The following is a 70,563-nucleotide window of genomic DNA, read 5'->3' on the forward strand; positions in this document are numbered from 1 at the left end:
GCCGTCCCCCCCTCCCGGTGACACCTTCCCTGGGCCCCTGTACAGAGCCCCCGGGACCCTGCGTACGGCGCGCGGAGACAGGAGGTAAGGCACGGCACACGCACCAGGGATGCTTTATTTCACTGTCAGGAGGAGACGGTACCGCGGTGCCTCCTCCAGGGATCCGCAGGGTGCAGCGAGCGCCGCGGGGCTGGAGCCTCCCTGAGGAGCTGGGCGGTCCCGGGCCCCTCGCCGGCTCCCGGGAACACTGCCCGGCGGGGCGGGGTCCTCCTGCCCCAGAGGGTTCAGTCTCCACCGAACAGACTTGGGGCGCTCCACGGGACCCGGTGGTCCCCGCGCTGCCCGCGAGGATCCACCGCCGCCGCCCAGTGCGCACCTGCTAAAGAAGCAACCGGCGGTGACCGCGGCCGCGGAGCCAAAACACCGCTCCGTCCGCAGCTCCCGGGCAGCGGCGCGGGGCAGCAGGGGGAGCAGGGACAGCAGGGACACCGAGCTCCCGGCTTGGGCAGCGAGTCCGGTGCCTCCCGTCCCGCTCCGCTCCGCGCGGTTCCGCTCCCATCCGCGCCGCCCCGCCGGCCCCGCCCCGGCCCCGCCCCCAGCCGGCAGCGCGCTCCCATTGGCGGCGGCGCGGCGCGGCGGTCCCGCCCCCGAGCGCCCATTGGCCGCAGCTCGGCGCCGCCCGCCCCCGCGCCGCCCGCCCCCGCGCCGCCCGCCGGCGCTCCGGACTGCGGGCAGTGGCGTGCGGCCGCCGCAGCGAGCGCCGGCGGGAGCGGGCTCGGCTCGGCGCGGCTCGGCGCGGCTCCTCTCGCTTCGGCACCGCTTGGCTCAGCGCCCCGCTTCTGCTCCCGCACCCGCTCGCCATGCCCGGCTCTTCCGCGGCGCCGCCGGCACGGAGCGCCTGAGCGGACGGCGTTGGCGTGTGCGCGGGGGACCGCGGCTCCGGTGCCCGCACCCGCCCGCCCGCCGCCGGGGCAGCCCGGCGGGCGCTGCCCGCATGAGCGCGGCGGGCCCCTGAGGCGCGCGGCCGGCGGCCGTCGGGGCGCGGCGCGGCGGGCGGAGGGGGCGGCGCGGCGATGGGGGCTCTCCCGGCGCTGCTGGGGGCCGCCTTGCTGTGGGCCGGCGCCGGGGCCCTCGTCAACCTCAAGTACTCGGTGGAGGAGGAGCAGCGGGCCGGCACGGTGATCGCCAACGTCGCCAAGGACGCCCGGGACGCCGGTTTCGTGCTGGACCCCCGGCAGCCTGCCGCCTTCCGGGTGGTCTCCAACTCGGCCCCCCACTTGGTGGACATCAGCCCCGGGTCCGGGCTGCTGGTGACCAAGCAGAAGATCGACAGGGACCTGCTATGCCGACAGAGCCCCAAGTGTGTCATCTCGCTGGAGGTGATGTCCAGCTCCATGGAGATCTGCGTGATCAAGCTGGAGATCAAGGACCTAAACGACAATGCGCCCAGCTTCCCCACCGACCAAATCGAGCTGGAGATCTCAGAGACGGCCAGCCCTGGCACCCGGGTGCCACTGGAGAGTGCCTATGACCCGGACTCGGGCAGCTTTGGTGTGCAGAGTTATGAGATCACCCCCAATGACCTCTTTGGTCTGGAGACCAAGACACGGGGTGATGGGTCCCGTTTTGCTGAGCTGGTGGTGGAGAAGAGCCTGGACCGTGAGACCCAGTCCCACTACAGCTACGTGATCACAGCGCTGGATGGTGGTGACCCGCCCAACTTTGGCACAGTTGAGCTCAGCATCCGCGTCATCGACTCCAATGACAACAACCCGCTCTTTGAGGAGCCAGCCTACACCGTCAGCGTGCCTGAAAATGCCCCACCGGGGACACCGGTCATCCGCCTCAATGCCTCTGACCCGGACGAGGGCACCAACGGCCAGGTCCTCTACTCTTTCCACAGCTACGTCTCTGAGCGGGCCCGGGAGCTCTTCCAAATCGACCCCCAGAGTGGCCTCATCACGGTGAGCGGTGCCATCGACTATGAGGAGGGTCACGTCTATGAGCTGGACGTGCAGGCCAAGGACTTGGGGCCTAACTCCATCCCTGCCCATTGCAAAGTGACCATTAGTGTCCAGGATGCCAATGACAACCCGCCCGTCATCAACCTGCTCTCTGTCAACAGTGAGCTGGTGGAGGTGAGCGAGAACGCCCCGCCGGGGTACGTCATCGCCCTGGTGCGGGTCTCGGATCGCGACTCCGGGGCCAACGGGCGGGTGCAGTGCAAGCTCCTGGGCAATGTGCCTTTTCGACTCCAGGAGTACGAGAGCTTCTCCACCATCCTGGTGGATGGGCGGCTGGACCGGGAGCAGAGGGACCAGTACAACCTCACCATCCAGGCCAGGGACAATGGCATCCCTTCCCTGCAGGCCACCAAGTCCTTCACCGTCAAGATCACCGATGAGAATGACAACCATCCCCACTTCTCCAAACCCTATTACCAAGTCATCGTGCAGGAGAACAACACCCCAGGGGCCTACCTCCTCTCAGTCTCAGCCAGAGACCCTGACCTGGGCCTCAATGGCAGCGTGTCCTACCAGATTGTGCCCTCCCAAGTCAGGGACATGCCTGTTTTCACCTATGTCTCCATCAACCCCAACTCTGGAGATATCTATGCTTTGAGGTCCTTCAATCATGAACAGACCAAGGCCTTTGAGTTCAAGGTCTTGGCAAAAGATGGGGGTAATCCCTCTCTGCAGAGCAATGCCACTGTCAGGGTGATCGTCCTGGATGTCAACGACAACACGCCCGTGATCACGGCCCCGCCGCTGGTCAACGGGACGGCGGAGGTGTACATCCCCAGGAACGCGGGGGTTGGCTACTTGGTGACAGTGGTCAAGGCAGATGACTATGATGAGGGTGAAAATGGCAGACTTTCCTATGAAATGGTGGAAGGAGACAGAGGATTTTTTGAGATCGACCAGGTCAATGGAGAAATAAGGACCACCAGAGCCTTCGGGGAGAACGCCAAAACAGCCTATGAGCTCATCGTGGTGGCTCATGACCATGGGAAAACATCTCTCTCGGCTTCTGCCTTGATTTTGATATACCTGTCTCCAGCCCTGGATGCCCAGGAGTCCATAGGATCTGTTAACCTCTCCTTGATTTTCATTATTGCCCTGGGGTCTATTGCAGCCATTCTTTTTGTCACCATGATCTTTGTGGCAGTCAAGTGCAAAAGGGATAACAAGGAAATCAGGACCTACAACTGCAGGTAAAGAGACCTTTGTTTATGTGCACCTGCGGGTCTGCTTTGATTTTTGCCATCGCAGTTACTTTTGCATTTGCTGCTGTATACCTGGGGGTGGTGAAGAGGGGTGGGTTTGCCTCAGGAACGACAGTGAGGTTCCTGTCCCTGTAAGGAAATTTCTTGCAAAGCTTTAAGAAATTGTTCTCTGTGAGGAGAGCAGAAATCCCCGCCGAGTAACGAATCGACTTAATAGTGCGGCTTGACAATCTGTTGCAGCATCCCTGATTTTCCGTGCTCCATCACAGGAGAACGGTTTTATGGGGGCATGGCTGGCTCCCGTGGGCAGCCCCCCGTCCCCAGCACAGCTCCCCGGGCTGGCGAGGGGGGAAAGCCCCCCAGCCACCGCAGCATCCCCGCAGCAGACGGTGCGAGCGGCGCGGTGGCATCCCTAAGCCCTCGCTCGCCGTTCAAAGGAGCTATTGTGTGCCCGCTGCGGCTCCTCGCCACGGCCAGCCGTGGGGCCAACTGCATGGAACAGTGGCAAAACCGCCCGGCCGCCCCCGATGCGCAGCTCCAGCAGCAGGCATGGCTGGCTGGGCTGGAGAGATGGGGCGAGGGAGGATTTTTGCAGCGCTGTGTCATTTTGCCCTGGCTGGGTGAGTGCTCCAGGGTCCGAAATGCCGGAGGGGAGGTCAGCCCCGCGCCTGGAGCCACTGAAAGGCTGATAGGGGAAATCCAGTCCCCTGAATATGTAACAGCCTGGCGATTATTGTCTCTCTTTTACTATTCTCTGTGTTACACAAGTTAGGAGACAAATGCTAACCACACATGAATATCAATCAGATGCCATAAAAGAGCAGCTGCAATGCCTCATAAATGGTTTAATCCTGTTACTAGTGAAATAGCCATGACTTCTCCATTCCTTCGGCACCGAGTCGTTTCAGAGAGGAGGGATGGAAATTAATTTTGCTCTACCTTGGAAACGCACGCTCGCCCCTGGCAATTCAGCGGCGCGGGGGGATGTGCGGTCTTTAAAGTTTTATTTACGCAGAAATAATGCCGGAGAGTTGGGGCATTGTACCCCGTTTTCACAGCGTAAAGTGCGTATATAAGCCTTTTTGCTCGATGGGGGAAAAATCATCTGCAAATAAAGGTCGGTCTGTGCTGTATTATGGGATGTCTAGCTTCAAGTGAAAGCTCATAGACCAGATTTCTTGCCAGCTCGGCCCATTAAAAGAGGATAGGACCTGAATGGATAAAAATCATGTTGTGGTGGTGCCCCTAACAGCTTCTCACATACGTGTAAGCCCTGGGTTTACTGTGACGGCTTAGGGATTAATGAAGTGCGGTTTAATTAAATAATTGGTCAATAGAGAAAGGACAGCAAAATGAATGCCTGCAGGAAATAATTGGGCTCTCGCATTGCCAAACTTAAACATTTAGGTAAACAAAACAATTAAAGCTTCATCAAGCATTGTTAGACGAGTCAGCAGCATATAGATTGTTGGCACAACAGAAATCCCTGCCTTCCTCTGATTTATTTGCACACTCAGGGGGTGCTCAGGCTGTTACCAGTGTGTGTCTGAGCAGAAGTCAGCTGCAGAGGTGAGGAAGCACCAGGCAGGCTCAGCAGCAGCAGTGGCCATGGGGCACCCTCTCCCCACGCCTTTAGGATTCGCAGTGCCTTGTTTTAGAGATTCTTTACAAGAGCTGCTGGAGAGTCTTCAAAAAATGTGTTAATTTATGAGGCACATATGAGGGCTGTTCGACTTTGTGGCATTTTCATTCTCAGGCAATTAGCTTTCTGGAACAAGAATATTTGTCCAATATTTGTCTTTCCAGATAAACTGTATTATTTATTCATCCCATTATTTCTGTTGCAGCTATTGGATTTTTTTCTTTTTTTTTTTTTTTTAAATGCTGTTATCATAACAAGAAGAGGAGCAAAATCCTGACTTCCAAATGTGTATTTCTGACTGTGCGTAGCATTTGATGTGCTTCCCTAGGAAATACTGAGCTGCCCAGTGCTGTGCATGTAGAAATTCATGGCAGGGACTGTTGTGCTCACTGTGGGAAGATGAGCCACAGTCACTCTGAGCTGAGCAGACCCAACTAATGCAAGGTGCAAATAATTTGTCGTTATTTGCTTGGGTGGTGTTTTGCAGTAACTTTTTTCCTCCGGTGTTTTGCAGAAGACAAACAAGGCACTTCATCAGTTGATTCTTTTGGCAGGTGGGAAGCGAAGAGGGAAGGAAAGGCAGAGAAAAACAAGCTTGCAGTAAAAAAAAGGTCAAAAAGGATCATTTTTCTTTGCAAAACACACGGTTGTTGTTCTCTGATTTCTAGAAGGTGAAAGCATTTCCCAGTAGAAGGGGATGTGTGTGTCAGGGTGAGGGAGGAATGGAATTCAATGGGAGAAAAGATCAGGTATGATCAGGAGACAGTCAAAACACCAGCAATTTAGATAAAGCATTAATAAACAAACAGCCTTTGGAGTGTGAGAAAATTGAGCTTGCCAGCTAGGACTGCTTCTGGGTCTGCTTTATTTATTGCTTTGGAAAATGAATTGGGAAAAAAATCTGCTATTTGTTTTGAATTTTCATTATGGGGACCAAATTAAATCACTTTAAAAATCCTTATTATGCATGGAAATGAATGCAGGTACCCTTTTCAGTTCATGGATTTTACCATCTCCATTTTTCTCTTCTGCAGGCTGGACTTTACTTCTAGTAACTCAGTATCAGCAATTTCATACACTAGATCAAAACAGAAGCATTCTTCTTCCCATTTTTTTTACATATTTGACCTGAAAACATTATACATATGAAAATAAGCTGAAGACCGTGTCGTGCCACCAGACCCAAAACATGATGTAATGTGCATGACTAAGAAGCCTACATGGAGATGGGGGCCAAGCCCTCGGGGTTTCTGCATGGGTATTTAGCGGGGCAGGGTTTAGGATGCTCTCAGCTTCTCATTTTCCCTCTGTCCCCCAGAATCGCAGAGTACTCCTACGGGCATCAAAAGAAATCAAGCAAGAAGAAGAAAATCAGCAAGAATGATATCCGCCTGGTGCCGCGGGACGTGGAGGAGACGGATAAAATGAACGTTGTGAGCTGCTCCTCTCTCACTTCCTCCCTCAACTACTTCGACTACCACCAGCAGACCCTGCCGCTGGGCTGCCGGCGCTCCGAGAGCACCTTCCTCAACGTGGAGAGCCAGAACAACAGGAACGCCGGCTCCAACCACATTTACCACCACACCTTCACGGGGCAGAGCCCCCAGCAGCCCGACCTCATCATCAACGGGATGCCGCTGCCGGAGGTGAGTGCGGGCAGCACTCCGTGCCCCGCAGCGTCGGGAGCGGGTTTGTGCTGGACTGTGTGCCGGTCTGTTGGTGTCGGCACTGCCAAGATGGGGTGCTGAGCAAACAGGCACTGGTGGCTTCTGTGTGCTGGACAGAGCACAGTTCCGTGTGCTGGACGCCCCACGGGGAGGCAGTGATGGAGGGTGGGCAGGAGGGAGCAGCAGGCACTCACCTGTGGGTTCTGGGGCAGCCCTGACGTGTGGCCATGGGGGAATGTTTCATCCCCAAACACTGCAGAGACCCTCAGAAGTGCCCAGGTGGGGATGGGCCAGGCCAGGCTGCCTCTGCCTGTGTGGGAGGCTGGAGGTGGTGGCTCTGCAGGTGGATTCTGAGTGTGGCGGTGCTCAAGGGAGGAGACATTTGCCTTCATAGAAGTTTTTTTAAAAGGTTGTTGAAAGTGGTGTTGGTGGCTGTTTCTCTGGAGGCAGCTGGCTGTGCTGGGGATGCAGACAGCGCAGGATGCTCCATTGTGACCACTTGCACACCTGGCCCGGTGCTGTGCCTTCACTGGGCAGGGCCCTGGCAGGCATGGGAGGGATGTGTGGTACCTGCCAAAGGCAGGGAAAGGGGCCGCTCTCATCCACACCATCCTCATCAGTTTCTTCTAATTCTTCAGCTTTCCTGTACATCACAGGCATCATTTAATGTTGCTTGTTTGTCTCTCTTTGAATTATTGTTTGGTATTAAGCAAAACAATCAAAGGTTTGTCATGTTTCCTGCTTTGAACAGAATAACAAAGCTGAAAAAGCAGCTGAAATATTTATGGCTCACTCTGTTTTGTGTTCAGTGTGCTGGTGTAAATGCAAAATGCTGCTGCTGAAGGCAGTGGAGCTGCTTCAGATTCATCCTGGTGCTGCAGAGAGCCGAGCCTGGCCCTCTGCAGGGCTGCTGGAGAGGGCTGGTGCCGGGGGCCTGGTCCTGCTGTGGTTGTATTGGCAGAATGCTCACTGAACGCTGGTGTTTAACTTCCACTGAGGCAGAACCAGCTCCGAGAGGTCGTGTACCAGTGGTGGCCTCTATGAGTGACCATTGCTCTTGGCATGCTGTGGGCAGTGGTCCCTGAGGAATTCCTGTCTTCCTGGAGCGATGTCCTTTGGAGAGGATTCTGGAGTGCATCTCTGGCTGGTGCCTTGCTATGGGCACTGGAGCAGTGGAGCATCCTGTCAGCCTGTGATTCACTGCCACCAGTCACAAAATCCATCACATGCTGGCACTATCCAGAAGTGCATGCCGGCAGTGGGAGGTCTCTGGTGCCAGGGAGGATGGAAGGACCATCAGGAACATCATAACTCAGCTGATAAAGTTAACAGGCAGCTGCAGGCAGAAGGCAGTGCTGCCTGTGCTTCTCTTTGATACAACAGCTGGGCTGGGGTCTCACAGAATGTGCCCTCCAGAGATTTCCCTGCCTTGTTCACCCTCTTGTGAGGGAGATGGGATGCTTGTTTATCCCTGTGGCTCCAACTCGCCCCATTTTTCCATCACTTGTGCAGGTGAGATGCACTGTGAAGAGCTGGTGCCTTGCCTGGAGAAAGAAGTTTGTCTCTTGAGTGGGCGGAGTGTCAGTGGAACGTTTTCCCCCAGCAGCCCCGGGAGCTGGCAGGAGGGCAGCAGCAGCTCGCCTGTCCTGCCAGGGGACCGGCAGCTCTTGTGCGAGAGAAACATGTCCTGGTGGGGGTCTGCTCACTCTCTGCAGGTGCTTTTGGACAAAGGGGCAGGGTCAGGGTATGGGGTGAGAAGTCCCAACTGGAAGCCGTTTGGAAGTTTGGTTTAGGGTGGGAATGTCTATGTTTTTTGGCAGAGCCCCAGTGTTACGCTTCCAGCTGTTGCAGGCAAAGCTGTCTCACTGGTGGTGTGGGTTCTACTGGCTTCTAAAAATCCCAGTGACCCCTGAGAGTGAGGAGGTTCATTGTTGCTAGAGTGACAGCCCTGTCCTGGCACACAGGGTGATGCAGAACTCCAAAGAAGTTGTTTCTGTGGAGGGTCATGGCAGCCCTGTACCCCCTGTAGCCCATCGCTGCCCGAGCAGGCGCTGTGGTGTGATGCTGTGGCTGTGCAGGGTGCTGTTGGTACACCTCCAGGTGGTGAGGATTTAATAAACACAGTCCCTGCCCAGAGTTTACAGAGCCAAACCATTCCCTGCAGTGCTTCCAGTGGCACTTTGTCTGGGCTGGTTTGAATTGCCTCCAGTGATGAAGCCGCCCGTTGCTTCCCCTGGGAGGCTTTATGAGGTGTCAGCATCGGGGAGATATCACTGCTGCTCCACCTAGGAGTGACTTTTCCTGATGGGAAGGCAAAGCATCAGTTGATAACAGATAAAATACGAGGTAAATGTGTCTCTGGCAATGTCACTTGGCATATGATGGTTGTGGCTGGAGGTAAACGATTGCCTCTGCAGACACGCGCTGCCCTAGCAGCGGTGGGTTTGTGATGTAGCTGGTCTTTAACGTGAGCCTCATTTACTTTAACAGTCAGGAGCCTTGAAATAAAAGTCCCCAAGGATGGCTTGTTTGTGGAGCTTCAGGAAATGTTTCTTCTAGTGTGGTGGCAGGTCTCGGGGCTGGGAATAATTGGGTTTGTTGGTGCTTCCCATCTTTCCCTGGTGTTCTGGAAGGGATTAAAGAGTGGTGTCTGTGGGGGCTGCAACCCTGCTCTGAGGGTGCAAAAGAAGTTTGAGACCACCCTTAAAAAGCTTTTCCCTTTAGGTGGGGCTAGGCTTGGCTGCCAGCTCTGCTTGTCTCAGGGCATGACTGCCAAGAGAGCATCGGGGAGGCAGTGGGGGATATCCTGGGGTGTTCTGGCCCTGCTGGGATTCAGTGGTCTCATGGATGCCTGGGTACCACTTGGGGATGCCTGCCCACAGCCTCTCAGCATCCTTGTGGCTGTAGGCAGCGATGGCAAAACGCGTTTGTGAGCAGCTCTGGTGATCGTGGCTGACAGCGGGAAGCTTGGCCCCTGTTTGGACTTGTTTTGCAGCAGGGAGAGTGGGACATGTTGGAGCTGTGAGGGCATTGCTGCTCAGAGGCTTTGCTGCTGCCAAGGGCTCCTTTTTATCTTCCTTCTGAGCTGGAGGAGAAGTCAGCTTTGAAACCGAAAGGGCTTGTTGTCAGGTTTTGCATGTATATTGCTGGAAGTTGTACCAGGAGATTAAAAATCAAAATTAATAGGAGCCATTAGGCAGCTTCCTTGATAAAAATGCGTGTTGCATTGGGGTGGTGTGGAAAGTGGTCTGAATGCTGAGCCTTTTAGGATCCAAGGGACATGACTTGCATGTAGAGCAGCCACCCTTGGGTAACACTTACATGCCTGGATTTTGACTTGACAGTTTAAAAAGTAAGCAGTATGTGTGTGATGGCTGTATCTGTGTTTCAGAGGCAGTTTTGCATCCCAGATTTGCACTACTTTGGGAAGTGATGTTCGCTTGCTGCTCCAGGATGGGAAACATACCCTGAGGACAGCAGCTCACTCTGCCCCCGGGTCTCCCCTGGGGCCACCCAGTGGTGGCCAGTCCCAGGCAGGACCTGGCATGTGAGAGGCGAGGGGGTGTGACATGGGAGCAGGAGAGCCCTCTTTGAGAGGCTGGATGTCCCGAGGTGGAATTAGCACGGACGTTTTTCAGTGACTCTGTCTGGGGGTCGGGGATGGCTCTGCTGTGGCAGCGTTGGGAAGTGGCAGCAGTGACATTACGCTGTAAGCAGGGTGTGGATCAGGCGTGGTCTTGCTCTGGTGCTGCTTTGGTAGGGCCCACTGGAGAAGCAGTTCAAGGTGGAGCAGCCTCTGATCCAACAGGACCCGAGTCCTCTGGGGACCCGCACACCCAACAGCTCCCAGAGCCGTGTCCGGCACCGGGGGGGCCGTGGCGATCCGCCGCCTCCCGAGCTGATGGTCACCATCAGTAAGATGGGGAATTACTGGTTTTAGTGATAATCCTGGTCTAATCCCCCAACCTTGATACACTCCCACATAATCCTCACTCACACTGATTTAGTTTGGGCTCCTCGTGGCTGCAGGGATTATTTGAGGGAGCAACAGTTGCAGGATAAGGCCCTGTTGGTTTCAGATCTGCTTTGTGCTACCTGGAAAGCGTTCTCCTCACTGTGGGAAATGGTTTTCTAAGCACAATAGAGCAATTTTCGTTTCAGGCAGCACCAGCAGCTTTTGCTCTGGCTATCTGGCGGTGTTAACTAAAGCACATTTCTACAACACACAAAGATTTTTGTTTTGTAAGAAATGAAATCAGCGTGGCTGTTTCTCTTTCTCTGTCATTTCTCTACTTGTCAATTCTTTCTTCCCCTCCAGCTTATCCTCCTCTTCTCCGCTAGCCTTAAAAAGCCCCCAAAGTGTCTGTTATAATCACATTTTGTGTGTTACAACCAGAATGAATGTACTCACTTTAATATGCTGGGTTTGAGGAAATCAGTTTCTGTCTGGTATAACAGACAATTTGTTATAAACCACGCCATTTAGAAGTGAAGGGCCTTGCTTTAGTGCAGCGCTGGGGAAACGTCATGATATATAATTGGAAGGGATTTGGCTTGCTTCTGAGTAATGCTGTGTACAGAGCAGGGAAAAAAGGAAAGAAAGGAGATGATTTCCAACCCAGAGAAAGTTTGCAGTGTTGAGACAGGTCAGGCTGATGAAATAAGGCTTATTTTCAGGAGGGATAGTAATTAAAGCATTATCAGAGATGATGTTCGACTAGCAGGAAGGCTGACTTCGCAGCCAGCGTTGCCAGTCTTGTTTTCTCCTTGGGAGGTCACTGTAACTCAGCACTTTTTTGTGCCTGCAACGTGATGCGCACCACGACGGGTAAGCGCAGGTCAGGGCTCTGCTCGCGCCTTGCCGTGCCTGAGCAGCCCTGTCTGGGAGCCAGCCCCAGCCTCCATCCGGCAGGAACCCCCCGAACAGGAGCCGTGCTCTCAGCTTGAGACATCCACTGGTTATCCCCTCCCTGGGGCAGCTCCTGGTCCCTGCCTGGGCAGCCAGCATCGCTCTGCGTTGCCAGGGACCAGAGTTTATGGGGTGGGGCCCCCAAACCTCCCCATCTACTGTCCCTACTCACTCCAAATCCCAGCAGATCGCTCAGCTTAACTACTCCCAAAGTGTTTCGTGTCTCGCTGCAGGTTCCCTGACCTCTCTGAGCGTTGGAGGCTGACATTATGGAAATCAGCAGCTCTTTATTCCATTCTGAGGTCAGCCTAACCAAATTATACATCTCTTAATGTAATCGCTCCAAGCTGTTGTATGGAGAAATTCACTTGAATACCTTGCAACAGAGATAAATACGCCAGCTCCCATTCATGTTTAACCATGCCACGCTCCCTGGGTCTTAGGCAAGCCCTCAGTTCAACACTCTTTGGCTTTTCCTAAGATCATCAAATCATTTAGGTTGGAAAAAGCATTTAAGATTGAGTGCAACTAAGAGCTGAACATTGCCAAGTTCCCCAGTGAACAGCACATGTTTTGTATTGGTGATTTGGGGCTGCCTCCCCATCCTGGTGGCTCTTTGGGCTTTCCAACGGGTAGGGTCCTGGTCGGGAGGGACCAAAGGGGTTTGCTCCAAGGGTCCATGGAGGATTAGGGCTGGTGTGGCAGTAGCTGCTTGTGTTTAACAGCAAGGCCTGAGTGCTCCTGTGGATGTGATCTCACTGTCAGAGATTACATACTGTATATTATATCTTGTATTTGTGATCCACTACAGAATCATGAATCATTTAGGTTGGGAAAGACCTCTAAGATCATAAAGTTGAAACATTAACCTGATACTGCCAGGCTCACGCTTGTGTCCCTATGCACACAAAAAGTGTGTGTACAATTATTACATACTGCACCTAATTATGTAAGTGAGTATACAGTATGTCATATAATCAGATACATCTCATTCGTTTTTATGCTACTGCTTTGGGTTTTATGGTTTGCTTTTACTGGAAGTGGAGAGGCTCCTCTTGTTTTCATAGAATCATAGAATGGTTTGGGTTGGTAGGTTCCTTAAATATTTCCTCTTGGAAAATTTGAATTTCTGATGCATATTTCTAATGCATAACTTGTGAAGTCTATAAAAAAAGCTTTTGCAACTATATTTACATGGCAGATAAGAATTTTCTTTTAAATTGGGAAAGATTTCTAGTAAGTTTTTTTTAAAATTTCATCAAAAGGGTACTCTTGTATGGTGCTTTGTGGGCTTTCTTACAGCAGTTTCCAAGTGATTTGTGTTATATTGAGTAGTTTGAACTCTGTGGTTTCTCCCTCTCGTGTCCTTTACATATAGCACATGCTCATGCAGAGGCATCATCGAGGCCAAGTGCAGTAGCCTTTGAATAACCTCGTGTGCATCTGCTTGGCTGCGTGGAAGAGCTCTATTTTCCAGCTGCCATTTCCTGAAGTCCCTCCTGAGGGCTTTGAGCCAGAAAAGCTCCTCAGCCAGGTGCCCTTCCAGGTCCTTGGGCTCCTGCCCTCACTGAGGGTGCCCTGCTCCGGTCTTTCCTAAATTCCCAGCAGCCAGCAAGGGCAGAGCCCAGCCCACCCATTGTGCCCTGCCTGCTTCCATCCCCAGGCTCTGCCTGCAGGCTCTCCAGGGATGAGCCCTCCATCTCTCCTGGCAGCCCTCTCTCCCGGCCTCTTGCCCGCTCTGGCAGCGGCTCCTGCTCTTGTGTGCGGGCTTGGATGTGTGGGACCCCCAGCCCTGCCCACTCCCCGTCTCCTGCCAGGCCGTTTGTGGGGCTGGGCATGGCCTTCCTTCAATAAAGTATTAGATATTGTTCCCAGTAGAGGCTATAGTTGAGTTCCGATCATTTTCCGTTAATTAAAAATACAGAATGGTCTTATTTGTAGCATAAATAGTTGTAATCTGTGTACTTATAAGTGTAATTATAATTTAAATTAGAGTGTGCTCAGAATTGGCAATGGTGGGGTGCTCTGCAGGCAGTGCTGCCCTGGCAGGACTGTGCTGGGACTTGTCCCCTGGAGCACCCCACAGTTCCAGTCCTGCTGTCCCCAGGAGAGCATCACCCAGGGCTTGGCAAAGGGACGCTGAGGCTGTTGGCAGCTCCCAATTTCACTGTTCCTGCTGGGGCAGAGCTTGTCTGTGGCACCTGTTGGAGGACTTGCTGGAGTCTAGATAGCACAACATCATTGGTTCAGTGTTTCCTCTAGTTCCCTGTCTAAATTTGGAGGGAAGTAATGGCTTATGTCAGCTGGACAAGCGATTAGTGCTGAGCCTTGAAGTGTCTCCCTGTTTAACATGGAGTTACAGTGAGTTCTCCTAGGTCTGCTGAAGGCTGGAGTGTACTGATGCTGCAGCAGGCAGGTGTGTGACAGGTGTTGCACTTCCTACACCCTCTGATGGAACCCTGAGCACCCACAGGTAACTGCAGCACTGCTGCTGCTGACACCAGGACAGGCAGGTCGGTGATGAACGGTGTAGGTCAGTGTGTTGGAGCCCTGTAGATAAGGTCCTCATCTCAACACCCTGTTGGAATTTGGGCGTGAATCCTTCACGTTTCTCACAGGGATCTGGAGCTTGTCGAATTATACCATCTTTTGTAATGGCAGGTGTTTGCCACAGGGCAGGTTTTAAAATTCCCGTGTTGGTGGATTGCATTAACCCATCCTAAGTCAGGTATGTAAAATTCCATTAAGCGAAACCCTCTGGCATTTTCTCACCCATGCTCGAGCTCTGCAGGTTATGCTAATGCAGTGTGTTTGCTCATCTATTAGAAGGATGATGGCTTTAAAATAATAACATTTATCTTTGGCAGCAGACCTACAATAGTGCACACCGAGTACAATTTTGTGAAAGGCTCTGCAGATGTTGCCTCATTCAATCTGGGTCAAAAAGAGTGCTTAGAATCATAAAGGTTAGAAAGAGATCAAATAATTCGGTGGTTTTATTGCTGAATAATGTACTTGGAAAATATCATTCACCATTATTAGACTAAGTGAGTACAGAAAACACAGGACTCAATAGTCATTTCTCAGTATTGGCTGATTTTACTGTTTTTATAATGTAGCTAAATTCCCTGTTATTGATTCTAGCATTGATTATCGATCTGGAAATGTAAATGTAAGTGATGGTGGGAGCACACGGAAGCTGGACAGTTAGGGAATTAGGCTGCCTCTTCCCTGCAGTGCCTGGTGGAGGGCCACACATGCTGGGGCAGACTGATGCTGTTTTTGGGGAGCTGTCAGGGTTTTGGGAGCTGTTTTCAAAAGCAAAGATGAAAAAACAGGAAAACACCCATTATGTGTGTTCTTTTCCATGCCTGAGAGCTTGTGTAAACTTGCTGAGACAAACCCAGATGGGTTGGGACGCCGGCACCAGGATGGGGCTCGGAGCCCGCGCCTGCGCCTCTGTCACCTGCTGCCTCCTGGACTTTTCATATTCAGATTCACATCTGGATGCTCTGGCAGGGACCCAGCTCAGGCGACATTCAGTAAGCAGATCCGCCCGGCTGTTGGCGTAGGTACAGCACCCGAACCTGTCTGCCCAGTGAAGCTTCTGCAGGCGCTGGCGAGCGGTTCCTCTGCTTCCTTGTTCAGCCCCCAGCGAGGCTGTGTCTGGGGGGAATACCACGCTTGGGCTGAGAGCTCTCCCTGTATGACAGCTCATTGTGGGGATTGGGTTAGTGAGAGACCAGAGCTGTGTCCCATCTGGGCTCTGCATCCCATGGTGAGCCGGCAACGTCGCTGTGGGAGCCACAGGCTCCTGCTGGGCTGGGGCTTGCTCAGCTGCACGATGGGTTCCTTTGTTTGGAAAAAAAAAAAGATGAATTTTGGAATATGTTCATCTCTTGTTCTCTGCACTTAGTTGTTGTCAGCATTAATATGCCATTAACACATGCTCATTAGGAGGAGAATGATTGTACCCTGCAGAGTATGGGGGAAACCTTCATTAGGCACTAACATATTGAACTGAGCTGCAGACTTCACTTGGGAGAACTGGGGAATGTTCTGCTCGGCGTCAGGTTTCCCTAATTTCTCCTTTTGGTCTGATAAAAGCACCTCATCTTCTGGCATGTACTTTCATCTACAACTGGGGAGGATGTGCAGGCGAGCCTGGGCTCAGCCTGGGCTCAGCCTGGGCTCAGGGCCCAGCGCTGAAATCCTTGCGGGACCTCAAATCCATCTTCCCCCAGATCTAAGACTTCCTCATCAGCGCTTATTTTGCCATGCAGAGAGGACACGAGCCCACGTCCCCCCTCCAAGGGCTCTGTTGGCTCTTCGGGCTTAACGAGATGAATTCTTCACAGAGCTGGGAGATGCTTGGGGAACAGATTTGTTGAGAAAGGAGGTGTCATTTCTACATCCTCGCTTTTCACACTGTAATGACGTTTTAAGCGTTCATCTGGCCTTGCTGCCTCCAGTCTGAAGCCATAACCTGCCATGTGTGACAGGGCAATTGCTCGCCCTGGTAATGATTACAGCGGAGCCCGGCGTTGTTCCCTTGTTTGCTCGGCGCGTGGCAGCTCGAGGCATGTGCATGGTGCTCTCTTAAAGTCAATCAATAAGAATAATTGCAAGTTCAGGTGGGGTGAGGGAGGAGGGGGCCGTAGCAGACAAATATTTGCCGGTTAAGACCCTGTTTACATGCAGATGCCTCTGTGATAGGTAACAAGGGAGGGACAATAAGGACCATATGTGGTATTTAATCAGAATTTATTGTAAATGGAGTGATTTCATAGATTTCCACAGAGCTGGCAGCTGTCCTCTGTATTAGAAGTGAACATCCTGCCTCTGTCCCTGCCCCACTGCCCTCTGCCCTGGGGTTTTGCAGGATTTTTCAGCGTGGGCACAGTGCGGTCCCATCCCCTCTTGCCTCTGTGTAGGTATAGCCAGAGGGAATCCCATGGATCAGTTTTCATCAATAAACCTCAGCAGAGCTAAAATGACATTTGACTGGCCTGGGTTTGTTGCTATGAAGGTAGGTAAGAGCATTGCCCTGTCAGGAGCACGGGAAGATCCTGGAGGAAGTGGCTCCTCCTGAAGCCAGCAGCAGCCTCAGGAGGAGTGGTGCTGGGCTGAGCAGTGCCTGCTGCCCACAGGACACTCACTGATTGCAGGGGTGTGCTGGGGCTGCAGCTCCTCCTGGAGAGACCCAAACTGCAAGTTGAAGGGCTTCTCCCTGCAAAGATGAAGACAGAGAGGGCTGGGACTGTCCACCCCAAGCTCACGTTGCCTCTGGTGATCTAACCCCCCTTTTGTCAGTGATCCTAAACCTAATGGACGTATGCCAAAACCAGAGAGGTGATCCATGATCGTGTGTTCTTGACAGAGAGGGAAATGAGGTGGTGAGGTGAGATACCAACATGTGACAGGTCAGGCTTGGAAGCTTTTTGGTGCCTCCGTGAGAGAACCATCTCCTGTGGTGGCCAGCCGGCCACTCCAGTGGTTGAGGAGGCAGGTTGGTGACTGTCCAAGCTCAACCCAGCTCATGGTTATTTCCCCTCCAAGCTTCCTGATGTCTCCTTCTCATCCTGCCGTGCTGTCTGCAGGCAGAGCAGCCACAGGCTCCCATCTAGTCGCATCTCTCCATGTTGATGTGGCTGTGTCTGTTTGCTGGATGCTGTGTGACTCATGTAATCACCATGCAAAATGCATCATTCATAAACTGTTTAGCGCGACCTTTTGTACAGTAGCACTAATTATTATTATCACAGAAGCCCAGTAAACTAGACTAGTAATTATCAGGGATTTATTTGAATGGACAGCTAAGCTATTCTTGGCAAGTTAGTCAAAGCAGTTGTCATGACAGCCACACAAATGTGTCTTATGAATTGGGTTAATTAGGGTAATTAATAACTGTTGTTTTGCCCTTTTTAACAAGGTATTGCTGAGACACTATCAAAAAATAGCAATTGTACCTAACAGAAATAGTCTTTTTTTAGCAGCAACCCTCGCATCACAAAATAAAAGTAGTAAATACCTCTTGGGTTGTTGTTTCACAAAGAAATGTGTCATCCGACCTTCTCTTCGAGGAAAAGCAGGGGGTTAGAGGCTCTGTTGTAATTTTTCTGCTGTGCTTCCCCTCCTGGGCTGTATTACCAAGAGATTGATCATCATCCTTATTGATATCATCATTATTTATTGTGATGCTGTGCTGCGCCGAGCCATTGTCGCGGAGAGGTCTCTGCCATGCCCGGCTCTGTGTGAGTGGGGAGGGCAGCCCCAAGGTGCTCCTGTCAGTTGGAGCGGGCTCCACAAGGACTTAAAGCCAATTTTAAAGTTGTGACCATAAATTATAGCTGTTTTGCTGATGCATCGTCACCATCGTCATCAGGACAGCAGGTGCCAAACCGCCGCATCCTCGCTCAGCAGAGCATCTGCTTCTTTTGAAAGGAGGGTTTTGCTGAATAAATGGATTTGGTTTTCATAGAATCGTAGAAGATCCTGAGTTGAAAGAGACCCACAAGGATCATGGAGTCCAACTCCTGGCTCTCTCCTAAAAACCGTGACTGTTGTGGTTGTTGCTGACACTGAGTAATGGTGGTAACTGAAGCTCTTAATAACCAAATAGCACCAAAAAGCCTCAAAAGGAAAAAACCCATAGTCCCCATCTCAGGGAGCACCCTGGGCACCCTTGGCAGCCTCGTAGTGGGTTGCAGACTGTGGTGACTATGGTCCTGTCCCACACCAGTGGGCTGGGTGCTTTCCAGCACAGAGCACTGTCTCCTCAAGGACTGCAAGATTTGGTGCTGATTATTAAAAATGACCCAAGATTATGGATGCAACTGAGGAATATTATGTAAGTTGTAGAAAAATGACCTGAATAGATGAGTGAAGGCTCTGGCTGGTTCTCCAGCTGCACTCAGCTCTGTCTATTTATATCACCTCTGGGCTTTCAGAGCCCTCTTTTAACTAAAGCTCATTTGATAACGCATGTCTTTTAAAAAGAAAATAATAATAATTTAAAAAAGGGGGAATAAAAAAAAGAAAGAAGGAAAGGGAAAAAAAAAAACCCCTAAAGAAAAACACGTCTATGGAGAAGGTAGGGTTTTAATGAAGAAATATTTTATACTATTCTCCTACAACCTTAGGGCTAATAGCCTGGAACTGGTACTTTGGCTCCTTAAAAAGCCCAACAAGACAAGCCAATTACGGCCTCTGAAACATTTTTATTTTTAGTTCCTTGTAATAGCAATTTATCCTTGGCTATGGTACATTAACTGGAAGGAACAAGAAGTAGTAAGGTTTTGGCATCTTTGTAATAACCAACGGGCTGTGTTTACCAGGCTGTTAATAATGTGGGGTGGCTGTGGGCAGGGGAGAGGGCAGCATGGGGATGGAGAAGGGCATCCAGCTAGTGCCAGAGAGAGATCCCTTAACGTGGTGAGCACTTTATTGTCATTCATTTCCCTGCAGTTTGTTCTGGGAGAACACAGGCTCCTGTTATCTTGAATTCCTCAGTTTCCCACCGCCCCAGAGCTGGTAGGAGCTGGTAGCACGGCTCAGCGGGGAGGAAGGGCTATTCAGAGGGTGCTGCTGTGTCCCCAAGGATGCTGGAGCCAGCATGGCATCTTTGGGAGGCAGTGGGTTCTGAGTGGGGCTGGGCTGAGCAGAGCCAGGCTTCACATCCACTCCCCACCCAGGATGAGACAGCGATGGCAGTGGGAGGAAGGCCAGTCCCGCTCAGATTTGCTGCCAGTCTCATGGCTGCAGGGTGATTTTGTGGGCTGGAGAGCTGTGTTTTTCTGCCCAAGTAGGGAAAAAAAATTAAAATAAGGGAAAACTGGTTTTGATAAAGAGTTTTGTTGTGAGCGAAATCCCCTCGAGGCTTCGAGTGGGAGCTGCCTGAGGCTATCCTGATTGCAAGCCTTCCCGTGCAATTCCTGATAAACAATGTGAATGATAAAACCATGAGCATGCAGGACGGTGTTTGTCTCAGTTTGATTATCTGCCAGTGCGGGGGGATTTTAGCTGAAGCCAGGCAGGAGCTGCTGGTGCAGAGGTTCCACTCCAGAGCTGGGTCTGGATGCCCGTGACCCTGTGCCAGGGCACGCGTGGGACCAGGTCTGGCCTCTGGTGAAGCCGTGGGAGGAAAATGTCTGGGGGGTGTGTAGGCTAGGAAGCTCTGTCTGCTTGCCCAAAAATTAGAAGAAATGGGGTTTTCCCTGGAAAACGGGACAGGGCCAAGGTCCCTCCTGTGCCCCCTGACACCCCGGGGCTTGTGCACGCTCGGGGATGCAGCCCGGGCATCCCATGGCTCCGATGTGCCGAGCTGGCAGCAGCATCTCACACCTTCCCTATTTTTAACTCAGCTGCAATGATTTTTGCTTTTTCGTTTCGTTTTTTTTTTTTTTTTTTCCCTTTTTTTTCCCTTTTTTCTTTTTGCAGTGACAAATCTGTGATTACTCCTGTTCCCTACAAAACGCATTGGTCTGACCTGCCAGTCCAGAAGGTGAATGACAGGCAGTTTTATTTAGCCCTAGAGATGGGAACATTTAAAAAAAAGTTCTTCTGTTATATTTGTTTTCATTCCTAATGGCAGGAGGCAGGGAAAGGACAGTTCTGAAAGGTTTTTTAACAAATTTCTAAGTCGTGCCCCATCATCCTGGGGCTGCTGATTAGATCCAGATTGTTTCTCACACTACTTAGGGAGGGGTGTAGTCTGTGCTGGGAGCTGCACGCATGGGTCCATCACACATCTGAAAATCCCAGGTACAGGTGATGGGAAAGCCCCTTTTATTGGGTTTATTGGCTATTATATCCCTGCAGGGAGTTTTCCTTGGCATATCGAGGCAGGACCCCTGTGCAGAAGGCTGTGCCCCACGGCCCTGGCAAGCTCAGCCCCCTGCCCATCAGTGGGCACATGGGAGGGAGGCATTGCCCCTGCTGCCCCCAAATCCCTCCTGTCCCAGCCAGGGGGGAAGCAGTGGGTAGCTGCCAGAGCATCACCAGCCTCCTGGCTGCTCTTGGTCCGTGTGAGAACGTGTCTGTATGCTCCTCCCTAGAAAGCCTGCCCCACCTTTGGGTCAGTATTTTGCTTTTCAATAGATTTTGAGGGGTGGTGCCAAGCAGGTATCTGCTGTGATGGTTCCAATGGAGGGACCCCTGTGCCATGTCCCCCAAAAAGCTTCGGGGTTATAGATACCATGTGAAGGTAATGCAGGTTTTTTAGGATTGCATTTTTGCTCTTCATAACCACACTGTAGATTTCTGTTCTGTTGACAAATCCAACCAGGTGACACAATTTGTGGCTTTGTGGGGTGCAGTTTTGGCTTAGTTGTGTGTTGCTGCTCCTGGATTCAATCTGGGTTTTTAATCCTATACCTTTTTTCAAAATCACATCTCAGCAGCAACTTTTCTCTTGCCTCTGATCCATTTTCAAACAAAAAATGACAAAGCCTGCATTTATTTGGGGAGGGGACAGGAGTTCAGCGTGGATTAGTGGGATGCTTGCACTGTGACATGGTCTGGCTTGATACTTCTGCTTAGTCTGATGAGAGGAGTGATGCTAAAGGATGAACTCTCCCAGTGATTTCTCTGCAAAGCTTTTTATTTCATCAAGAGAAAATGGAGGCTGGACTCAGTTCTTTCAGTGTTAATAATGTCCATCAGAACGAAATGCCCTTTATTTAAGCTGCAGTAGTAATTAGAGCCTTGGTGGTGTTAAGTAGCCATAGTGTCTGGCCCTGAGGAATGTTCCTTGTACCTCATTAAATTTGGAATTACTGCTTAAAAGGCCAGAAATAAATATTCTGTTTGTATTTCGGGGATAGTAAATCTAAATGGATGCTGTGTTTGCACATCCTCATCTCTGCTCGTTCCTGCTGAAGCGAGCAAGGCACTGCTCCAGTAGGCTTAGGCAGCAATCAGTGTCTGCAAAACAGCCTAACCCCAAACCCAACCCTGGTTTCATTGATCAAGTGCAGGAAAATGATCTGCTGTATTACATCTAATTATAAAACATCAATATCAGATGCTAAATGCACTTACTTCTCCAGAGACGCTATGTTGGTAGTTCACAGCTTGCAGTCTCCTCTATGAGAAGCTTTGTCAGTGAGCTGGGTGTGGGGAGATGGCTGCAGAGGGAGATGCCAGAGGTCAGGTCCTTTCAGCTCTTCCAGGTGACTGGCTCCTAAATACTCCTTAGGAGCTGAATCGCTTCATGTTTTCCTTCTGTCTTGCCTGGGGCTGTTGACAAAGGTTCGTCCTCTGCCCCCTCCCTTGACTTGTGCTTCAGTGCCCGTGGAGTGGCTGGAGCTACTGATGGACACCAGTGGCCAGATGGGTCCTTTCCAAGGGCTCTGGCCCTGCGGGGATCTCAGAGCCACAGCACAGCTTGGCTGCCAGGGGAGAGGGCGGTGGGTTCCTTGGTGTGACGTGGGCATTGCTCTTCCCGCTGTGTCTGTCAGCGTTTGCTGATTCTCCCCCATGGTGGCAACCCCAGTAGCTATTTGGGTGGAGTTTGCACTGCTGCTTAACCCAAAGCCTTGGGCTGCTGCTGCTCTCAAACCTCTGACACCCCCCATGCCAGGAGGTGCGGATATGGGATAGTTGGATCTGGGGAATAGGGATCTATTTGACGTCTCCGCAGCGGTGCTGCTCAGACCCTCGTGTGTGGCTGCGGATGCCGCATGTGCCGTCAGTGCCAGAGTGGAGCTGGTGGGGAGCAGGGAGAGGAGGAGCAGAGCTCCTCAAGTGGGTCAGGCTCTGCACCTGGTCACAGGTCCTGGCAGCAGCATCCTCGTCAGTGGCCATAGCATGGGGCTAATTATGTGCCATCGCACACAACGGGGGAAAATCTCTCCTGATGTCCTTTGTGATGTGCTCCCAGCCCGGAGCTGGATCTGATGAGTCTCCTGCCGGTGTGCAGAGGGGGACCAGCCGTGTTGCTGGGTGTGAGAGCATCAGCACCAGCCTGGCTGCTCCTCTCGGGCCGTGGGGCTTGATTCCGGTGTTCTGTGGGGTTTTCTACTGTGCCTGCTCCTGGTGGGAAGGAGTCTCAGACTGCTTCCCTATTTCCCATGGGCTAAATAAGCAGCTTGCTAAATGATAATGGCTTTCCCTCATTGCTGATGCGTACTTCATTTGACCTGGTCCCTACTTGGAAATTTTCACTGTTGCCCAAGTGCAGCTGGAGCGTTCTTATTTAATTTGCATGAATTCTGTATCACCCACAATATAATTCAAACCATAAGAATTAAATGCTGGTGAGATCTCCTAATAGGCAGCATCAGTTCTATTGCAGATGCTGGAGCCTGTGATTGAGTGGCCCATGGAGAACAGGACTGAGGATACAGAAGGACCAGGAGAAGCGGTCTTACAAGCTCTACCCTTCCCACCAGGGAGGCACAGTGGATTTTTGGGAACAATTTGCCATTTCTGTGGTCCCCAGTGGTGCCTGCAGCACAGAGGGAAAGTCAGGAGGCTGGTGCTCCGGGTGGAGATGTGCAGCTTGATGCAGAGAATGAGGAGCCGTCGCATGTTTCTGGAGGATTTTGTGACACCCAAAAGGAGAGATGCACATTGCAGCCTTGGAGAAAGGTCCGCTTTGTTTTTTAATAATAAAGGGTGACATGCAAGCTTTATTAACGAGGCATGTAGGGGAAAAAAAAGGCTCAAGGGATAACCCTGAAAAAGTGGCGCTAAATGTGTCATTTTTATGAAGCTGAGTTTGTGAAGGGTCCCTACATGCTTTGGCAGGAGGTTGCAGCAGGTTTACAATAATTTGTGGAAAGATAGAAATGTTTTCACCCTGAAGTGAGAAGAAGGGCAAAAACCCCTGTGTTGAGATGCTTCAGAGCCGTCTTCCGAGGCAGAGGCTGGCGGATGGATGGATACCTGTCACTTCGGGTTGGGAGAGATGAGCCCAGCTCTGAACAACCATGGACTTTGCTGGGGGCTGGCTGATGTGTGGACTGAGGAATCAAACCCTTTATCAAGAGCCTGGATCCACATGCAGTGGAGAAAGCTGGATTTTCACCTCTGTGGAGTTTGCTTTGAAAAAAATCCCACATCTGAAATAGCTGAAAAGAGGGAAGAGTGATGAAGAACCAGATGCCAGGCATCTGCCCTGAGGCGAGCAGGCTACGGGGACATGGCTGTGCTGATCCCAGCCTGCTGGCATGGCCCAGGACACATCCCTCCCACCCTGGGGACTGACCCCAGCCAGCATCCTCTATTTCTCCAGCAGTCTGCGGTGCTGGTTGTGCCTGGAGTTGCTGCAGCCCGCTGACCTTTCTGCTGGCACTTGCATTAGTTCCTCTTAAACTGCCTTTAGATCCACCAGAGTTTATTTCTGTTTCTAAGGCAGAGAGTGAGCAGTCGTTAGAGCAGTGCCCTGTTGCTAACAGACCTTTTGCTGTCGGGGAAGTCACCCTGTCGATATCCAGGTCAAGAAGAGTTGTACTGACGTTTGTACATCCTTTTTTTTTTTAATTTAATGGAATTGGCAGTCCTCAACCAAAAGTAACCGCAAGGGGGAAAAAAAAAGTTTAATATTTCCCTCCTGATTGCTTGATTTGGAATGTGTCTGTTGTTATATTTATATTTGTGTTGCTAAGGCAGCGGTTGAAAGCATTTTTCAAATTAGGCACTGGTAAGTTGTATGCCGAGCCAGGGCTCCTTTTGATGGCATTGACACCAACACGTCTGCATCTGGAAAGCAAATCCCGAGCCCAGAGGACAGCAGGGTTTCTCTCCTCCAAGAGAAAAGCAGGCTGAGGCTACAGACTTTATGCAAGGTGTTATTCAGCGTTGCCGATGTCTGGAATGCACTGTTTATTCATGGCACAGAGGCTGTGGGGCTGAGCGTGACAAGTGTGAACATCCTTTCTTCACATTACAGCGAGCAGAAGCTGGCAGCGTGTTTGGGAGGGCCTTGCTGCGCCTGGCTCTGAACATGGAAAGGAGAGGCTGGACTTGGGGCTGGGCTCCCCTTTGATTTCTACAGGAGCGATGCTGATTAGTGAGAAAGTGACAGTTCATTTGCTTTTGCCAAAATAATGAAGAAGATGTGGGCCAGCCTCTCAGTGATGCACTTGATGAAGAGCACGCTTTCAACGGTGCCAGCCAGCCTTACCTTTTACCTCTTTTTTGTTCTTTGACTTTGTTCTTTGGGTCTCATTAAGAGAGGGAGCGGATCCTTTCCCAATTAAAATGTTGACATGTCGAAGACACTCTCCTTTCCCGTCATTTTGCCTCTGTTTGTAAATGATTGCACCTTGCAGGATGAACTAGAATTAAATCAAGTGAACTTTGATTGAATAATGCAAGCTGTAAAGCAGCCCTTCTCCATGAAAAATCTGATTTCTTTTTTATTTTTCTGTTTTGATCCTCTAGTCTGCATGGAGATAACCTTGAGAGATAATCCCATGGCAAAGTAAAGAAACCGGGCTGGAGGGAGTGCGCCCGTGCGGGAAGTGATGGGCAGCCCACCCTTGTGCCAGTGTGGGCAGCACAGGCAGCTCTCACCTCCGAGGGTGCAGACCCAGGGAAGAGGATTTCCCATCCCTGTGGCCGTGTCACTCCTTGTTTTGTCTGAAGTCTGGAAGTAATTATCATTACTTGTGCTGTGTCCAGCAGTGGGGGAATTGGAAGCCTGGGAACGGATGCTGTGTCCAGCCCCTCAGGAACCCTCTTCTCCGTGCGGATGTGGGGTTTCATCAGTGGCGTGGTGCAGAGCGTCCTGAGGAGGGGGGACACATGGAGCAGGGAGTACACAGGAAGGACGTTACTTCAGTCCATCAAACATAAATCCCGGGAATTTGCTCATCGGTGAATGAGTTGAGCCAGGATATGGTCTTTGTTTTTGGTTTGAAATTAACGGCAAAGCTCCCAATGCTGTTGGTCCGAGGAGGATTTGGTGCCAGGTCTGTATCTGGGCTGTGGTGCGGTGCACATGTGGCATCTCCTTAGCCTGTGGGATTTTGGTGGCACTGGTCAGTCTTTCCCTGTGGATGACCTTGGGTATTCCTTGGCCCCTGAAGCCTGGGCGATGCAGTGTCCATGCTCTGAGTGTTCTAAAGCTCTTCAGTGTACCTGTATGTATTGAAATTGGCTGTCTGCATCCCCTCACCCAGCTGGTCCTCTCCTGGTTTTCCCGGGGCTGAACTGTGCACATGCAGGGATGGAGATGATGGAGGTGGTGATGGGTGCAGGGGGTCTCCCTGCTGCTGGGGATGCAGGGATGGATCCAGCTGAGGCTTTGGCCTTCTGGGAGCCCCTTCCCCTGTCTGCCAGTGCTGGGTGATAGAGGAGGCTCCCCCCTGTGCAAGGATTGTGCCAAAACTGGCTGCGATCCCTTCTGCCCCCATTGCTTGGCTTCTCTCAGCTCATTTGGGGTCTGCTGTGAGGCTGCTTGGGGGCGATGCTGTGGGGTGGCATCCACCCCCTTGGGATGGCAGCCCCAGGAGTGATGGATAAACACAGGATCAGGTATTTTCTGTGGTATTTAGGTTCTTGGGTATTATGTGCTTTGAAAATACGTGTGTGTGTTTGCTCCTGAGCTCTGAGCATCAAAGTCGTCCGGCAGGACCGCGAATGCAGGAACTGCAGGGACCAGTAGTTTGTGCAGTAAATCTCCTGCGTGACTCTCCAGCAGTAATTACTGTGTGAAAGTAATAACCGAGCTGTGCTGAGTGCTAGGCCAACTCCCCCGGCTCGCTGCTCCTCGCATGTTCCTCTCTGGGAGGTTCCTGTTTGGTAAATTAGATATTGTGCTGTATTTCAGAAAAGGTTACACTTAACCAATGCTGCCTCTGCTTTATTATCTTGGCAGAGCTGTGTAACCTCGGCTGGGGTACGATTGGATTTCACATTCGGCTCTGCTGCAGTGGCCCCACTCCCTGCATCCTGCCATTGTGATTACGTTAGCAGCAGACTCTGCTTTCCTTTATTTATTGAGACATTAAAGATGCATGCATTTATTTTTACCATGTTCATAATTGCCATAAAAACAGGCCATAGTATCCCAGAGCGGTGCTTTGGGAAGGAGAACAACCACGGGGCTGGGGCGAGGAGGAGCGTGGCAGAGAGGAGGCAGGACAGGGCTGTGGGGCAGGTGGGTGTCCCCGATTCTGTTGTGGGAGGATGCTGCTGTTTTGAGGAAGGGGAGCAGGGCAAAGACTGCTCCTTCTGCTGTTCAGGATTTAAGGAGCATCCCCAGGGCCAGGGATGGTGCTGGTGGGAGCCCAGGTGGGATCCCTGCAGATCTGGTAGGACTTTGGGTGGATGGACAGGTGGACTGGGGTGCCTGACTTGTACAAGGTCCGGCATCCTCAGGGCTCCCTGAAGTGCAGGAAGGATCCCGGCCAGGCTGTGCAGATCCCACCATGTTCCACCACTGTGGTTATCCATGCACCTCCCATCACATCCTACCATGCACCTGCCACTGCATCCCACTGCACAGCTCCTGCCATGTGCCCCCTGATGGCTCCCTCCGTGGTCTCGTGGCTTTCTCCCTGCTCTCTCCCCTACCTTCTGGTTGCTTTTTTGTGGTTCCTTACCTGCTGGCAGCACCAGAACCCTGGGGCTGTGTAATCTGAGGTTAAAAGACGGCGTTTCAATTGCAGAGAGAGTTAGTGGGTTTTGCTTGCAAGTAAGAACTCCTTTGACTTTTCTCCCCTTCTTTTACTCCCCTCTAACTTTTAAGCATGTCACCCATTGTTTGCTTTTTTATTAATAACAGAGCCCACTGTCTCTGCAAATGAAATGATGTAAAACAAAGAAAAGTGCCCGCATTAAATTCTCCGGCAGGGGATTACCTTGCTGGCATTTACATATCCATGCAATAAATATTTTAACATGTTAATTATACACTAATAAGAAAAATACCTTCTGAACTTTCAGTCAAATTGACACACACAGAACTGAGTCCATCAGGGAATTAGAAGCAATTAGTTTTGTAACAGAGCATAGTCACATTGTTTCTTGTCTGCAAATTGTTCTGTGGTCACCAGCCAGCCTCTTTTTTGGTGAAAGTTGGGGGAAAGACTGACAGGTACGGGAGTTTTCCATTCCTGGCTCTGTCCTGTTCACAGGGGCCTGTCCCATCATGGGGTGCTCCTTCCCTCTTGGGTTTCGTCCTGGCCCTGCAAACCTGACTCTTCCCAGTCATGGAGAAATCAGACTTGTAACCATCTCCGTTTTCTTCTCCTCCTTCCAGACTGAAAACTACTCCTTTGATTCCAACTACGTGAACAGCAGAGCTCATTTAATAAAAAGGTACGTAGGCTTGCTTGAAGGGCTTGGCTTGGCCCTGCCAACTCCCAAGGGTTTAATGTTCTTCCATGCTGCATTATATACTACTTGCTTATTTTATTATGCAAAACTTTTCAAGAGTAATAATTTGATTTTAAAACAGTACTTACTTCCCATTAAGTCCCATTGCTCATGGTTTGCAATAAAGGAAAGTCTTTTTTTCCTTCTCTTTGGCTTTTTCATGCTGGGAAGGTGCAGTAAGTGAGGTAGAGTGCTGTTACCCTGACAACTTTCAAATTCTGAGAGTTTATTCCATTTGAATGCACAGGAATAAAAGGATAGATTTGGGTGGTGAGATCTCCCTGCCATGTGAGGCGGGGAGAATTAAAAAAAAACCAACAAGTTGTTTGGGGGCAGGTAATTGGGTTGGATGCAGCTCACTGTTCTAGCTCACTGTTTCTGTTTGATTACCAAGGCAAACAGCACATTGCTAGGCTGATTTCTTCCGTGGGTAAAAAGGAATCAATCAGTTCAACTGCAACCTGGCAGTTACCCTTGGGGGAATTGAACCCTTTGGGTGAAATACTGCTATCCTCAGAGCCTAGCAGTGGTGAGGGAATGTCTCTGGCACTTTCATGCCAGGGCTACCCAGCTGAACCGCACTGGGCTGTGTTAGCCCAGAGGCGAGCATCGCCCCGGGGGCAGGAGGCCGGGCTTGCCGCTGCCTCCCGGGAAAGGCACTGACACAGCATGATCAATACTGCTCACCAGGAGCTGCAGGGCTGCAGGGCCAGCTCCCTGTGCAGGAGGAGGGTGCAGGACACGGCCAGCAGCTTCTTGCCTGCGTCCCTCCTCTCCCCAGGGCCCAGCCAAGGTGTGTGGGGAGCAGACCATGCCCGTGCCTGCGCCCATGCCAGTGCCCAGCGGGGCTGTGCGTGGTGGCTCTGCAGAAGCCATCGCTGAACCAAGGGTTTTACAGAGAGCAGAAGCTGGCCCTGAACTGTTGAGATCTGATCTGAGCAGTAAAAATATCCAATTATCTGCCTGGCTGAGATCCCATTTGTTTACATCTTAAAAACCTGAGCAGTAAGGGAGCTGCGAGCGCATTGTTTAAGCAGTGCGGGTTCAGGCAGCGAAGGGCAGGTGTATTTGCCTGCGTGGCTCGTGGTGTTTAACGATGCTAATGTGACTGTGAGAGTTGGCTGGCCTGTGCCACGCTGCTCCTCGCCTGAGGTCTTCAGGCACACTAAAAAAACCCCAAATCTATTAAATCTTTCCTCATTCACATCTAAGATAAAGGCAAACAGCGCTCCCGCCTGCCGCGGTGGGGCTTACTCCGAGGTTGTATTGTTTGGGAAATGCTGCTGCTGCCGGTTCCCCCAGACCTGCCCATCCTTTAGAGAAGTGTCAGCCGTGGAAACATGTCGTGTGGCTGCTGCATTACGGTCTGGCTCACTGCGGGGAAGATAAATGCCTGGTAACATGGGCTGTCTGCGCATTATGAACAGCAGCTCCGTGTAGGACAGCGGTTCCCCTTGCTTTCTACCTTTGTCTCGTATCTTAAGTACAATGAGTGCCAGGAATGCTGTGCAGACATCTGAGAACAAAAAATATTTGCTGTAACATACCGTGGCATCATTTTCATCCTTTGCCTTTATGAAGATGTTGTAGCTCTACTATCTTTGGTGAGTGAATCTTCTCAAATCCAGCACTTAATTAATCTATTTGTACTTCTCCTGTGTTGTCTGCCTGCCTCTCTCGCTCATCCACACACACACAAATGAATTGTAGATTTGTAGTGCTTTCTTAACTTAGAAAACTTTGATGTCACCTGGAATCAAAGTCAGTGGCTTCAACAGGGACATCTTTATTTAAAAGGTAATGTTTGAAGGTTTACCAATTTGTATGTATTTCAGAGCTCCCCCCTCATGTGCCTTTGCAGAGCATCAGATGGTAGGTGGTCTGCTTGGTTTCCCTGGAGACACAAAAGGGCTTTTCAAAGTAATGAAAATCTCCAGCTCTTTGGGGCTTTGAGGGCCATGTCATTCACTGACGTTTCACACCAGATCAACCAGTGAGAAAGTTTGGAGAAGTGGATGCAGGTGGATCCTCCCAATGAGCACAGTTTTCCCATGCCAAGGCTGGGCATGGAAGGAGCACAGGCTGTGCCACATGGGGCAGGTGCATCTCAAGGTGTCCCTGCCACTTGCAGCAGCCCAGTGTCCTGGGGCATGGCCCCTCTCAGGGTGTTGGGGAGTAGCAGAAGAGTCCCAAATGCAGCCAGAAATGCAGCTCTTCATAGAATCACAGAATGATTTGGGTTGGAAGGGACCTTACAGATCATCCAGTTCCAACCCCCTGCCATGGGCAGGGACACCTTCCACTATCCCAGCTTGCTCCAAGCCCTGTCCATCCTGGCCTGGAACACTTCCAGGGATCCAGGGGCAGCCTGTGCCAGGGCCTCTCCACCCTCACAGGGAAGAATTTCTTTCTAATATCTAAGTCTCATCTCTCGTCTTTCAGTTTAAAACCATCCCCCCTTGTCCTATCACTGTCTGTGTAAAAAGCCACTCTCCTCTTTTTTGTATGTCCTATCACTATTTGCCCATGTAAAAAGTTACTCCTTTTTATAAGTCCCCTTTAGGAACTGGAAGGCGCTCTAAGGTCTTCCCAGAGCCTTGTCCAGGATGAACAGTCCCAGCTCTCTCATAGGAGCTTGTCTTCATAGGAGCTGTCCTTCTTCCATCCCTCTGGCCTGGGGACCGCGTTCTGTGGGGTGTTGGGGCTTCTCAGCCCTTTGGGGGAAATCTGGCAGCAGCTCAGTCCTTGGGTCCTCCCAGCAGTGGCTGTGCTTGCAGGGGCTGTCAAGGATGTTTGACTGCATATCAGATTTCCTTACAGCTGCATGAACTTGGACCCAGAATCACTGGTTTATTTTTAAAAATAAGAATGCATCATCATGATTAAAAGAAATTCCTGTTTCTGGGAAGACTTTTATTTTTAAGGTTTAAGTGATTAGGATTTGGCTTATAACCTAAAAAAATGGGGTTTAGATCTTGTGTAACTTCATTATGAGGTAATACAACTTGGGAGAGCCAAGTTGTAGAAGCAGCTCATTTAAAGTATATTTTTAAGAATTTTAATTCAAATCGTGCTTCGCTCTGAGAATCCACAAGACCCACGGCAGCCTGACTGTACCCACAGGCTGACACCACACCCATGGGCAGGAGCAGCCTGTGGGGTGGTGCAGGCTGGACGCTGTGTTTCGGGGTGCAGAGGTGCCAGTCGGGGAGCATTCCCCCCACGCTCCCTGCCCCAGCTCTCCGTGGCTGGGCAGTATCACTGGGCGCTGTGGAGGGCAGGGACCTCCCATCCCCGCAGGTCTCGTGGGGTGTCGGGGGCCACCTTGTCCCACCCAGTAAGTGACAGCTGTGTTTCCCCAGCAGCTCCACGTTCAAGGACTTGGAGGGGAACAGTCTGAAGGACAGTGGCCATGAGGAGAGTGACCAGACAGACAGCGAGCATGATGTGCAGCGGGGCCTCTACTGCGACACGGCCGTCAACGATGTGCTGAACACCAGCGTCCCCTCCATGGGCTCCCAGGGCCCTGAGCAAGGTGAGCCACTGCTGCACCCTGAGTGGTGCCCACTGCCCCCCGCATGCCCCATCTGCTGGCTCTGGTGCTGCCCAGGTGGGTGTGCAGTGAGGATGCTCAGTGCTCACTGGGGATAATGCTGTATGTCGTCAGAGCGCTGCGTTGATATAAATTAATCTTCACGCCACGCCTGTCAGGTAAGTGAGCAGTTGGGGTTATCCTCTACTCACAGGCAGAAAACCCAAGGCCCTGAGTGTCTGCCTGACAGCGAGTGGGTGTTGGGATTAGGGCTGGTCCCTGCCCGCGCTCCCCTCCGGAGCACCGATGGTGTGTGTGTGCCCTTCCCGGCACTCCTGGCCCAGCTCCGGAGCTCCTACGCAGGCCCTGTCCAGGCAACTTGTCTCAAAGGTCAGCAGAGCATGTAGGCAATTAGTCAGGCATCCCACGAGGGATTAGCTCAGGCCACTGGGCGAGGGTTTGAGTCTTCTCTCCTGCACAGGTGGCAGGTTTCAGCTCTTACCGTCCCCACGTGCAGGGATGAAGCCCTGCTCTGGAATCAGACCGGTATTAGCTAGAGGAAGGAAGTCAGAGGAGTTCAGCTGAGCCCAAGTGTCGTTTGTACTTGGGCATGAATGTCGCTTTTAATGTCTGAGGGATGCAAACATCCTATGCAAACATCCTGTCTTTTTCAATTAAGGAGCCTGAGTGTGGCTTGGTGCTCCGGCGCAGGGGAGCCTCGGGGCACTTGGCTATATCTTGAGATAAGCTGTAGCTGAGGCTCAACTGGAAGCCCCACTGCTAAAAGACTTAAGGATATGAAAACAAAATGTTGTGATTATGAACTGGTCTTCAGCTGTTTAATTCAATTCATGGTAAACATCATTAAAAGCCTTTGTTTTGCTGTCATAAAAGAGTCAAACGGGGGAGAGAGAGTTCTTGCCATCTGCGCCTCCAAGTGTGGGATTTTTCTGGAGAGAATCTGATCGCTGTATTAATTCTCGATAGAGTCTGTTAAATGGCCGTAGTTAACCCTGTAAGACTCCACGAGGAGGGGAACACAGAGGTCACCTACACATTCCACGCTGCCAGCCACACTAATTGGAGAGGGATGGCATCCGCAGAGATAATGTATTTCCAGACAACCCTACTGTGGCCAAAGATGAAAAAAATTAAACATTTATATAACTGTACAGTGGCAGTTTAATTCTCCGCGGACCAGCACCGTGTCAGAGAATGCAGGCTGATAGCTATCATTTATTATTCTTCCATTACAAAGAAATGCTTTTTCATTTCGATCAGGAGAGGGTTTCCTAAGATGCATTTGTAGTAAGGGATGACTGCAGGAGCAAAAATGTTCATAATTGATTCCCATCCTGGTGAATGGTCTGAGCAACATCTGTTAATTTTTTGTCACATTTCTTCAGCAAAAAACCCAATCTCAATGGACTGAAGATAGGGTTTTACAGGGATTACATTCCTGATAAGTCTGCGTGCTGGCTCTGATAACAATGCAAATAAGTTAAAGAGGCTGAGCTGGAGGCAGAGCTCATCGGAGGAGTCAGATGGGAGTAAATATGGCTCAGTCCACTGTAGCATGAACTTCTCACTGCATGTACAATACACCCCAAAAATCAGGAGTATTTCCAGAAGGTGACTTCTGAAAGCAACCTGTCTGTCTCCTGGTCCTGCTGTGGCCAAGGGGGTTGGTGCTCCTGAGTCTGGTTTATTTCTGGGAGGAAAGCAGCATGCCAGTGCTGCGGTGCCATCCAGCTGCACCTGCAGGCAGGTGTGCCACAATCAGCTCTCTTGTCCTGCAGGGCCCCCACTGTCTCATGTGGAAGAGCTTGGGGTAAACCTGTAAGGTTATCGGGGTGTTGGTAGAGCAAGGAGAGGAGCAGCACAGGTGGGGAAGTTAGTGGTTACTGTCACAGAAGCTGGATAAAAGGTTAAAGAGAGTGTTGCCTGAGCTGGTTTGTGAAACAGGTACTGCAGAAAGTAATCAGGAAAATCAAAATGCTGAGGTGATAGTGATAACAGCAGTTCCCACATGATTAAAGTGATCATTTTGGCTTGGTAATTTTTAGCGGATTTTGGGGCAGAGTGGCAGGGTGGGGGGGAAACACAAGAAATTCAGTGACAAGGTGTGCAGGACTGTTGGCTGACTACTGCTCCAAACACACAGTCCTTGTCTGAAGAGCAGCCTGGCAGCTCATGTACCTATGCTTTGCTTTTGCTTGTTGTCCCTGCCCAAACTGCCTCTCATGTAATCCAGAGAAATGGGGTGGGGGACTTGTTGTCAGAGTTTGCTTGTTGATGGTAATGATCTCCTGTCTGGGAGCCTGGCGTGGTTCTCCCATGGCCAGTCTCTGCTGGTCTTGGACCTCAGCTGGTGACACCACGAGTCCTTCACGAGTGGCCAGCTCTCAGACTTTATCCCAATAATTTGTGAGTCTTCACCTGCTCAGTGGGTAACCCAGGATCTGCCAAGGCAGACTCTGGTTGGCAAAAATCCTGGTAGCTGGGTAGCAGAGAATGATCCCTCTGTGGTGGCTCAGGGTGGTCATTGTGGACCTGTCTGGCCAGTCTTTGCCTACTGAGATGCTAGATTTCCTGCAGAGGGAGGTAGGCTTGGATGGGTCCAAGCTCCTTTGGCTTCTTAAACCAGTGTGTGAGCTGGCACCAGTGCTGAGTACTTGGGTGTGGAAGCCCCAGGGAGCTGCTGGTGTTTCGCTTTCCTGGTGCCACTCTTGGGTGGGAATGACACCAGCTGCCAGTCCTGCTGGCAGGAGCCCTTTCTCCTCCTTTGGAAATGACCTAGATTTCTAGAAAAATGGCAAACCATAGCATGGGGAGTGTTGAGCTTTAGTGGGTAGCAGCAGGTCATCAGAAATACTGCCTGGAGCTCAGCCACATTGCGTATTTTGGGAGCAGGACTTCTGCCCAGTCCCTCTTTACCTCAGGATCTTAATTATTGATTATAAATTCGTCTGATGAAAAGATGGCTTTAATTGCTCTAATATGTACCCAATTTGGAGTTCATTATCGCCCAGGATTGTTTTCCTTCCCTTGCTAATTGACACCAAATGGGATGCAGAGGAAGGCGGGCACTGGTGCCGTTCCACTTTCCGCGATTGCCTGGCTGCCGTTTAATTGTTTGTTTATCTGTGGAGGTGTAAAGCGCTGCTGGAAGTTTATCTGTACTCTCTTCCTAACGACGTCCTCAGCTGAACTTCCAAACGGATTTGTTTGAGAGAGGGGTGTTCTCAGCGGCTCTTGGATCTCAGCGATGTTTTGGGATGGCTGGAGCAGTCTGCTGGAGGATGGGGGTAAATCCTGGGGTCCTCTTCGTGTCTTGGCCTATTTCACTGCAAGATGTGGTGGATTTTCTCCATATCCTGTGACTCGAAGTCCAGCACTGGAGGAAACCCTGCTTTCCAGGAGGAGCTGAAGCGTGTGGTGCTGCGGGGCAGGGACCCACCGGCACATGGCCCCTGTGGACGCTGTGGGGGATGGAGACATTGCGGGTTCGAAGCTCCTGACACCTGTTCCTCCCAGCAACACGGGGAGATCTCAGCGTGAAATGTTTCCCAACACTGCAGACTGTGGTGGTGGTTTTCCCGGGAAATGGCAGCACGGACCAGATGTTTCACAGGGTAATTGAAAATTCCATTTTATCAGAAAGCGTTTGCTGTCAAAAAGTTTTATCTTTACTTCAACAAAGAGGTTGATTAGATCCCTCAGGACCTGAATTAGCATCTTTGAGGCTAGGTACTCTGTTTTGTGATTCAGGTAGTTATTCCTCCCTTGGTTTTGCTCATACTGGTGCTTTTTTCTTTAAATCCCTTTGCCCTTTTCCAAACATAGTGTTTGTGCAGGATTGGCTTGTTTTCTTTGTGTGGATGTGCACCAGCACCTAGATTTGCTTAAATGTATTCTACTGCCTTTTTCACCTTGCCTTGAGCGAGAGCCATTCTCGTACTCTGTAAGTCATAGGAGCTCTTTCCAGCATAGAAATCAGAAAGGCAGTATTTCAAATATAAGTTTTTAATGTTAGAAGCAACAGATTTCACACTTACCTTAATTCCCAGTGCTGGCCAGTATTTTAACCATCAATTGTAGAAAGAAAATCATTGGTCCAATGAAGCAGTGATTCGCTGTTTAAGATAAAAATAAAAATAGAAAATACAAAAATAATAAGCACACACTAATCATAAAAATGGCAGTGTTAGAAATAGTCACCACAGCCATAAAATAGTGAAAAAGCTTTAAAATCAAAATGAGAGGGTTTTAAGCAATGTCAGTAATGGATCTCTACAGAGAATTGCTTCTAAAAGCATCACTTTCACTTTTCTGGTGCCAGATCAGCAGTAAAGGTTCACGTGAAATGTCATCTGGAAAGACCTGATCCCGCATACATTTCCACATCTGTGTAACTTTGCTCACAGGGGAGATTTAACTGTGTCTGAGTCCCATAAACTCCAGCAAGATGAAGGGTTCTTTGAATAGAAATGGGTTATATTTAAATAGTTATGTTAAGTCTTCTTTATACTATCACACAGTATAGAAATAAGATTTGGATGTAAAGGAGAAATGGGCCCATGATATTCACTGGAACTTCTCTCGCTGGTTGCATTCCAAATTATTCAGATGTATCATCATTTAGGGGATCAGGTTTTACCTAGAGTATTCCAATTGGTTCTTATGCTCATCTCCATAGTATCTGGGTGTATTTCAGTTGTGAATTGAGAACATGACTAATGGTATTAACTGGAGGCAAACACAGGTATTAGAAACTGTTGATGTTTTTAAGCTGATTTCCAGCAGTCGTTCTATCTACAACCCCCTTTCACTCTGCAGAAAAGCCTTTCTGTAGAGCTGCAGGTACCTGAAGACCTAAGTGACAAGTTCTAGGGCTTTGGAGGCTGCGTTTCTCTGGAAGTTTCTACAAATTAATAAAAGTGCCTACTTTCTTGTATTCATATATGCAGCACAAGACATAAAGTATAGCATTCATACGTGAGTGACAGCACATCCCTTAAGATGGATAAATGCTGTAAGCTTTCTTTATAGGGCAGTGTCAATTACTACAGCTCCTCTGATTTCTGTATTATTGCACAGCTCTCTGGTAAAGCAGCCACAGTGAGCTCAGTGTGCTCCTGCAGTGGCCAGCATGGAGGGAGCAATCAGCTTCTCATGGTACTTTGAAAGCCCAGAGAAGGATTTTTCTGATGAGTGGGTAAGCTGGTCTTTGGGCAGAGGAGTTGATTGTCTTGTGATTCCCACACTTCTAAATGATTGCATGTTGAGCTCTGCCTGGAGGTTACTGATGCTTTTGTCCATGTTCTCTCCATCCTCCCCAAGCTCCTGCTGACGTTGCCGAACTGGGATTGTGGAGGGGAGTAATATCTTTTGTTAGACTGTAACTGGGAAAAAGTCTGTCCTGCTCAGTCTAATGAGCCTCTCTTCAGATGACCCTTATCATTGCCAGGAGCGTGATGATCCCTTATCATCCTTATAAGGATGACCCTTATCATTGCCAGGAGCGTGATGATCAGCTCCTTCTTCAGAGGGTGATGTGGACAGGCAGAGCCGGGCAGAGGGACAGGCGGCCCTGCCTTTGGGCTCAGCTCCCTTCAGCTCCACGCCACGTCAGTGCAGAGCAGGGCAGTGGTCACTCCAGAAGGTGTCATAACCCATGCGTGGACGTGCTGGTTGGCACGGACAGATCCCTCGTGCTGCTCTCCCTCAGTTTCTCAGTAACATTGAACACAGCTTGGAGAAGTCCTTGCTGGGAGGTGATGGGGGGCAGGGGTGACACTGAAGTCATCTCTGTAGCAGTAAGTGAAGCCAATCCCTCTTTGCAACAGCAGAACGAAATAACAAACAGATGTGCAACCTCCTTTGTTTGCATAAGAAGCATTATCCTATATCCCACATTCCTGGCACCCTTCCTTCCGTTTTCAAGTTCCTTCAAAGATAGCTCTCTCAGAGACTTCATCACTGAAGTTACTCCATTCAGGGTCACGGGAGTTATAACCTTTAGATCCTCAAGTTTTTTCCCCCTAAGCACAGAGAAAACTCACCAGATGTGAACATTTTGGCAACTTGGAGAGGAAAATTAAAACTTGAATCCATGCCTCGTTGTGTAGGTTTGTAATGGATGAATGATCAGCCCAGAAATTTGGAGAGTTTCTACTGTTTTATTGTACTTTTTAATGAGATTTTGTCAAATTCAGTCACTGCTTAGCCATATTTTTGCTGGGTGACTGGAGAGCAATTTATAGGAGATATGAAGAAGAGGTATTTCTGATTAGAGAATTTTAGCTTCTATTTGTGCTTGGTTTAGTTAACTGTTCCTAAACTCCAGCCCAAGCAGAACCTTTGCAGAGAAGATCTTTGTCTCAGGCTTCAGCTGAGGGATGGGGCGGTTCTAACCCTGGCTCTTCCAAAGCAACCTTTTCCAAAACCACTACCCAATACTTGGATTTCAAGATATTTTAAGATAAATAAACAGTTCAGTCAAGCTTGCGGCTTCCTTTTGCCTTATAAACAAGTCAAAAAAAGGCTCACATGGCCTCTTTTTCCCCTTTGCCAGTAACTTCTAAGGAAACCTTTAACACTTTCCTTCTCACAGCAGTTAAGACTGGCAAAGTGGTCAAGGTAATGGCCATCAGATTTTACAGTAGGGAAGGTATATGAATAAAACCAAACCTTCTGCTAACGCAGCGAGCCAGCACTTCCCAATCTCCTCCTGTAATCAATCTACATCGTTAATGACTCTGAAAACAGACTGAACTGCTGGGGCTGGCACCGGGAAACTTGCATTACAAACTAACCATCTCTTATTAACCTTTCGGTGTTCCCTTCACAACACTGATTAGAACCAAATAAAACTAGTGTTTGTGAAACTCTTAAGTTAAAATATAATTTTCAGAGAAAATATGGGAAACTCCAGAGCTCCTGTTTGCTTGGCCTTTCTTTTTAATTATGATGGAGGATGGCTGTTACTTGTTTAACAGAGGCTTGCATGATTAATGCTGCAATGTTACTGTAATTAAAACAGCAAAAAAAGGTGTGATTGGGGCCCATATAATTTACAGACATCTCGGCATTCTGGTGGCAGAGCTGCTCTAAGTGTTGCAAAGAGGAATCATAAAAATTTATTCTAATTAAAATTGCCAGATTGACTAAACAACAGGTGACTTACATAACTTGAGCGACTTGCGCTTGGGGTGCGAAATCATCTGAAATCAGTGAATTATACAAAGCTGCCTATTATTCTGCTAAATGGGAAAGTGTGTGCTTACCATGGCAACCCGCATCAATTTTGCAGCCGCTGGAAAATACAGGGCCCTTTATTAAAGGAATAATCACCACAAGCAGCGCGGTGACCCCCGGCTCCGCGGGTGCAGGCGCACGGCGGGCTCGGGGCGGCCTCCTGGGCAGGGTGGGTGCCACAGGTGGGAGCCTGCTGTGGCACCAGGACACGTGCCCGGCAGCCTGTGGCGTTCTGGTGTGGACCAGCATCTCCAGAGGGGCTCCGCAAGTCAGGTGCCTGTTGTTTTTCCCTCCAAAACGTGGTGCAGTTACGCTGATATGTGCAATAATGACAAATCGTTTGGACCTCTGTTAATTAGGCTGCATGCTGCAGAGAGCTGTAGGGCTGTGTCTCCTCTGGGTGCAGGGGAAGGAGCCCACCCATCTCTGAAATATGGTGATATGGGTGAGTGTCTGAACTGCTCCAGTTCCTGCAGGAAGCTGCTGAAGGGAGACACACCACTGGGTTTGTATGTAGGTTGTTTTACTAAATGATCTATGTAATAATATATAAGTCAAAACTCTGTAATAATTGGCACCAAACAGCAAAGAGAACTCTCAGCTTTTATCTGTCTTGAGGGAAGTGCTGCCACTCAAAACTCGTGAGTGCTATATTTTATTTCTCATACAGCATATATGAATGTAAGAGTAGATATTTTTAAATGGGTCACAGAATTATTAAGAAGTTTGGCAGCCTTTCCTCCTGGTGCTCACAGGTACGCAGGGAGCGGGTGGGCTGGGGAGCAGGAGCGTGGGCTGGGCTGGGCTCTGGCTGGGTGTGTGTTGCCTTTGTGCAGTCGTTTTCCCTTCCATCCTGCATTTAACCCCTGTGTCTGTTTGGAAAATAAGTTCTTTATAGCAAGTGTATTATACATCTGTGTTAGTCACGATGTGTATAATCAGAGTACACATAATATGGCCCCTGTTTTTGCTGAGTATCTGTAATGGTAGTGATCAGCCTCCCCACTCTCAGCATTAGCTCTCCTAGTGTTTTTATTTTTCAGCAGAAACCCCTTTTTGTTCCATTTTCTTTATTGCATTTTCACCCTTTTTCAAGTGTGAAGAACGACTTGGTTTGTAACCAGCTTCATTAGCTACCAGCACGTTGTGTTTCATTACCAACATCCACAGCTGGCTGGGGGTGCTGGCACATGGCAGCTGGTGGCAGGAGGTCACTGCTGTGTCACCTCACCTTCGGGCAGTGACAGTCACACCTGGGGCAGGGCAGTGGAGGCAGGTCGAGATGGGTCGGGCTCAAGGTCTGGGTGTCATAAACAGGGGGACATCTGGGTATGTGGAATGTCTGGCTGGAGTGAAACCAGAGCTGTATCCCAAAGAAATCCTGGGTTAGCATTAGTCCCTGCAGGAAAAGGAGTAAATTGAACCACAGAGAAAAAAAAAAGAAAAGAAAAAAAGAGATGAAAAACCCCCTCTCTGAATTGAAGCAATAGGAAATGAAAATTGCTGAGATACACTGTCATGTGGGTAGTGGTGCTACCAACCTTGTGCTGCAGTAATTACCTCTATGCATGCAATTTGTGCTCGGCTACGACTGATTTCCCACATCATCCGGTGCCCAGGCTATATTCAATCAGTCCCAGCTGGAGAAAACTATCTTGGATCATTTGGTGAGATTTCACCACAGATGCTACCTTGCATCCGGGGGAAGCGCCGCGGAGCCGCCCTGGCACACAGCTGGAGGTGTGGGGACGGTCACGGGAGGGTCCCTCCCGCCAGGGACACGGGCTGCCACATCCTGTGGGTGCTGGGGACCTGCAGCTGGTGGGGGTGAAAGGCGAGGAGCTTCTGGCACTTCCTAGGGAGAAGACTTGGCTCTGCTGGGTACGTGCTGGAGAGAGAGCAGGTTTTGTGGCTGTTCCTGCTCTGTTTTATGTGAAAAATGAAAGAGTGAAGAGCGTCGGTTGGAAATTCTTGTGAGAAGCCAAGGGAGGTGGGTGTCCTCATCTCTTGCAAACCAATATAGGTCGAGCTCTTGATTTCTTCTGACTGCTTTGGAAGTGTCGGCTTCACTAAAGAGATGAGGCAGAGGAGGAGCTGGTGCGAGTTCAGCACACGGCGCTGCCTCGTCTGCTCGGGCACGATCCCAGTCAGCTGCTTCAGTAGGCGAAGGGCTCCCGAGCCAGGCGAGGAGCCCCTGGGTTTGCCCTGGGAGAGGAACTTTCTCAACTCAACTACCTGCGATCCTGAATTAGGCACAGCTTGGTGAGAAGTTATAAAGGGGCAGCTCTTGTGTGGGAAGAGGAATTTGGCTAGAAACCTGAAGTTATAACTGTGCATAGTAGTAATTCAGGAACAGTCAGAGGGAGAGTGTTTTTTGGGAACAGCAGCTGCATTATTGGAGGGTATAAATACATTTGATGAGGGTCTGGCACACTCAGGTGTGTCCTGGAAGGTTACTGTGTATATACTGGACTTTGATTTGTTTTTTGCTCTCTGTGTTTACCAGTCCGTCACCTTCATAATCACAGAAGGGTTTGTGTTGGAAGGGACATTAAGGATCATCTACTTCCAATGCCCCTGATGGGGCAGGGACACCTTCCACTATCCCAGATTTCTCAGAGCCCCATCCAGCCTGGCCTTGAACACTTCCAGGAGTGAGGCACCCTCAGCTTCTCTGGGCAACCTGTGCCAGTGTCTCACCCCCCTCACAGTACAGAATTAATTCCTGATGTCTTATCTCAACCTGTGAGTCTAAAGCAATTCCCCCCTGCCCTATGAATCCATGCCTTTGTCAAAAGTCCCTTCTGGCTCTCGTGCAGCCCCTTTATTTGTTATTTGTGCCACTGACACTGCTGCTCACCAGCACATTTCAGTGGGAGCCGTGTGTTCTGGATGTCCCGCCGTGTGTCCTGTGGCAGGCTCCCAGGGAGCCACCCCTGGAGCCCAGGGATGCCGAGTGCCTCGCAGCTCTCCCCGGGTGACTTGCACGTCCCGCATCTGTTCTGACAGGCAGTGCTTTTTTGGTCCCTCAGATGCATTGATTTACAGACCTTTCCTGTGCAGTACAGCTTTTCTCGATGACAGGCCATGAAGCACATGATAACTCAGCAGCCTAAATTATTCAGGCAAATTGAATGTGTTTGGCTTGTTCCAAACTTTTGTTTCCTTTCAGTGCTGTCAGGAGCACAGGTAGCCCTGATGCTTGTATTGCAACTCCTTCAAGTGCCAAGGAGACACAAACAGCTCAGGTATAACCCATGTTTTACCTCGTTTGTCACTTACTTCCACCTTGTTGTGCTTTTTCTGGGCACTTCTGTGCCTGCTAAAAGTGTTTATCTTGCACCTATGGATTGCTCCCCTCCGGTATGCTGCTGGGTTCTGGGAATTCTCTTCATCATGTGGTGGAAAAGCCCCTGTAAAATCCAAAGAAAATTCTGTGTCTGTTCCACCGTTTAGTGGAAGTATATTCACTCATGCAAATATTTTGAACCACTAGTCATCACTGTAGGATCCAGAAACCTCACCTTAATGAAGACAAGTAATTAAAATTAACAATTCTACCTGCAATTCCCTCATTGCCTGACCTCTCCTTTGTCAGTCTTCCTCCATTGTTTCGAGGTGGATATGTGAAATTAATTCACTGTAAAAATCCACACAATCCCTTCTTTGGGCAGCCTTGCCTTGCAGGGACCACCAAGCTATGGCAAGCAGATGGAGAGGAGAGGCCTTGTCAGTGCAAACATGTCCCCTGGCTTTCTGGAGACTGTTCCGGAGCTTCTGGGTATAGCTGAACAGATTGGCTTTCACCCTCCAAACATGTGTCTGGAGATTTAGGACCTCACTCAAAGCCTTTTGAATCCAGCAGGATTCTTTCAGCTGCGACCATTGGGCTTGAAATAGGACCTGAGAGAGATGGCATCCTCGGGGGACGTGCTCTGAACCTTACTTGAGGCATTGGTCATCTAAGCCTGTGTTCAGAAGTGACTGAGGGAAGAGGAGATCTCTGCTGCTGAGCATCTCCCTAATTCAGTGAACAAGACAGAGCCTTGGGAGATGGAGGTTTGCCTTGGAAAATTCCAGCTGCAAATGAGATGCATGATTTTAGGAATTAGAATAATTACCCCCTGGAACAGGTTCCCAAGGGATGTGATATATTCTGTATCACTTAGAGTCTTTAAATCACATTTGCATGTTTTTCGGAAAAGCATGCCTAGTCACTCAAAGTGAAGGGCTGTGCTTGAGAAGCGCAGCGTGACAGGGCTGAGCTTCCCCTGCTTTGCAAGGGAGCAGGGCAGCGAGTCACCGTGGTCCTGCATGGATTAAGCTCTGCAGATCCCTGGAGCAGTGGGTTCTGGCACATCCTCAGGAAGAGCTCATGACTGTCCCCTTAGCTGTGCAGGAATGTGCAGAACTGAGCAAGTAACGCTGGGGATGATTCAGGAGTGAACTCCCCCAGCCAAAATCTGCCTTCTCCTTCCAAACACACGCAGTCCCTTCCTCTGAATCAGATGTCCCCAGGCACTGAGCAATCCTGGCTGTATCAGTGTTTCCAGGACCTTCCCTCCCACCACTCCCTGAGTGATGAGAATATTTTTGAAGATCTCATTTCCTGCTCTTTCCCTTTCATCTCTCAAAACAGCAAGTAAATGAACAGCCTTTTAGTTTTTAGTTACTGCTCTGCACCCAGTGAGCTATCAGAGGCTGTTGACAATGACTTTTCTCTTTTCTGTGCTCCTGCCTGCAGGATTTGGGGAGATAATTCATTTGGTCCTGGTGCTTTGTCAACTTTCAGCAGTTGTAATTGCCTAATGATCAGTGCTGATGCTGTTGTTAAGCCTGTTAAAACTTTGTCCTGCTGAACAGCCAGACTGTGCGTGTCTCATCATGTTGTGCCTGCTGTGCTGACTGGGGCTGCCTTTGATGCTCCCACCCTGGCCCCGTCTTTGGTTGATGCTTCCCACCCACCTCAGGCGCTGCTGAGGCGATGGATGGATGCAGCAGGGTGCTATCCACGCTGGGGAACTGCACCTGGAGTTACAAATAGCTGAAGAATAATCCCACAGAGAGCCAGATGCTTTCCAGGATGAATCCCCTCTTGCCTGTGCCAGCCCCAAGGAGCCTGGAGCTGGTTGGTGAAGGTGGTCTGGTGTCTGTGCCCTGGTGGGGTGGGTGGGAGCAGCTCTCTGGAGGAGGCTGTCACTGGTAGAGCACTGCTGTTTAGCAACCTGCTGCCATTTCTGCTTTTCCATCTCTCAGGTGCCTTTTCTACCCTCATTATAATTTTTTAGGGCTCTAATTGGCCACATTTTGTGCTATCGCCTTTTTTGCTGTTCATCCGAGGTGCCCAACTGGCTGGTGCCTCTCTCGAAGCCCCCGTCTCTCATCCTTGCCTCTTCCAAGCCTGGCTCTTAATGGCACACACTGAACATTAGTGCATTACCATCCCTTTTCCAAGAACAGTCTCCATCCACTCTTCTCTCGTCCCCCAGTGCCTCATCCAATTTAATTAATTATACTTAGTATATTACGCATCCTGTCAAAGTTTTTCCTTTCCGAGGTTTAATGGTTTTTTAATTCTAATGCATGCTGCATGTGTAAGTGTTTTAGCAATGAGGCGAGCGTGCAGTGGCAGAGAGGCAGCATTACATCCGTGTGCCGCAGACAGCCGGGGTGGATCCCTGTAGAGAGGCTCCAGTGGAATTGCTGCAGGACCGTGCTGCCTGCCTTCCCTCTGCATCCCCCGTCTCGTGCTCAGGGAAAATCAGGCTGATTCCATTGCAGAGGGGCACGTTTGGGTTGAACCCACTCGCTTGTGGTGCATCTCTGTGGAACAGGAGCCCGGCCGGCGGCTCAGCCCCAGCACCGGCTGCGTCCTCTCTGCGGCTGCAGCCCCGTGCTGAACTCCAGTGTAATGAACTTGACTCTTCTCATGCTAACTCTATGTGAAAGCACCAATTACATCAGTCATTTCAGCCTTGCTTTACCCCTTTGAAGAAGGGCGGTGTTGAGGATGCGGTGGGGACTAGAGTAATCAGGTAATGCCGGCTGGGGCTGGTACCTATTGCTCTTTATTTCCCAGTGACACTTAAAAGGTTTGGTCAGGAAGGTGGTTCAGGAGGAATGACTTTGTGGGGTCTTGTACTGACTAGCTTTGGGTATTTCCAGATAAAACCTGCTCAGACTAAGAGGGTTGTGGGTTGGTGGTTGTTTTTTTCTTGCCTGTCAGTGTCGCAAAGTGCCTAGGTTTTGAAAATCCAGCTGGGCTCTGTCTGTCTCTCACACCATCACTGGGAGTAACGATGCTGTGGTGCAATTTAGCTGACAGCGCCATGTACCAGGGCCAGGAGCCAACACAATCCAGCCTGACCTCGGGGCAGTGCTGCAGGAATGTGCCTCGGGAAACCAGAAATCCTTGGAGTCTGCGCCGGCAGAGGCTGGGGCAGAGCCTGCTGTGCTCCAGCAGCGCTGGAGCAGCCCGTCCTGGGGAGCAGGGGCCTTCCACCTCTGCACTGGAGCTGCAGTAAGGGATGTGTGAGAGGATCCCAGTGTGCTGTGCAGCCCCTCGTGCAGGACTCAGAACCACTGCCCAGGTGCCCATGGGTTGGCAGCAACTTGGCCGGGAGGGCTGGAGCTGTGGAGCCGACTGCTTTCCTTGCAGTGCCTGTGCATGAAAATACTTTTATTTTCCATTCTTCTTGTTCAGCCATCTCCCTGTGGGGTTGTTAACAACCCCAGACATACTGCAGGACTCGTTGACCCCATGGTTGTGGGGCCAACAGAACGGGATGGGGTGGGACAGGATGGGACCCCAACTGGATTGCTGGAATTGTGCTTGTCTGTGACTCACAGGTAATGTGGTTTCCCCAAGCTTATAATGAGGTTTTAGATTTAACTATTGACCTTATAGTAATTTTATGTGCATGTTTATCTGCCCTCTGGATTAATGAAGGTTAATCTAATTGTCAGAACAAAGTTTCATCTAATTAAATGGACCAGATTCCCAGACTTTGGCAATTCTGTCATCTCTTCTGTTGGCCCGGGGGCCAGTGTAACCTACAGCTGGCATTTCCCTGGCATTGCCATTATCCCTCGTTGGTGTGGAGCTGGAGCCTGCTTTGAGCCCTCACTGTAGCTCCGTGGCCATGCAGAGAGAGCAGGAGTGTCCCTGTGAGTCATGGTGCTGTGTCAGGCACTCCTGGGTGCTAGACAATGTAGAGCAGCTTTTGCAGACCTGTCCCTGTGGCTGTCCCAGATCCCTGTGGGATTTTCTGATGCGCCCACTGCCCTAGGCAAACATCTCATTGTGGTACATCCCTGTACTTCAGAGTAAAGGTCCACCAGCATGGAAAAACCCCCGTGTTCATCTGAAAAAGACTTAAAGTAGCGCACCAGGGAGGGGATAATGCTGAGTTCCAGGGTGGAGGCATGAGAGGTCAATGTCATGATGAGAGATGGCCAGCAACCAACATTTCGGTTTCTTAAGAAAAGGCGAAAAATTCCCTAGCTCTCTCTTGACAATGGGGAACGCCCCATCGTGCTGGGAAGCCTTCCAGCTCCCTCCACTCTTCAGAGCTGCACACTTTTAGAAAGTACAAAGAGCTTCTCATAATGTTTTGCCTTGTGGGTACGTCTATGATTAATTCCGTGCAAGCATTACTGGTGCAATAACAATACTGGAGGTCCTAAAACTGAAAGAGGAAACACATTTGGCTCGTACTTCATACACAATCACTTACACTTAAGCTATTGATAGTTGATTGGGATCTGTAGACTGCTGGGCTGGTGCCACTGGGTTTCTGAGCGCGTTCAATGGCTGGAACAGACAGCAAGGCTGTAGGTTTTGGCAAGCTGTAGGTCTCATTAGTCAGGCTGACTGTATCTGACACGAGAGATTCCCATCCACCAAGATGAAGCTCACTTCCCTAGGCTTTGGCTGACGTCCCAACAATATTTACATGAAGGACAACAGAGGATCAGTGTTAGATTAAGGCTGTGAGTTTCCAGTAGGCAGACAGTTAAATATTCTATTGAAATACTCTTTTGATTATTTAGATAATAATGAAGTTTGTGCATGTCCTTGAGAAATCCGGGGAAAGGCAGTTGTTTTATGCTAAGCATGCAAAGATGTGTTTAATCTTGATAATAGGAGTAAATTATGTATCAGCGTTTATAACCTCAGCTCCTTTATTTCTCACTTGTTGTGTGGAGCCACCAGAAACCTCGCAGGGAAGGGGCAGCCGTGCTGGGCGGGTGGCAGGAGGAGGGGGCAGGCAGCATCCCTGCAGCACCCTGGCCTTTGCATCCCTGTGGGAAGAGGGTCAGGATGGGTTGTTCTGTTTTGTCCTGGCTGAGGGAGGTGCTGGTTAAGTAAGACATTAACCATGAGCCCCCCCGAGGAGAGGGCAGGGATGCTGCTCCAACAGGCGCTGGGCCAGGAGCTGGCCCAGTACAGACATCCAGGAATTGCTTCTTATCTCCCCCAACTGTAATTTCTGTTCGGTTGGATTTTTATCAGAATCACTGAGTTGCCATTTTCTGACCGATGCCTAATTTTGAATAGGACAGAGTAGTAATTCGATTTATTGCTGCCATTGGAATGCGGCTGCCTGGCTGGTCCCGCGTTACCCTGACAGCATATGTGAATTTGCTTCATCTGTGACAATAGCAGAGAACAGCAACCTTTGGATTAATTTGTTTTAGCGACTAAAGTCCCATTAAACGGAAGGCAGCTGGTGTCAGAAGCATAAACGGAGACAAAGTTTTGCTCCCAATTGTGGGAAATGTGTTTAAACAGACTAGAAATGTTTCCATCTCTGCAGGGTATAATATACTCAAATGGTTGCATTAACATGAAAAAAGTATAAGAAAGAGTGTATTTAGGACAATCCCTCTGTATCCAGTGCTAATGAAATTGAATTCCAGTAATGAAGTCGAGGGTTGTATTCTGCACCGTGCAGGCGGTGCAGGAGCTGCCATCAGCATTAACGGGAGCGGTGCTGAGCAGTTGTGGAGCCGTGGTGGCTCGAGATGGAGGAGGTCCATCAGAGCCCAGAGTGCTCTCCTCTCGCAGGGCTGGATCCTGCATCCCAGATCAGTTAGGATGCTAATGAGCCCTGGGTGGAGGGAGGCATGAGTAGTGGAGTTTCGGAGGTGAAATCCCCGCCGCTCAGGGGCCAGCACGAGCTCCACGGACCACTTAAGAAAAGGATTAATTGGAGTTTAAATGGTGTGTTCTGCTGGCCTTCTGTAATGGAATTAATTTTTCCTTGTGAATGAAGTGGGGATTGGCCTGCGGTCCTGGATAAAGGGGAGCAGCCAGCATTAAATTGCATTCCAGCCCATAATACCTTCTGGGTCTGACTCTGCTGTAGTGCATGGCATACCCACACACCAGCTCCTCCTCCTTCTGGTGATCACCCTCCTTCCCATAGCCTGCTTCTCATCCCAAAGGCATCAGCATCCCCAGAGGAAATCCTTCACATCAAGTCTGTCCTTCCCCTCTGGCGTGCAGCACCCAGGCACCCAGCTCTGTCTGTCCTCAGTCCTCTTTGATAAAACAGGGACAGTTCTGCAGAAGAGAGGGAGTTATTAATGGCAATACAGAGCAGGGGAAGAGGTGAATGGGCCAGCTCTTGGCTGGTGTAAATCCATGGGAGTCCTCAGCATTTCCTGGGAGCTGTCTGTGTCTGCAGCAGCTGGGAACGAGCCCCCTTGCACACCTTCACTGACCATTCCAGAAGAACTACCCATGAGCTGCATGCAGCCATGGGTCCTTATCAGCAATTGCCCAATAAATTAATCTAAATCACAGCCCTCATTCCATTAAAATAATTCCAGTGCTTTGTCCAAGCACTGTTGACCTTCTGTGTTGGGACAGACAATCCAGGATTAAAAATACAGCATTTTTAGCTTGCATAAATCCCGAGTAATGGTGAAAGAGAGGAAAAGAAGGGCTTCTTGTTGCGGTAAAGAGCATTTGTCACTGTCCCTGGTTATTAGTATCCTCTGAGCATTGTGGAAGGGAAGCCACGCCAGGATTATATTGCTGCATTGACTGGAGATTTCTTATTAGGAAAGGCGAGGAAGGCTCTGTAAAGCCCATAGGTCAAAAATATAATACACTATTCCCCACCTCTTGTTTCCTGATATTATGCTATTAGAGGAGATAAGGAAGAGGTGCAGAGTCTTAATTTACAAGCAAATGATGAACCATGGTTGGGGACTGTTTGTATTTTGCTGGAGCTTATTATTTTATCCTGAGTGTAATGCGGTGGATCGCTGGCCCCGAGCCGGGAACAGCCACTCCTGTTGGGGTGGAGGGGGCGTGGGCTCCAGTGGTGTGCTGAGGGTGCTGGGTGCTGCACAGGGGCTGGGGGACCAGCCTTGCACCTTGTGCATCCACCTCTGAAAAAATGAAGGTGCTGGAGTTGAAAAGGAACCCTGAAGTAGCTGGAAGAGAAGTGTTAAATAATGCAGTTGCGCATTGTCCATGAAAGATGGCTAACCATGAGTAAACATCCACAACAGTGTTTGATCCCTTCGTGTTTACTATTTATTCATATTTATTATTCATAAATTCTGTCACAAATGTTGGGCCCGCACCCCAGTGAGACATTTGCATTTTATTTTAAGTTTGACTCCCCCCCAACCCCTCAGTTTCATGAACTGAGATTTAATGATTTGCTTTTGCACATTGCTCCTGTGCTGGCTCTCCCTGGTTCTCTTCTTGTTTCAGGAAGAGATTTCTAACATGGCAAAGTGATATTTGAATAGATTCCCCTAAGGCAATCAATTTACTTCTAATTTGTCTGGAACTAAGCTTTTCTTTGTTGCAATGAGAAAGGATTGAAACTGCTGTAAAATTTATTAGCTTCCAGGAAGATTTTGAAATGAATTTTTTAATGATCGTGCTGTTTGCTGTACCCAGGAGCAGTGTCATCGCGATTACAGTATAATCATACGGTTGCTGAAGAAACACCGAAATGTGGAGCTAGAGCCAGGCTCCTGCACTGGGGCACCTGTGGCACCGCCCAGGTGTGGGCACCGCGGCCGGCGCTGCCGCAGGGCTGGGGGCTTTGGGCTGGGGCCGCTCGGCACGGCGCTCGCCCGCCTGCGCGTGTCCCAGCAGGCTGGGATTCTTCCAGTCACTCTTTTTCTCCCCTTATTTTTCATTTTCAAGCAACTCCTCCGCTCCTCTTCTTTGCTCCCCATGTAATAGCACAAATGAGCTCTACTCACCTCGGCAAAGCTGCTCTGACATGGATTGGATTGAACTGAGCGGCTGTTTGGAAATGGAAACTCCAGGGACTATTGTCATCGCCCAAATTGCACCTTAGATTGTGTAACAGCACATGTCATCTGGCCATTTATCAGGAATATTACATTCCCAGGCACTTGCACCTTGCTACGATTTAACTTTGTCTCTTTGGCCAGCGCTGCAATTCCACTGGAGATAATTCAATTGCTCTCAGAGCTGAATGGGCACCTCACGCACCCGCTCCGTGGTGCTCTGCTGCAGGTGCGCACGTGTTGGGCAGGAGGCTGGAGGATTTGTGCAGCATGGACATGCCTTGATCCCTCCTTGTAATGAGGGAAGAGCCTGTGCTGTGTGGAGCTGGAGGGTCTTCAGCTCCAGTGCCCACCACGTGTCCTCTGCCAGCTCCTCCTGGGCTCTGGCTTTTGGGCATCCATCCTGTCTCCCTGCTCCTCTGACCAAGAGCTTGCACGGTGGGATTGGGAAGTGCTGAGGGTCTTGGCTAGGTGGAGGATTTTTCTCTCTCCCACCAGGTCCTCCTGCAGCTGCTGGTCCTTGGCTGCTGCTGCGTGGCTGGGACCCACAGCAGTTGCCTTCGTGCTGGTGTTCTGAGTTGCAAGTAGAGCTATGATTTGAAATGTGGAGCTTAACATGGATTTTGCTTTACTTGTTGAGGAACATACTTATTCCAGAGGTGGCTGTGGATTTTATGTTACTTCGTATTTGCTATGCGAGAGCTTATGTTTAGTAATGACATACTTTTTCCTGCCAAGTCTGACTTCAGGATAACTGCTCACCTCTTGATGAAAAGACTTCTGCCAGGACATTTTGTACCTGGGGAACATTTTAAAAAGTGACCCTGCCCTAAGGTGCTCTGAAACAAGGTTCTGGATTTGTGCTGGGTGAGGGCAGTCTGGCTGAAATACGGGTATTACTGCAGTGGGACCTGCACGTTGCTGGCACAGCAGCTCCCATGTAGGGCTCCTGCCCTCGGGCGAGATGCTCAGCATCTCTCTGGGCCACCTGGGTGCTACAGGGGTGTCCCCACAGCCGACTGGCAACAGGACTATCCCCTCAGTGTGTGCAGTCCTCAGCTCCTTAGGACGCCCGGCCCAGGTCACGCCCTGGGCCATGGTGGTCTCCATCCCAGGGCTGTGGTGTTCTTGGTTCCCAGGCCGTGGTGTTCCCTAGCCCCAGCCCATGCCAGCTGGCAGATCCTTGCCAGGCTGGTGCGTTGGGGCCCCTGGGGACTGCGTGTCAGGATAAGCTGCTCACTCCACGCTCACCCAGAGCAGTGCCAGAGCTTGGTGGCTCTCACCCCACTCTGCCCCTCCATTGTTTCCCACTTCCTTTGCCTCTCTCCTGGCTCGGTCAGGCAGCAGTTTCACTCCAGCCTGCTCAGCCCCCTGCCATGAGCACAGGGGTGGGGAGCTGCCTGTTTTGGCTGCCAGGCACTCACCATGTCATGTGTGTGTGGTAGTTATTAACTGGGCTTTGCTCCTTGCATCAAGAACATTTTATTAGTGCAGACAGTAATGGTTGTATTGACTAGGGCAGGTCTGGGGCTGTAAAAGAATTTCCTGTTGTCCTGTTTCTGATAGTTAAAGACAGAGCAGTACAGTAATGTGAATGTGTATGTGTATGACCGTCCTGGGTGCTGTCAAGGCTGGGTGAGTCAGACTGAGCTGCAAAGGGCAGCACCAGGAGCGTGCCTGGTGGCTCCCTGCCTGCCTCAGCTTGGGGCAGGAGGAGGATGCAGAGATCAGCCCTGGGATCAACCAGTGGAGGAGCCCAGACCCTGCTGTGCATGCCTTCTTTGCATCTGGGGTAGCAGGGGAATGGTGTTTCTGTGTATCCTTGTTTTTACGCCTTGCTTGTGGCGTAAAAATAGTATTTTATATCAGCTACAGGGCTAAGACAGTGATGGATGGGTGGGTAGCTGAAGGTCCCCATTCTGCCGTGGAGAAGAAGCTGCTGCATGGGGCTCTGTGCTGAGCCTTGTGTCTGCTGCCAGGTCAGGGCTGCTCTGGGCAGCCCAGACACATGTCCCCGAGAGCAGGGCGGTTTCTGGCTGCAGGACATGGTCTCAAAGCTGAGATGTGTGCTGAGCACAGAGGCAGAGTGACGGAATGTGCCGTGGAACTACCTGTTGTCTCAGGTCTATGGATGATGGTGACTTTTGCCCCTCTGCCTGTCAGCCTGGCCTCTTTGAGACTTGTTAACATTCCCTTCCTAATATAAAAGATTGAAACAGTATAATTTAATGTAATGCTTTTCGGCTTCTCTCCTCCCTGCATTTCAGCTGCTGCTGGTGCGAGTTCTAGACAAGCATCGTCGTGTCCAAAGCTGATCATCTCCCTGGCAGAGAGGCACCAGGCCAGTGCTCCTTAATGAACTGCTCTTAAAGCACAGGTCCCTTTCTAGGCTTTGAGGAGTATCCACTTGCGGTGACCAGCGAAGTCCTCCAATTGTTTTTAACTGTGACATGTGCCAGTTTGGAATAAATGGGTCAAGGCAAGACAAACCCGCCTGTGCTCCCCCTTGACTGAGGTTTGTCTTGGCTGTGGTGGTCGGTCCCATGGATTTGGGGCTGAGCCGTGGTGCTGGGCAGGGCAGGTGAGGAGCAGCAGCTGCCCTGTGCCTGTGCTGGACCAGCCAGCACAGCACGCTCCCAGATCCAGCCTTTCATGTTTGTGGAGATGCTGAAGTGATGTGTGCTCCAGCAATGCGCCCAAGGTCACACAGCACAATAAATCAGTGTCTCATCGGGGATGAGAATCCAAGATATTTCTGTAGCCCCTCTGGCCATTACCAAGTCCTCTGCTATCACAGCCAGACTACACAACTCTGTATGCCTGTAGCACCCTTTTGAAGTTAAGCTGTGGATAAATAGGGAGACAGCAACATTTTCTGGGCAATTCTCTTTTTTTTTTCCTTTCTGTTTTGCTCAAGTACTTGAAATTAACAGAATCAAAGTATAAGATCATGGGCTTTTAGAGCTCGTTGCAGGTTGTTCTGTGTGTAGGGCTCAGGGCATCCTTCTCTCAAGCTGCTGTAAAGGCAGCTGCCAAAACCCAGACTTCCTCCCCTCCACCCAGCCCTGTGCTCCACATCACTGGGTTGCTGCTCTGATGTAGAGAAAAAGCTGATATTTTACCCATATATTTTTCAATTAATTGGCTTTTTCTCTTAAAAAAAAAAAATCCTTTCTTGGTATGTTTTTTGTTTTTTTGATTTTTTTGGGGTTTTTTTTGAGGTCTGCCTTTTACTCGTTTATTCTGTGTAAGTGTTAAGCTGCTCATATTTTGGTGCATTGTGTTATGTGCTGAGAATTTTTATCAGCTGCCCTAGTGCTCGCATGTGGTGGAAATACCAATGTGTCTGAGGAGCGGAGGTTATGCACACAGATGTACAGAGCATCAAAATGAACGGTTTGCAGACGGACGGGAAGGAAACCCAGGCTGAGTCTGCACCTTTGCCGCCTTCGATCCATCAAACCGGCCCCGACCGAGCGTGGTCTCGTATGGGTAATGGCATTAGAGCTTTAATGCTGCTCCGAGCGTGTGCAGGTTATGGGAGGAAGGAGCCACGTCTTTGCGTGGGGAGAGGTTGTGCTTTATGAGGGCCAGCTGCAATTACAAGCTCTTATCAAATGAAGGAAAAGCTGAGACTGAAAAGCAGCCAGTATCCTGTGGTTTTCAGTGGGAGCCACGGTCGGATGCTCAGCAAAGGCTGGGGATGGTGAAATTGCTGAGTTTGATTTCCAGCTTTGCACTTGGCTGAGCCTGCCTGCTTCCCTGAGCCCCAGTGTGTCCGTCTGTGATGTGGGGGTAAAGCTGTTCAGTCCCCTGGGACTGACTGACAGTGCAGGAATCATGCAGGCCCCGGGCACAAGGGTTTGCACTTGCCTGGGAGCCCTTGGACTCAGTCATGGAGGGTCCTTGGAAAGGGTTAAACCACCCGTCCATATTTCAGCACTGTAAAGTGGTGTTGGGACAGCCCCAAGTCAAGTGAAGGGAACTTTATTGCTCCTGTATGAATAAAGCCCCAGCACTGGGAATGACACGTTTAATCTTCAGTGGAGTGGACAATCTTGGAGATTTATAAAGCCTCTGTTGTGTGAGAGGTCAGTGGGGATTAAGCAACAAGTTAAAACACACATACAGCAGAACCAAAAAGAACCTTCCCTCCTCCGCCTTTTCTTTCCTCCCTCTGTTCCTTTCCCCTCTCTGCAAAAAGTCAAGCTTAAATGTCACGTCAAACCAAGCTTAAAACATGGTGGCTTTTAACACTGGTCACTAAACCCAGGAACCACTGGCTCTGAGGGCTTGACACACGGACAGCCCTGTTGTGATGGATTTGCTGCCGTCTCTCCTTCCCCAGGCTTCTGTTGTGGTGGTGACAGGTGACACAGAACCTGTTGGAAATTAAAGTCCAGTCTGTAGAGCCTTAAAACCGATGGCTGTTTGAGGTACAGTCGCTGCTGTTTGGGGTAGGATCACCTCTGCTCGGGAGGGTGGCAAAGTGCAGCACCCGGCTCAGGGTGGTCTCCTCCAGCCCGGGCAGGCTGGCGGGTGTGGGCGCTCCCGGCCGGGCTCCCCCGTTCACCATCCTTGTGTTCTACCCCCACAGAGCAGAGCGAGGGGTTCCACTGCCGGGAGGAGTGCCGCATCCTGGGCCACTCGGACAGGTGCTGGATGCCCCGCGGCGCCGTGCCCAGCCGCGCCAAGTCCCCCGAGCACGGCAGGAACGTCATCGCCCTGTCCATCGAGGCCACGGCGGTGGACGCAGAGCCTTACGCAGACTGCAGCACAAAAAGGACCTTCGCCACCTTCGGCAAGGAGGGCAGCGAGCCCCCGGCCGAGGAGCGGCTCGCCAACCCCAAAGGCAAAAGAACGGTGGACTCGGCCGCCTGCAGCCCCAAGGTGAGCGGCGCCGTCCGCGAGGCCGGCAACGGCTGCGAGGCCGTCAGCCCCGTCACCTCGCCCCTGCACCTGAAGAGCCCCTTGTCCGGCAAGCCGGCGGTGCCGTACGGAGCCGGGCACTGCACCGGCAGCCGGGAACGGGAGCCCTTTGGGAACAGTGGCCCTTCCCGGCCCACGGAGGCAGAGCCCCGCGGGGCGGACAGCGAGAGCAGCGGGCAGGAGGGCAACCCGCTCCTGCAGGAACGCCGGGACAAGGACTCGCCCGGCGCCCGGAGACTAAAGGACATCGTCCTCTGAGCAGCACTCGGCGAGAGGAGGATGAGGATGAGGGACCGCACGACTCCCAGCGCAGATTGTTTTTATTGCTTACCAATGGTTCACAGATTGCTGTATTTAAAAGCTTTCCCTAAATGTATTGTTTATAAATGAAGCTATCGTTAGTGTGACAATCCCACGTGTCTCGACAGGCGGCAGGGGTGTGCAGCCGGAGCGGAGGAGCCGGTGTTTGCTTTTGCCGGGAGGCGGCGGGTGGCGGGGGCAGAGGCGAGACACCCCCCAGGCCTCAGGAGCGCTCGGTATTCCCTCCTCGGAATTTATATATTTTTATATCTCAAAACGAAGATAAATTTCCATTCCTGGAAAGAATTGAGTGGCAAATTCCTTATTCGGACATCTTTAGTAACCACCCCGGCGGTTTTGTAGTGTGGACAAAGTAGCGGCTGTTTCTTGTGTGGGACTGTTCAAAGCAACAGTCGGGTGAGTTTCAGTTCCAATTCACCCAGCACGAGGTTGTTTGTATTTTAAGGTGTTGGTGTTTTGCTATGGACACCCCTGCATTTATGAATCCTTTTGCTGTCACATACTTATCTGTACTATTATTGTATTTGATATTGCAAATTACTGTATGTCTAGTGATGGCAAAAGGCTTTCAGGCTTGAAAAAAAAAGAATAAAAAAAAAATAAATCACAATCATCTTACTTAAACTTTGGGGAACCTGCAGTTTGCAGCCCCGGTGGAGCAAGCGCTTCTTCCGGCCCCCACCATTGCCTGCAGCCTCCCCTGGCTCCTGCAGGAAAATGACAGGGCATTATGGGAAGACGTTTTTGGGGAAAATCCTGCCTGGATTGCAATTGTCGGATGCACTGTGCTGAACTTTTCCCCTCATCCGTTTCTTTTGCATAATTTCAAGGCAATGCATGGAAAGGTTTTTTTCCAGAAGTTGGTTATTTTGGTTTTTTTCCAGTTCCCAGATTTAGCTATCCCTCGCCTCCAGTCATTTCCAAGTCAAAGAGATGGAATTATTTTAAGAGATCTAAATTACCTTCTCAATTAGACACACACACACTTCCAAGTCAGCGTTTCCTGGTCGTGATTACGCCAAGAGTGTGTATGTATGTATGACATCATGGCATGGATTTTAGACTGTTCTGATTTCTTTCTATCCCTGCATCGTAAATAAGTATGGGATGAGCAATAGTGATGTTAATTTAGGGGCAGACAGGTGATATGTAACAACGCTACTAATTCAATTAATGTGCCTTCTTAATGGAGAAAAAATTAAAGCAATTCATTATTTTTTCTCATAATTAAGGACTTTTTTGTGTGGGTACAAATCTACTCATGTAAAATTGATTTGAAAATTGAGCTACTTTAATAGCCATTTTGTAGAAGGGAGAGAGGGAAGGGATTCCACAGCTCTCTGCTCTCTTGCAGTGATGATTCCTCAGTGAGGTATGAGTAAGGTAGGAGGATTTCAGTTAGTGCATTATTACTATTATTATTATTGCTATTATTATTAACCCTTCACTGAACAGATTTTTCCTACCCTCAATAATGTTTCCTAGAATTTAAAATTGATTATGGAAGGAAAAATATATAGCTCTTGCCAATGTTTGCTGTACCAGCAAGTTGAAATTAGTGGTTTCTAGAGAAAGAGTCTTTCTAGGCCTACATATCATGATAAAGTATTTGTTACTTGATTTATTTAAAAGAAAAACAACAAGAAAACAAGTTCCAGTCATTATTATCCTCAAAATAAAATTAAACTCCGGCCATTTATTTCTTCAGGACAGACTGATCTTGCCTGAAGCCACAGACGGTCTGAGACAGGTCTGCAGTCATCCTGTTCCCCCTGCCACTTGCTAGGGCCAGGAATTGGGAAAGAATCAACAAAAAAACAGTTGTCTAATGAAATTTGTGATGCTTCCCTCACTGGTGTGATGACTACCTCATTCAGCTCCCATCCCACGCGTTAACATGATGTCCTGCATCCCTCCAGAAAGCAAACTGGGGATTTTCTCCCCTCTTCTGGATTCTGAGCCCATTTTTCAGGGATGTGTTGTTTCTGTTCCCGCCGTGTTTCCTGCCTGTGTACTGTTACTGCTGTCATTTATTTCTGGGTTTTTTTCCCCAAATGTGTGTTTTATTGTAACACAAGCAAAGAGGAGAGGGGCTGACTCAGGGCTGTTGGAGTTACTGGGTGTTCTGTAACTATTAAGCTGAGTTTGTTCTGATGTTACCTGGTTTTGTCATCTCTGGGAGGTTTTTTGTGGGGGGGAAACTTCTCCCCTGTGTTTCAACGACTCCATGTGGCCCCATCACCACCCCACACCTCTGCTGGGAGGGGACCCAGCTTCCCCATAGCCCATCGTGGGGTGGGGAGCATGGGTCCCCCCCAGGTGCCCCCTCATCCTCCCCAGCTGCCCGGAAAAGTGCCGGCCGATAATTCCTGCTGAGCGTTGCCCTCTGCCTGCGGAGCTGCCACCACCAGCCTGGTGTTTCAGATGAAAAATAGATGCTAACTGAAAAGGAAGAGAGAAAAAAAAAAAAGAAAAAATAGAAACACTTCTCTAATTTACCCAGAGGAAACGTTCCTTGCCACTCTGAATAAAAGCACAGCCGAGAAAGAATGTGAAATAATTCTGTATTAAAAGGGGGCATTAAAGAGGTCAGTAAACCCTTATGCCTCCAAGAAAATCATTTAAACACCAGTTTTCTGGGCTGACCCAGGCTGCAGCGGGAGATGTGAGCGAGGGGCCCTTCCCTGGTAGGGCCTTGCTGCGCGGGGCCAAGGCGAGACCCAGAGAGCAGCCCCGGCTTCGCTGCCTTGGCCCTCTCCAGAATATTTTGGTACTCCTGTCACTGTCCCTCTGTGTCACTCGAGATGAGTTCAGGCTCCTGGGCAAATCGCAGTCTCTTGTTTTTTTCCTACTTGCATCGAAACTGGCCATGCAAAAAATGTTCCGAGCTGCAGGGCGGGCAGGAAGGCTTTTTGGAAGGGTTCCAGATGTAATTATTGTGCTTTTTAGTAACTTAAACCTGTCCTCAGATTTGGTTTAGGAAAAATCGCTGGGATCTGTTGGTTTCCTTCAGGCAAACTTGCTCTGCTCCCCTGTTTATCCAGGAGAGCAGCAAGCAGCGACGATTCTCCCCCGAGCATGACGAGGACCCCATCTGGAGCAGCTTTGGGGCTGGGGCCGGGGGCTGAGCTCTTCCCTGCTCCCTTGGGAGCCCCGGCCTTTCCCACCCTTGAGGCTGCAGGGCTGTGCCGGGAGGGATGATGGAGGGCTGGGGGGCACAACTGATGGCTGGAAAAATCCTCCCCCCCCACCAAGCACTGTCTGCTGAGGTTGTAGCCGTTCCCTGTTTGTTGTGAGCTGGAGGTGGCCTGTGGATCACACTTCGTGCAAAAGTGAATTCCTTTCTTTTTTTGTTTTTATTTTTCCAAATAGGAAACAAGTTGCTTTTGTGAAGAACACACTGTCTGATGAATATGTTGAAATTATTCTTGGGGGGGGGGGGAGAAAAAAAAAAACCTAATTATCAGTGGAAACACATTTGTCTGTCATTGGGGAAAATGGATGGTCTTGTTGCTACAGCTGCTTTTGCAGCTATGGGTAATCTCTGATCCAACCTGTGAGCTGCGGTACCCGCCGGGGAGAAGCCTGGCCGCCCCCGCTGCGAGCTCTGCTGAGACTGAGACGGAGCCTTCGCCGGCGTCAGCTGATGTTCAGCTGATCTAAGCTGGGGTAGAGTCTCCAGACACCCCTCACAAACTGGCTCTCAGCAGCACCCGGCCCCGGCAGCCCGGCGGGCAGCGGTGGCCGGGCGGCCGCGGGACTGAGCGCGGTACGTCTCGTCATGGTGTCTCCGTTGCCGAGTATATGAAGAATAAATTGTTGTATATGCTGATATGTATGTTATGTACATTTTCACAGTGATTGAATCATTGTAAACGACAAAATGGAAAAAGGAAAAAAAAAAAGAATCACCATTCTGTCTATTTTATGAAGATGATAAAGCAGCTTTATTAAATTATTATGATTCTGTTTCCAAATGGTGTACCTGCCACATTGGGATTTTTTCATCTGATGAGAACTTTGTTTTCCACCTAAATGTGATTTTATTTTCTCTGCTTTGAGCATCTAATGCATTTTAGTATTAAAGCAATTATTGAATAAAATGGAAAGTAAGTGTTTGGTTAAATATGCCTCAGTGGGTTTGCTTTGATGGGCTCCAGGTGCTGGTCCTGCAGAAGCCAGCACACAGCTGGGTGCCACCCCAGCCCTGTTCCTGTCCCATGGCTGATCAGCTTGGGCACCCAAGAGGCTGCAAACCTCAGGGAGAACTTTCCTGGTCCTGAGGAGGGGTCATCACCATCCCCACGGGTTACAAGGGTTGGGACAGGTAGGCTCTGAGCTCCCGTGAAACTGGGCACGGTGCTGGGCCTTTGCACTGCCACCTTCACCTTTGAGGGAAACACGGCCGTGAGAGGGATGAGCACGGGTAGGAAACACCTGCAACCCGCACTTCTCCACTGAGGCATGGCAGAGGAGACTTTTTTTTGTAGTTTCTCAGGAGGGTGCTTTGGAAGAGATGGTGAGGAGCATCCACTGCCTCTGAATTAGCAGTGGTTCATGGACCGCATTTACACACAGAGCATCTGAGCACTTTGTGGCTACAAGGCTGAATGCCCCCCACAAGGTCTCTGGCTCAGGGTGACACCAAGGTGGAACTGGAACAAGAGCAGCCACACGGGAAGCCCTTTCCGTGGGGTGGGAAGATGCTTGAGCTGCACACCGAGTGTCATCCTGCAAGACGGGGACACACAGGAACAGAGGCCAGCTGCAGTTAACCACACCTGGATGAGCCCCCGTCGCTTTAAACCAGCAGGGTCTGACCGTCTGGCCTGGGGTCAGCTTTGTCACAGGTGTGTGTTGGCACGGAGAGCACAGGTGGTGGTTCACAGCCAGCCCGGTGCCAGCACCTGCAGCCTGTTTGCACTCTCATTAGTGAGTCATTTGGCAGGTGGGTAAAAGGAGAGCAATCCGGGCTGTGGGAGGGAGGTTGGTGCTTGTTTGGGGGGGTGGTTTGCAGCCGGTCTGGGGAGCAGCGGTGCCGCAGCAGAGCAGCTCCCGTGCCCGGGGAGGCACTGGGCTGTGCAGCATTGCCAGGCTGTGACCCTGCCTGCACCGAGGACCTGGAGCCAGGGCTGTGCCAGCACCACGGACTCGTCTGCCAGGTAGGAACTGGCCCCGTCTGGGGAGGAGGTGCCCCGGTGAGCTGCCCTGGAGCAGAGGCGGTGGATGGATGAGGGCAGCAGCTGAGGGGCTGTCCCGGCGGAGTGGGGTTCACTGGGGGGCAATGCAGAGCCCCACCCCAGGGCTAGGCGTGGGCTGACTGCCGGCTGAGCGGTGAAACGGGGCTGAAAACCCCGGAGGGAAGACTCCTCTCGTGGCATCCCAGACCAGCCCCATGCAGGACCTGCCGGAGCCGTGCGGGTGCTGGGCTTGCTCCCGATTTAATTCAGCTCCCTCCGCTCCGAGGCCAGTCAGCTGCGCTGGCTGGGGCACGGGAGGTGCCGGGCTGGAGACGTGTCCGTGCGGGGCTCCCCGGGCAGCTGTCGCTGTCCCCCGGCTCGCCCCAAGGAGCCGCCGCATCTCCCGTGCCGAGACAGCGGCGTTGGGCTCCGCATCCAGAGCAGCGCCGGGAAGGGCCGAGGTGGGCGGCCCGAGGGAGGGATTGAGCGTCTGCTGCAGATAAAACCGGGATCGCTTCTGTCTGGAAACGCCGCTGGCCCCAGGGGTGTGCTGGATCTCGCTGCTTGGCTGCTGCTGGGTGCCGAGGGAAGGATCCTGGCATGCAGCGATCCCAGGGAAGTCCCTGGGACTGGGGGCTTTGGCCAGGCAGGTCTGTGCCTGGCACTGCTGGGCTGCGGGCGCTGCTCTGTGCCCCTGCTGGTAACAGCAGCCGTCGGTGTGGAGAGCTGGGTGCTGCAGGTGGGCTGCACTCCCTAGGGACCTGCGGGAATCCAACGCTGGTCCCCTGAGCTCCTCACCCTCCATGGGAGGGGGTTGCTGGGGTTGGACAAGTGGCTGGATGTCCCTCTCCCATGGGAGAGGGTTTCTAGGGGTGCTGTCCTGCACCCGAGGTACAGAGCCCCCACCCTGCTGTGCCTCCGGCTGCAGTGAGGGGCTCAGCCGTGGAGGCCAGCTCAGTGAAGCCAGTGAGAGAATAAATCAGCAAAGAAAGCAGGCAGCCCTCACAGGCAAGGTTCAGAGATGGTTCAGAGACACAAATCTTGTTTCTGTTTCTTCTGGACATTATTCTAGATTACATTTGATGATAAACTGGAATATCTAAATAGATCAAAATTGGATTAAGAAGAAATGACTTATTGTACACTCTGATTGTTAAGCCCACAAAGACATGAATAAATAAATTGGAGGAATCAAAGGCGTGAAACCACAGAGCAAAAAAATGTATATAATATATCTCTGTTTGAAGCAGGGCCCTTCTCAGGGAGTGCTGTGGCACCAGAGGGGTGAGTGATGCTCCCTCTCCTGCCTTTCTGTTGTCTGGGTCCAGGTTCTGCTCCCGTGTCTGGTGCTGGTGGGGAAGGTGCTGGACTAACTGCCTGCTTGCCTTGGGCAGGAACCAGGGTCCAACTTCCCCAGCAGCCCCAGCGGGCTTCCACTTGTTTAACTTGCAGCTGCTTTTTGTTTTGTGTTGCTGTCCTTTCCTTCTGAATGTGATGTAAGTGAGCGTCCCCAAAGAGCCGTGGCAGAACAAACACAGGCAGGTGCACAATTATAGAGCTCACCTCTGCTGCTGCACACAGCCCTGCTCAGCTCCTCCTTCCCGGCCCTCCCTGACAGAATGGGATCTGCAGGAGGGATGGCTCTTTGGGGACAATCTCTGGGCTTTAGGGTAGACATCACGCCACTGGCAGGGGTGTCTGGGCAGCTTCTGTGGGGACATGGCTGCAATCTGCTGTGCTGCAGAGTGATCAGTCACTGCAGCCCAGCCTGGAAAATAAAACAACCCAAGAAAGCAGCACTGTGGTGCTGCTGTGGAAAACCCTGCTGTGGCAGTTTCCATTAATACAGATAAAAAATTGAGACACAGGGCAAACAATATTAACCCCATCACTGATCAAGCTTAAAAGCTTTTCCCAAGAAAAATTGTCTCTGGATTGCAGTTAAATAATGGGCAAGGGGATGGCTGCCTGCAGAAGCCTCTGCCATGGTGCTGGCAGGTTCTCCTGGCCAGGGCAAGGGAAGGTGGCTGAGATGGCAGCAGAGGGTCAAACACCAGGCTGCTTCCTTGCAAAGCTTCAGGATGTAAGAAGCTCCAAGCTGGTCCTGTGCTTCAGGGGGAAACGGCACGGAAGCAGATCATCAGCCTTGACAGAGGCCAATCTATGCTGCCTGAGGGTGATGGATTGTCTTCCAAGGAGAAAATAAAAAGGGATTATGATAATAAAACCTCCAAGAGCGGGTTTAGAGAGACCCAAGGTAAGGGTCTCCACCTTCCCAGATGGGAGGAATGGAGGTTGTTTGGTGGGAGCTCATGTCCCCCAGATGTGGTGGTCACTGGAGCTGGGACTCCCTGTACCCTTAGGGCTGCCCATCACCTGTGCCAGCCTTGGAGGGCATGAGACCCCAGCATGTCAGACCTGCTTGGCCACTGCAGTGCTGATGCAGCTTCATGGGGCAGGGACCACCTTGGATATGAGGGTGGGATTTGGGTAGGAGGCTCCAAGGATAGGGACTGCAGCAGCTTCATCCTGGCACTGCTGTCAGAAACCCTCTGCTGCTCCACTCCCTCAGTGCCCATGTGGAGAGCAGGCACAGACAGGGTTGTTTTGACTGAGAAAGGGAAAATGAGCAAACAACCTTCTCCAGGTTCCTTTCTTATTTCTTTTCTTTCCTAACTCTCCTGATAAGGAAAGAGCCTTTTTTTAAACTCCCCTCTCTGCATCTGCTGCACACCAGCTCAAAGGCTGTTCTTTATGTATTTGATTCTCTGTAAAATTGATCTTATTCTCTTTGGAAGAGTTAGGTTTAAATCGCAGGATGAAATTCTGGCCACAGTGAATCAATAACAAATCTCCTATCAACCTCAGCCTGGGGTAGAGACTTTGGCCATGGAGCTGAGGTTCCCTGCTTCCCAGTGGGAAATGTCACCTGTTGATGGAGGACATTCTTTCCTTGCTCAGCGAGTGAGTCCCAAGGTGTCCCTTAGAGCACATTGGTTCTTCTGGCTTTCTGCTCCAGCCCTGCCTGCCTGTGCTTGGGTCTGAGAAAAGGGATAAGTCCCCAGTTCTAGATTCCAATGGAAAGCCTCCAACACGCTGCCAGTTGCCTCCCCAGCCCTCCTCTGGCTCACTCTCCTCCTGTCAGGAAGGTGCTCATGGGTGTGAAGGCACAGCGCAGCAGTGGCTGGGTGAGGCAGGAGCGTTGCTCAGCCAGCAGTGAGCGCTGTCTGTGCCATCCCTCCTCCATTGTTTGCCCCAGTCTCCAAAGCCTAGCGTGGCTCTGCATGCTGCAGTGCCTCCTCACTGGCTCATGGCATAGGGAAGTTGTCCAGCATTGACACCCAGAGCCTTTCTGAGAGGGTGTCCCAAGAGGAAAAAAAATTTTTTTTTTTTTTTTTTTTTTACTCTTTTTAGGTTCTTTTTTTTAGCTGTCTAATTCTTTCTTCTTGTTGCCATAGTAAATTCATCCCACCTCTTGGAAGGTGATGGGGGCTGGCTGGACAGCCCTGGGCAGGATGCAGCCCCTCTCACGGGAAGGGTCATCCTGAGTCCGGCAGCCCCGGTGCTGCGCTGGCTGGCGGCAGGGTCCCACCTCTGCAGAGGTGTCCCCGCGGCAGCCCCGTCTCCCCTCCCCACCGCCGGCGGAGGGAAGATCCCCCGAGGCAGATGGTACAGCAAAGCTGTGTCTTTATCGGAGGATAGTGGTGGTGTTCAGCTGCTTTTGAAGTCTCCAAAGAGAGCTGGGATATTTCTTGATCTGCTCTTAAATAAGTCATTGGCAGTGCTGTTAACTCGCATTAAGCGCTGGAGATGCCGGCAGAGGCGGGCGCAGCTGGGACGGGAGCCTGCCTGCACGGGGCACGCAGCCGCGGGCCACAGCCTCGGGAACAGACCTGCGGGTATTAAATATTTGATGGGAAAAGTTTATTTTAGCCTGAGCCAGGCCGGAATCACTGTGCCTCCAGAACGCAGTTAGTCGGAGGAGCAGCCTCTCACGGTTTCGCGTTGGGTTTGCACCTCAGTTTCTCATTTCTACCTCACCCCCTGTCCCTGCGCGTCCCTGGCCGCGGGGGCTGTGCCCGAGCCCTGCCTGCTGCCCACAGAGCTGCTCCTGGCAGCACCCTGGCCTCCCTACACGTGCCCGCATGTGCCGGGGCACTGCACCCCTTCCGAGAGCCCTGACTGAGGCAGGAGTTGCTTTTTTGCTTGAACAAGCAGTGGCGGACACCCGGATACCCTTTTTTCCCCTGGTCCTTTGCTTGTGCTTAGCTGTGGAAGGAGGAGGGCTTGCAGGAGGCTGAAACAGTGCCTGGTGTCCGGGAGGTGTTCAGTGTTAACAGAAACATTGACAGGTCAGACTGTGTTTTTTAAATGCTACTTTTTCATTTTTGCTCGTTCCCCTCGGACTCTCTTCCCACCAGCAGCACCTTTAGCATTTATCTCATTCGAGTCCTCTAAGCAAATCTTATCTCTACGTTTATTGCATCTTTGGGAATAGTAATTTTCAAGTCAGCTTTCACATTACTCCATATTTGTTACTCATCCTCTGTCAAGGGAAATCCTGGCTCTTTATTAGTTCTCTGCCTGATACAAAACATTTAATTTGAACAGAAACCACCAGGAGAGAGAGACATATTGCTTTTCATAACCAAAGTGTCAACATCTTGACCAGACTGTAGCTGAAGCAATCTTTACCATATGGTGGATTTTTATACTTTAACGTCACATCTGCATCCCCGCTGCCTCTCCTTTCATTCCAGAGATGCTGTGCTGGTGATAAAAGGCACTGTCTCCTTGTCCTTCCACAACACAATCACAAAAGGACCCCTCAGCAGATAAGGAACTAAACCAGAGATACAATAGCTGTGGCTTCCCACTGGCTTTCTGCTCAACAGCTTTCTGCTATGCAGTTAACAAAAAAAAAAAAAAAAAAAAAAAAAAAGAGAGAGAAAAAAAAGGAAAAGAAGAAAAAGAATATCAATGAAGGAGCATGTGTTGGGAAAATAAACCCCAATAAATCCCAGGGAGGGCATGGCTGCAGAACATGCTGGGAATAGTGACTAGAACTGGGCTGAAACAAGATGAAACAGTTTTTTCTTTCCCAGATTCCTGGTAAATGGGATGCTCCCCACAGCTTCACTGAAGCTCAGGGGCCTTCTGAGTATTCAGACTTGGTTTTCAGGAAAATGGGGCTGCGCTAGTGCTGAGTTTTATTGCAAGGTAATGCAAAAATCTGTATTAACCTCTGTTGGATCCTGATAGGAATAGGATGTAAAAAGTTTCTTGCTTGAAAACCTGTTCAGAGCCCAGTGCAGTGGGGAAGGACCTGTCTGTGGCTGTCACTGAGCAGCAGGCAAAGGCTGTGCACAGACCTCTGCTGAGGGGGATCAGGGCCGTGCCCACGGCGCTGAGAGAGCTCCAAGCATCGCCTCTGATTTCTGCCTGCTCGGGCACTGCCTGGCTCAGCTCCCCACCAGGCACTGCCTCTGGGCTGCTCCCCAACCCTCCTGAAGGATGCCAGGAGCTTTGTTCCTTGGAGAGTGCTGTGAGCATCCGTCCCCTTCCTGGCAACTGAATTTCTTGGCATGTTGTCTAAATTGGCTACAGCTGCCCAGTTTTATTGTATTGAGGATGCACAGGCTCTGTCACCAGCTCTTCCCTTCTCTCGCCTGGGCTGGTCCAGAGCCCTGACCTGGGAGCCACCACACCGTGCTTCCACAATGGATATTTTCACTCTGGCATTTTCTCAGACTCTTGTCTGTCCTCTTTCCTACCCCTGGGGCCTCGTGTTTTGCCCGCCTGCCTTCCCACACCACTTTCCACATCCCCAGTTTGCAGAGCCTGTGGGCTTTGCCTGGGTGCAAGGAATACCAGGGTTGGGCTCCGTGCTTGGCACGTGCTCCAAATGCTTGCCTCAGCATTTTGCATGCCGCAGAGGATTTTATTGTATTGCTTTAATGGGAAGTCATGCAGGTCTGAACCCCAAATACACAGCTCTGCAAGAGTAGTGGCTGGAGGAATCCGCAGATAATTCAGTCCTGCCTCCCTTAAGTGAAATAGGATGTTAATACAATACAGTGGAGAATCGCTAATACAATCCTATTTTTATACTAGCACTTTCATGTCATATTAGAAGAAGATTCGACTTTTAGATCTTTTTTAGCAATTTAGCACAGTGAGGATTTCATTATACTGACAGAACTATTGACAAAAAGAAACACATTAGAATTGGGAGGATAATGGTCCTGGGGAAGAGGAAGTTTTGCAAGGCTTTTCATTTAAAACTGGACTGGGCAAAGTAACAGGCACTGTGCTGAGGGGAATAATCCTGCATTAGCAAAGGGGTGGACTGGCTGACCTTTTAAGTCTTGTCACAGACTAATAGAAGTCGGAGATGGAAGAGACTTTTAGGTCACATCAAACGCTTCTTCCAACCCAGCGCAAGATTATTTCTTGATATATTTGGTGGTGTTTTTTTCCACTTCTAAAAGTTCCAAGTCACGAAGCTTTCTCTCCTGAGGAGCCTTTTTCACACTGTTTTACCCAGTAAGCGTGCGCTTAACTTTGCGCACTATCATTAATTCCCCTGAATTAAAGTTGTTAAATCCTGCCGAGACTTAAATTGGATTACTCGCAGCCTGCAAAGTTAAGCACCTGCATAAGACTTTGCAAGAGGGAGGTTTAACAGATCTTAGCATTAAGTTCTTCTCACTTTTCCACCTTAATCTTTATTTTACTTCGCAGTCCTCTCACCTTTCCCTTGCCTGGTTCAGCTCAGCCTCTCCTTCTCCCTCCTCCTGATGCGCGGACAGTTCTCACCTTCCCCGAGGTCGGAGACGCCGATCTCTCCTCCCCAGCCTGGCTGTGGCTCTGCAGGCATGCGAGAGACCGGGAAATGCCTTGCCAGCAGCGGCGTGGCTTCTGGCACGGGATTTAAGCTGGGATAGCCTTGCTGCAGCGAACAATTAAAGTGCTTTTGCCACCCCCTGCTCCACGGCTGCTCCGGAGCCGGAGGAGAGGGAAGCACGGGGATGGGTGGTGAACCTCGCTTGCTGCGGGTCTGTGACAAGAGGAGGAGAAACTTTCCTGTTCCATCTGCTCCCAGCCTCCTTGACTAGGTACCCACTTTCCATGCCGAGAGCAGATGTTCCTGCTGGAAATAGGCTTCCCTTCTGAAGTTGGAGCCATCACTTTGCATTAGAGCCTGCAAGCCTGCTTTCTGCCTTATAGTGCTTTCCCTGCTGACAGGGTGTGAGGCACAAAACATTTTAAATGAAGATCTTTACAATTGTGAACATGCTGTAATAAATATTAATGCTAACTTGTTAAATGGCGAATCAGCAATTTGTGTAATGGCTGGGGATGCCTCTCCTTAAGTGACACACAGCCCTCGGCTGTTGCTGCTCCCCAGCCTTGGCTCCTGCTGCCTTCCAAAGATGGGTGTTGCCCGTTCTGCTGCCGCCCTGGGGATGTGGTCACTGCTGCTGTGCCACGCTTGCCACCTTTAGGGACTGCAGCATGAGGGGTTTGTAGGGAGGGCTTGAAGCTGCTCTGGCTGGCTCCAGGCATTTTTCTGTGTGAACCATCCAGGAGGGTTTGGGGGCTTCCCTGCAAAGCCCACTTCAGCCCAGATTCCCTCTTCCTCTGTTCAGTCATCTCAAAGGGACAGACAAGACACTTGTGTACCTTGGTTCTGGGGGGTGAGGATGAGCATTGGTGGAATGGTTATTATCATTGAATAAAAGGCTCCTCAGAGGGTGACCTGTTGCTGTTAATTAACATTTTACATTAATATGATGGAGATTTGAATATGCCAACCAAAGCAAATGCTCGGGTTCTGTTGTTCCCCTGGTGAGCTCTGGGGTTATAAGCAGAGCTTGTCCAGGCTCCAGCCCAGCTCTCTGTCTGCCTCTTGCCTCCTGAACAGCCATGTATTGTCCAGGCAGGAGGTGGATTTTCAGCAGAGACAAAAGCAAGACAAGTTCCTTTTTTAGATTTTAAGCTTGAGTTCATCCAGAGGAGACAATTTACTTCTCTTTGTTGTTTCCAGCATCATTCATCCCTTCTGTTTGTGCTCGGTAGACGCTGAGCCTGGGATATTATCTGAAAGAAGTTTTCCTTTCAGGATCTTTGATGTTAGGTTTGTTATATGTATATTTGAAAAGTACTTCTGCAGTGACAAAGCTTGGTACTACTCCTGCTGGGCTGATGTGTGTGTGAACCTCGCCAGTGAGTGGCAGTGATTAATCCAACAGCACCGTGTGCTTTTGTTGCTGAGCTGCTCTCGGTGCGGACAGAGCAGCAGCACGCTGGATATAAATTAGTGACAAAGGGGAGGGAGTAGTTTTCCTTCTCCTCAGGTGTGGAGGAGTTTGGGGTGGGGCACTGGTGTGACCCCCATGACCTGCCTGGGCTGCTGGAGATGGATGAGCTCCTGCTCTGTTCTGCCAGGGGGGCTTCCAGTGCTTTGTGCCCAGCGGGGCAGGTCCAGCCACGGCGTGAGAAATGCTGCAGTGCCCCTGATGAGCCTGGGAAGATGGGCTCACTTGTGGCACAGTATTCTGATTTTAAACAAAAAAAAAAAAGCTGCACATCCTCTGCAGGTGGCTACTCCCAACCAGGAGGGCTCTGCTGAGGCCTGAAGCAAAACCATCCCTCAAATGCCTGCAGAGTGCAGCTGGAGCGTTTCCCAGCTCCTGCCAGGGTGCCACTGACTCCAGGTTTGCTCTTTAGCACCTTGCTACCCGTGAGCAGAGCAGAGAGTGGCTGTGCCAGCCCAGCCCAGGACTCAGCTCTGCGCTCAGCCAGCAGCAGATTCTGGGAGAAGGTCTTGGAAACAGGGTCTGAGCTTTCCTACAGCAGAGCCTGCTGGCTTCCAGCAGGGAGAGACATGGGATGCCCCAAGCCAGGGATGGCAGCCAGGCTGCCAGGCCTGCTAGCCAGCTGATCCACTCCCCTGTTTATGTGTGCTGTCTCTTTTGAAGCAGCTTGTGCCCTTGGCTACCGCAACATCTGGTGGTAATAAGCTGTACCATGTACTTGTGCTCTGTGTGGAAACGGGTTTCCTCTTTTTTTCAGTTTAAATTTACTCATTGTGGCACTGGTGGTAATTTGCGGGGTGTTCTTCTTGCCACAGCCTGTGGTGCTGTGGAAGACCTGACACCCACAGGGACACACTGAGTGCACCGAGCAAGCCAAGGTGAGCCAGCACGTGGCCCTGCCAGGCTCTGTGTCCCTGTTAGATGGGGCTGAAATCTGCTTTTGTTTGCTAGATGCTACATAAATAAAATCCAGATATGTCACATTTGCTGCTAATTGGCTTGCAAGGGCTGCTTGTTTGAATTGTGGAGCTCTCACAGAAATGGGTGACCTTTGGCAGTACTAATGTTTCCAGAGAAATCCCCAAAGCTCAGTGCCTTCCGTCACTCCTGCTGTGAAAATCTGCTGAGAGGAGCTGCTGCCCTGCTCTCCCATGCCTTCCCCCACTCCCCTGCTCTCTCATGCCTTCCCCCTCTCTCATTCTCCCAGGCCTTCCCCACCACTGCTCTCAACTCCTCCTCAATGACACATGCCAGCAATGCTGCTTGTTAATTAACAACGAGTTAATTAATGAGCAGCAAAAGTCCAGTGCTCAGAGTTGTTAGGAAAGGGCACTGAAGAAAACATTGTCAATTTTTTTGGCTTCTGGGCTGTTTCTGAGGCAGCATTCAGGGCACTGACACATCTGTAGGTGTTTCCCAGGCTGGGCTGAGTCCTGGAGAGGAGCAAAAACTTCCCTGCAGGAGAAAATCCTGGTGTGGTTTGGACTGTGATCTGCAGGGGACCCTGATGTGGATGGCTGTGGGGACAGAGCTCTGCTCCGTCCCCTTCCCAGCCCTGTGCCGAGCCAGCGGCACTGCTCCGTGCAGGGATGGGGCTATCTGCCTCTGGAGCAGCCTGGCTCTGTCATCCCATCAGGCTCCACTTCGTAGAGTTTTGGGTTTTTTGCTGGTTCATCTGCTTGACTCAGCTCAGCAGCCCACCAGCTAGTCACCAGTGCTGGGCCAGGGCAGGGTGAGTAGCAGGGTGGGACAGCACCCTAAACGTGCCCCACAACACCCTAAAGCTACTCCATGGAACTGCCTGGAGCTCAGCAGGATTTGTGTTCTTTTTCTAGCAGAGCAGTTGGCTATTTCTTTCCCATCCATCCTTGCAATGTCTCTTCTTATTATTCCTTTATTTGTATTGATTTTAGTTCACTGGAACCTGAATTGCTGGGTGTGTAAATTGCTGGAGTCTG

General features: G+C 50.6%; 1 protein-coding gene across 2 annotated transcripts; it reads left to right on the forward strand.

Annotated features, from left to right (window-relative positions):
* Positions 1-1,073: 1,073 nt before the first annotated feature.
* Positions 1,074-56,288, forward strand: PCDH19 (protocadherin 19; the record flags this gene model as incomplete). Of its 2 annotated transcripts, none has more annotated exons than XM_082289634.1 (5): positions 1,074-3,214; positions 6,187-6,514; positions 27,658-27,716; positions 31,136-31,308; positions 54,452-56,288. In XM_082289634.1, 5 exons carry the CDS (start codon positions 1,074-1,076, stop codon positions 55,039-55,041), a joined length of 3,291 nt encoding a protein of 1,096 aa, XP_082145760.1. In that variant the 3' UTR covers positions 55,042-56,288. The 2 variants fall into 2 exon arrangements, with proteins under 2 accessions (XP_082145760.1, XP_082145759.1); XM_082289633.1 differs by having other exon boundaries at positions 31,139-31,308.
* Positions 56,289-70,563: the final 14,275 nt, after the last annotated feature.

The sequence above is a fragment of the Coloeus monedula genome, assembly GCF_965178545.1.
Source record: "Coloeus monedula genome assembly, chromosome: 12".
Lineage (NCBI taxonomy): Eukaryota > Metazoa > Chordata > Aves > Passeriformes > Corvidae > Coloeus > Coloeus monedula.